The sequence below is a fragment of the Gossypium hirsutum genome, chromosome D05 (genome assembly GCF_007990345.1).
Source record: "Gossypium hirsutum isolate 1008001.06 chromosome D05, Gossypium_hirsutum_v2.1, whole genome shotgun sequence".
Lineage (NCBI taxonomy): Eukaryota > Viridiplantae > Streptophyta > Magnoliopsida > Malvales > Malvaceae > Gossypium > Gossypium hirsutum.
In genome coordinates, this window is record NC_053441.1 from 36259813 (window position 1) to 36320760 (window position 60948).

A 60948-nucleotide genomic window follows, 5' to 3' on the forward strand; every position below is an offset into this window, starting at 1 on the left:
GCTTCCTCAAGGAAGCGTTTTGTCCACGTGGACACCAAGCGCGCCCTCAAGGACACGTTTTCTGTCCACGTGGACAAAGTGCTTCCTTGAGGAAGCGTTTTCCTACTTTATCTCCTGACAACGCGCTGACGTGGAAGCGTTTTGAGGGAAATTGGCCCATTCCGGTAATTAATTTAGGACCTGGCCCATTTCGGTAATTTTAAAAATAAATGGACTTTTATTGATAATTTTCTCGAAGAAAACGCATACTTAAAATAGGAAAAAAATTACATTTTAAAGACGCAATAATGGAAAAAGAAATCTTATCCAAGATATCAATTTTTACATTAACGGTAACGGATCCTTTCAAGCATACAGCTTGAGAGAAAGTGAAAGTGAAGCTCCAAGGCAACAGATAAGGCTATGGCCAACGGAACTCATGGCCTAGTTCTCTCATTTCCAGGCCAAGGCCATATCAACCCAATGCTTCAGTTCGCCTCACTCTTAGCTTCCTAAGGCCTTAAAACCTCATTGATAACCACTGTTTTCATCTCCAAATCCATTTATTCCAACCACCCAATGGCCTCTACAAGTTTCCGGACAATATCCGATGGCTTCGACGAATGTGGGTTTGCTCAGGCGAAGTCCCTTGATATTTTCTCTCTACTTTTAAATCTGTCGGTTCACAAAGCTTGGCAAGCTTGATAAAAGAACTGGGGGATTCTGGTATTCCTGTCCATGCCGTCATCTACGACGAATTCATGGCATGGGCGCTGGATGTTGCGTAGCAATTGGGGCTACGAGCGGCGGTGTTTTTGACTCAGTCTTGTGCTGTTAATAGCATACATTACCATGTGAGTCGGGGATTGCTGAAGGTGTCGGTGGAAGGATCTAGTGTTTGGCTTCCAGGATTACCGGAGCTTAAAGTTTGGGAGCTGCCGTCGCTGATTTATCATCATGGATCGTGGTTTGATACCATCATCAACCGGTTCTCAAACATTGATAAAGCTGATTGAGTTCTTGTTAACACTTTTTTCGAACTGAAGAAAGTGGCGCGTATTACAATGTGGGTCCAATTATTTCCATTAAGCAAACTGACGTTATGGTTAATTTCGGTAGACAAAATGCTGACATAATTAGTTAATATGTGTCGTATCATAGAGTTTATATTTAACATTTATTTTCGTGACAGGTTAAATCTGAAAATTTAGTAATTAAATTTGGTATAATTATTTATAATTATATTTTAGTTACACGTTTATATAATTGTTTAAATTAGTTGATTTATGAAATTAACACCATGTTTGGTTCAATGTAATGGCATAGCCTTTACAATCCTATTTTGTGGGCCCACCTTAAACATCTATTTGGTTCAATGGAATGCCCTATTACGGGCTTATTCCATTACGGGCCTATGCAAAAAATTGACTGATTTCTAGGGGATTTCTATTCCCTTCCCAGATCACCGTTTAGCTATTCATTGTTATTTCAACCCTATTTTACCCTCCCAATCCAAAAGCATACTCTACAAATAGAAACTGCCAGCAAAGTCAAGCCTCCACCTGCTCCCGATTATTCACTTTCATCTTCGCATCTTTTGCCGGCTCCACCGTCTCAGCTTTCTAGCCCAACTGTTTTGCTCATTCTCTTAACTGATCGAAGTCAAAGTGTTTCTTCACTTTATCGGTGGCCATTTTCAGGTTTGTGCAATTTTTTTCTTTTTTTTTTGGTTTTACTAGCAGTTTGCAGCGGCTGGTTTGTCTTGCTTTTGTTTTTGTTCTTCAAATTTGTCTTATTTTCTTAGGTTGAATCTTCATTCAAAACATTTATGTGCTTTGTTTTTGTTAGCTCTGATTTTGTATTTTGGGTTTTTTTTTTAACATTACAATGTATTAATTTTTAAACTGGGTAGATTTTGGAAGTCTTGCATCTATGATGTATGGGTAAAATAATAAATGTGGTAGATGCATAGAATTTAAGCAAAAAATTTAGTGACAATAGAGGATTTTTCATACCCTAGTTGTGAATCAATTTAATGTACCAATTTAAAAAACTTTCTTCATATCATTTTTGCTTCCAATAAAAGTAAAAGAAGAAGAAGAAGAAAAATGATAATTGCATTGCATTGTTGATTGTTTTGAATCAACATTGGTTTAAATCGGAAAGAACCTTGAAATTTGATCTAACTTGATGGAAATTTCCAATTGCACTGTTGGTGGTTTGTTTGTTTATGGACTTGTTTTCCTTTATTTTCTTCTGGGTTTTGATTGAAAAGACCTAAAATTTAGGATTGAGATGTTTCAAGGATACTTTAACTCATATGGCATATGCCTTGTATTTTTTGCATTTCTAATTTCACCTTTCTTTGGTGCTTCATTCATGCATTCATTCATTTGTCTTTTTCTTTCCTTTTCTGATGTGGTGTTTCTTGTTTATGGATTTGAGCATAAAATGTTCTGATTAATCTAACAACATTATGTAAAATCATATAAAAAATTAAACAAAGAGCTATAGAGCTAAAAAAGTTGATGTTGGAGATAGGGAACCAATCATATGCATCTTTGCAGCTGTTGCCAATGCCATCCAGTGAGCTGATGAGATGGTTTTCTACTATATTTCTTTTTTTAATTCACAAACTTATCAGGTGTTGTGATTGAGATCTAAATAGGGTGTATGAAATTTTTTTTACAAATTCAACAAGCTATGAGGAGAAGGGTGAATGTTAGTGAGTTAGGATTAACTGTTGACTTTTCCTTAAAGTTGTTGTAAGCAGTAACTGATAACTAATGGAGAAGTTGTTTAGGATATTTTTATTAGTAACAACTAAACTAGGGGTCCTTATTTTATCTTTGTATAATTGAATTGGGCTCCTGTTGTGTTAGAGATACTATGTGTTAGCATAAGAGAGCGGTTAGTCAGTTAGTCAGTTGTCAACTACTATATGAAGCTGTTGTTACAGCTATCAATTGGTTAACAGAGAGCAGTTATTCAAAGCTCTATATAAACTCATTGTATTCAAGCTTAAAGGTAAAGAATTAATTCATAATACAATAGAAAGATAATTTGTTTTATAGTTTTTACCTAGTTCTTTATGTGGTATCAGAGCTGGTTGATTCTAGATCTCTACCATGACTTCCGTAGATTCTGCTTCTAGTGAGCTTGGCTCCGCCGTGTTCATTGGTGACCATGTTACTAATCTGTTTCCTCGTCACGAGATGGTTAAGCTTGATGAAAATACATACATTCAATGGCACAAACAGGTAAAATTGGTTGTTGATGGTTATGGACTTACTGGATTTTTAGATGGCACATTACCTCCGTCGTCAAGATTCATTCAAACACAGGACGAAAATCTTGCTCTAAATCTATTGGCTCAGGTGTTCACGCAGCAGGATAGGCTTATGACTTCATGGCTCTTGTCCACTATTAGTCATTCACTTCAGTCTTTTTCACCGATGCTTGCACCACTTGTGATATCTAGACTATGGCCATCAACATGTTTGCGGCTGATACTGGTGTGAAACAATCGCGAATCTGTCATGAACTCCACTCTTTAAAGAAAGGTAATCTTTCTATTAAGGCTTATGTTGCACGAAGCAAAAATTTGTGTGCTCTTTTAGAAACTTCAGACTCTCGTATCTCCGAGGAGGAGAAGATTGAAATGATGCTTGCAGGTTTACCGTCTGAGTTTGATGCTATTGTCTCCTCCGCCTCACTATCGATCGGTGTTTTATCGTTTCAGAGGTTGGTTGATGGCTTAGTTGAGTGTGAAACTTGTCAAGCCGATGTGATTCAAGAAGTGGTCATGTATGCTAATCTTGTTGAGAGTGTGTTAACAGTGGAGGGGGCTGTGCGGGGTGGTCGTGCTTTCATTCGTGGCTGAGGATGAAGCTTTCGATCTCATTTTCAGTGCCAGATCTGCAGCTGATTTGGCATATGACCCAGTGCTGCTTTTATCGATATCATTAAGACTCAGATGAGTTACCGTCAGGAGTGCTAGTCTCACAACATGAAGGTTCGTCTATTTCGGTGCCTGTGTATGGGTCTACTATGGATGGGTCGCATGGAGAAAGGTTGCATGAGTGGGTGCCTTGTCAAATATAGAGTTCCAGGCTTGGCTATGGTCAAAATCGATTTGGTGTGGTCACTATGGTCACAATCAGTTTGATAATGGTCAACAATATTTGGTGATAGGCCAATATGATGCGTCATTGGGATATAGGCCGACTGGGTCAAATGTGGCTTATTTTCAACATGAGCATAATGTGATGAATGTGCCTAGGCCCAATGGTGAGACACATGTTACTAGACCCAATAATGGTCTTGCAAATGGGCCAAATGCTCTTACGAGGCCAAATGCTCCTTTTATTTCAAATGGGCCAAATGCTCATTTCATTCCAAATAAGCCATCGTCCAACTATGTTCAAGTTGGTTTGGGACCGAATGTTAGACCAACCGATGGTGGTATGACTCCGTGGCCTACGAAACCATGAGCGCGTGTTTACTCCGGGTCTGATCCATGTATTGGCTTCCTCAGCTGGGTGATTTAAATTCCTCAGATTATTTTGACACATTCAGATCTCATGTTAATATTGCTCAGTTCGGGTCTAGTGGTGGTGATAATGATTCGTATATTCTCATACTTGTTGGCACCACATCCTGGTATCCTAATTCTGGTGTGAGTCATCATGTCTGTCGTGACCCGTCAGCTCTACGTGATGTCATGCCGTATTCAGGTATGTCTTCTCTTTTAATGGGTGATGGAACTCCCACTGTCAATTTCATCAATTGGCAATGGTGTTTTACCTACTATTTCTAAGCTGCTACATTTATCAAATGTTTTATATGTGCCGAGTATCCAAAAGAATCTTTTATCTGTGTCACAGTTTGCTTCTGAAAATGGTGTATTTTTTAAGTTTCATCCAACCTATTGTGTTATTAAGGACATCATGACCCAGTAGACTTTGCTGAAGAGCCACATTCATGACGGGTTATATTATTTTTTTGTGCCAATAATGACTTCGGTGTCTAATGGTCCATTTCCTGCACATATGAGGTTTCAAAATAAGGCTGAGGGTTACTGTATTTTTGTTTATGGCATAATCGTCTTGGCCATCCATCTGCTCCTGTAGTTAAGAGTGTTCTAGACAAATATAATATTGTCTCTTCTAAACTTTGTCTTGATGGTGTGTGTACTGCGTATCAGAAAGGGAGGTCGCATAAGTTGCCTTTTTCAATGCCAACTACTAAATATCTTCCTTTTGACTTAATTGTTTCTGATCTTTGAGGACCCAGATCTGTTGCATGTGATAATCAATGGTATTACATCTCGTTTATTGATATGAATACTAGATTTACATGGATCTATCTTCTACGTCAAAAGTCTCAGGCGATAGAGTGTTTTACTCAACTTCAGCAGCTAATCAAAACACAGTTTGGCAAACTTATTAAACAATTTCAGAGTGATTGGGGTGGAGAGTATCATGCTTTTACTTCTTTTTTGGCATCTCAGGAGATTGTACATCGGTTGACCTGTCCGTATACTTCTGAACAGAATGGAGTGGCTGAACACAAACATTGACACATTGTTGAAATGGGCATTACGTTGTTAGCTCAAACAAATTTGTCCGTGGAATACTGAGGGTATACTTTTTGTTGTGCTGTTCATATCATCAATCGTCTTTCCACTACAGTTCTCAAGGGGAATCTCCATTTGTAGCTCTCTATGGGACTGATCCCACCTACGATCACTTATGTGTGTTTGGCTGTTGTTGTTATCCTTACTTATGTCCATTTACGGCTCATAAGTTAGAGTTTTGGTCTCAGCCTTCTATTTTTTTGGGCTACAGTTCTCAACATAAGAGGTATCAGTGTCTTTTACCGAATGGTGAGGTTGTTGTTTCACGACATGTTGTGTTTGATGAAAACAAGTTTCCATCTTTTGCGTCTATTTCTGAAGGTTTTGTACCACAGTCTAGTATGTCTGTTACAACAGTTTTTCTCTTGTTCGGCCAGTCTCCTCTTGACCTCTTGAGTTTTCCATGACGTCACCGGTTTTGCCAACTTCTTTTCCAGAGGACAGTTCTCCTAGGGTCCGTTCTGTGCCATCTTCGACTGCCTCATCTCAGGACGAACCTGGTATTACACATGAACTTCATCCACCGACTGTGCCAAATGATAATGATCAATCTGTCACAAGAATTTCTGAAGGAGTCGCTTCATCATCTACTAGTCAGATTCGTTCCTTACTTGTTGTCAACCTCACCCAATGGTGACTCAGGCTAAGGCAGGAGATTTCAAACCTAAGGCATTGTCTATTGAAGCTATAGAATCATCTACGATTAAAGAAGCTCTATCTACTGCTGAGTAGTGGGCCGCTGCTCAAGCTGAGTATGATGCAGTTATTCGTAATTTTACATGAGAGCTTGTTTCAGCCCCTCTCAAACGGAAGATCATCAAGTGTAAGTGGTTGTTCAAAATCAAAAGGAATCCTGATGGTACTATTTCTCGCCGAAAGGCCCGGTTAGTGGCCAAAGGATGTTTTCTAGTTTCTAGGTGTGATTTCAAGGAAACATTCAATCTAGTGGTGAAACCTGCCACTATTCGAGTTATTCTATCTATTGCAATTTCCAAGGGTTGGTCACTTCGATAGGTGGATGTTAATAATGCTTTCTTAAATGGAGATCTTGATACTGAAGTATTCATGCAGCAACATCTGGGTTTTATTTAGTGTGATTCGACTGGGAAACCTTTCGTGTGTTATCTGAATAAGGCTTTATATGATCTTCATCAGGCTCCTCGTGCATGGTTTGAGAAGCTGAAGAGGTTTTTAGTCTCTGTTGGTTTCGTAGTTTCCAAGTCTGATGCGTCATTGTTTGTTAGAGTCAAGTCTGGTTCTACTCTCTATGTTCTTGTGTACGTCGGTGATATTATTATTACTGGAAGTGTATCTACCATTGTAGAATGGTTTGTTCAACTGTTAAATCGTGAGTTCTCGCTTAAAGATATGTGTGATCTTCATTATTTCCTTGGAATAGAAGTTACTCGTTCTTCATCAGGGAGTCTCTGTCTCTATCAGAAGAAGTATATATGTGATATTCTTGACAGGTCTTCGATGACCAATGCGAAGAGTGTTCATACACCGATGTTTAGCTCTTCTACCATGTCCAAAGATGCTGGTGAGCGGTTAGAGGATCCGACTGAGTTTAGGAGTCTTGCTGGTGCATTATAGTATGTTGTTCTTACTCGACCTGATGTTGCGTTTACTGTAAACCGAATATGTCAATTTATACACAATCCTACTACTGTTCATATGGCTGCCCTGAAACGCATTTTGCGTTATTTATGTGGCACGCTTAATTTTGGGGTTGTTCTTTGCCCATCCGCTAGGTTTTCTTTAATTGGATATGCCGACACCAATTGGGGGTTAAATTTTGACGATCAGTGATCGACCTCTAGCTATTGTGTTTATTTTGGTCACACTCCCGTGTCGTGGTGCTCTAAGAAACAACAAGTGGTTTCTCGATCTACTGCTGAGGCTGAATATAGGAGTCTTGCAGCAGTTACTAGTGAGGTTACTTGGTTAATGTCACTTCTTCAGGAACTACACACTCAGTCTATTGATACTCCTAATATTTGGTGTGATAGCTCCAGTGCTGTTACAGTTACAGCCAATCCAGTTTTACATTCTAAGTTCAAGCACGTTGAGTTAGATTTTTTTTTGTTCGTGAGAAGGTTGCTGATGGTTCTATTGAAATTAGCGAGGTTCCCGCGTGTGATCAAGTTGCTGATGTTCTCACCAAACCGCTGTCAGTGTCATACTTCACTCGGTTTCAAAATCTTCTTGGGGTCTTGCCCGTCAAGAAGATGGATGAATGTTAGAGATACTATGTGTTAGCATAAGAGAGTAGTTAGTCAGTTAGTCAGTCGTCAACTACTATATGAAACTATTGCTACAGCTAGCAATTGGTTAACAGAGAGCATTTATTCAAAGCTCTATATAAACTCATTGTATTCAAGCTTAAAGGTAGAGAATTAATTCATAATACAATAGAAAGAGAATTTGTTTTATAGTTTTTACCTAGTTTTTTACATGTTGGGAGTAATTATAGCTAAACCAATAAAATTGATAGAGATTTTTCCTAAGTTCTTCCCTATTCTTTTCCTGGTTGCATTTCCACTCACGCTAATCTGTTTTGAATCAGTTTGTATTGTTTCTTGGAGCAATTCTTTCACTTGGCAACTTCACCAATTTAGGTTCTTTTATTGAAAGGAAATGAAAAAGTTTTCAAGTTGTTGGTTTTATTCTTTGCAGCATTGTTAGTGAATTCTAAGTTGATACAATGCAACATTACCTATGATAACAAAGCTATTCTCATCAGTGGGCAAAGGAGAATCCTCATCTCCAATTTCTTTCATTATCACGGAAGCACCGTAGGGGTGATTTGGTTTTCACTTCTCTTTCTTATTTTGGTAACTTTTTGTTTGCAATATTTGGATGGTATAATGACATGATAGAATTTCATTACAATGTTGTAACTTTTTGATGTTGTAAAATTTTATAACATATGGATTATGACATATAAACTAATGAAATCATGTAACTTTTTGTTAATATATGAATATTATGTTTGGATGTGAAATATAATTCTCAAGTTATTTATTACTTCTAATATTTTGTTTTTTTTATTGTAGAATAGTTAAATTATTTGTTTCACTAATGATATTTAAGCATATTAAATATTGTATTGCAGTTTAAAAATAATAAAGTAGATTATATATTATTTTTATAGTATTATATATTATGATTTTTTAATTCACATAATAATAATTATATTAAGAATTTTATTAAATTATATTTAATAATAATTGTGTTAAAATATGGTTAATTTATTTATTATTTTTATTAAATTATTTTTAATAATAATCTTATTAAAATTTAATAACAATAACAATAACAATAACAATAACAATAACAATAATCATCTACCTAAAAAAATTCTGCTAAGGGTATTTTGGTCATTTTAGTTTCTTTTCTTGTGCTATTACAACATTATTCCATTCAACCAAACACAAGAATACTATTACAATTTTTTTTCCATTCCATTCAACCAAACAATTGAATTACTGATTACAGCTCTATTCTTTTACAGCTCTATTCAATTATAGCCCTATTCCATTACAGTGAACCAAATGTACCCTAAATGTAATTGGAGCACTTCAGTTATATTTTGTAAATTTTACAAGAAAATGAGAATGGAAGTCAGTTAGCTTTTGACTTTCCAAACATATGGATTTAAATTTTAAAAGTTATTTTTATATAATGATAATAGTAGTTTTACTTTAAGATATATTTCTACTTTTATGTTGTTTTACTAATTTCGTTTAAATAATTTTAAAAAATTATTGACAAGATATTATTTTTATACAATTTTATATATTAAATAATTAATTAAATTACATAATATTTAGGGTGTGTTTGTTTCATGAATAAATATTTTCTGCATTTTTCTATATTTGTTGCATGGAAAATTGTTCAATAAACTGAAAATGACTTACAAATCAGTGGAAAATTAACCCCTTTTCATATAGATTGATTTACCTTTTGAAAACGTAAAAACGTAAGTCATTTTTTCAAAAAAAAAACAACTCATTCATGAGTAATTTTATTTTTATATAAAAATTAATTTAAATCAAGTATGATATTATCATATTATTATTAGTTTTAAAATTTTAAAAATATTAATATCAAATATTATAATGTGCAATATTATTAAACATACATATTTAATTATTTATATTTAATAATATAATAAATTATTAATATAAATTATTATTTTAAGAAATTATTTAATGTTACAATTTTATTTTAATAACAAAGTTTAACAATAATAACTTTAAATAATATTCTTAAAAAATATTTATATTAATATTTTAATAATAAATATATATTATAATTTATAAATATTTAATAATAAAGGTTTATATTATAAAATATGAATATTTTAATTATATATATATGATTGCTTGTTCAAATCATACTTTGCTTTATTTATCCTTTCCTACTTTAATATGTTACTATCCACACTCATGTAATATATGTAATTTAAATTAATTTTTAATTAGGTATTGTTGATTATTAAGTTTATATATGATATTAATTATTACAAAATATTATCTTATTATAAAATAAATTTTAATTTTCAAAAGAAAATGCTACTGTAATATTTTGTAACAAATGTATTTATGTTGTGTTTTACTAAGAACAATTTTTAAAAAATGATCTTAAAATAAATTACCAAACAATAGAGAGTATCTTATGCATAATCATCCAAACACTAAAAAAATTAGTTTTTTTTCCAAAAAAGCAATCTATTTTTTAGTTTCAATAAAACAAATACAATCTTATTATTTACTATTTATACTTGGTCAAAGACCAATTGATGATAACAATGAGTATATATTTAATGTTAGATGATAACCCAACAAATATGAAGTGCTAAAGTAATTAGATAGAACTGCATATGACATTTTTCTTGTTAATTTTATTAATATTCATATTGTCCAATACTTTCTTGGACTAACGTGTTATATTCAAGCTTTTACGTTTATTACTTGTTTAGAGATTTATTTTTCAAGTATTATTGATAATTTTATGATAATTAAATTTTTTAGAATTTAAAATTATGTAGTTGTGTAATTACACCTTATGCTACCAAACATAATATAGAGAATTATGATGTACTTACACTCTATCACTTAAATATGTATAGTGGAATTGGAATTCCTCATAATTACAAGAAGGTATAATTACTACCCTAATAATTTCAATTTCATCTAATTACTCTGTGGTGTCTAAATACACTTTGAAGAGTTTGACGACTGATATTTGAGTCTCATCAATATAAGTTAAAGATATATACTAAGTAATCAACAAGTTTTAAATGCAGTAGTAAGGTACATTAGACTCTTAAAAAAAGAACGTATGTTTAAACTTTAGAGATAAAATTATCGGGAAAGACAATCATAAACTTAGAACATAAACAATAAAATAAAATTATAAAATATAAAAAATATTATTTCCAAAATAAATTATGCATGTTATTGCCGATTATTAATTTTTTCAAAAAGTTTCCAACAATCCTTTACTCTCCTTCCCCCCATACTGCCTTTAGAACTAATGGAATATATATTTTTTCATGAGTAAAAAAATTTAAAATCACTCTCAGTCTATTTTTTTTCACTTTTGCAATTCTTTTTCTTTTTTGATTTTATTAGTTCCTAAAAATTATATCTCCTTGTTAGAGATTAAATTAAATTATTCAATTTTAAAGGTTCAAACAATAATTTTATTATTAGATTAATTTATAATTTATAATTTTTAAAGGAGAATTTTATTATTTTTTGGGCCAAGCCCCTTACCTATCTTTGGCGCCTTACATGCTTTACTAATCTCTTCGAATAAATCAGTGCAAAATTCCGAAAGTGAAATGGATTTTGCTTGTAAATCATGGCATGTTAACATTTTTATGCAATAGCATCAATCCATTGAAAATAATGCATCGATGAAATATAAGGTGGTCAAACCATTAATATGGATATAATTTAAGACAAATTTATATATCAACTTTTGTTATCAAAATCTTACTTCTTGGACACCTGACCTACATACATTAATAAACTTTGTTTTTTTTTTCTTTGTGGGTTATGTTATATTAGGTTGTAGATTGGATGTCAAAAATTTGGAAACTTGGGACCATTGGACCAACCATTCCATCTATGTACTTGGACAAAAGGTTAAAACACAACAAAGATTATGGTCTACAACTCTTCCACCCAAACACTAGCGCATGCATTAGATGGATAAACACCAAACCAAATGGCTCGGTGGTTTAATGTCTCATTGGGGAGCTTAGCCGAGGTTGGACTTGAACAAATGGTTGAGATATCTTAGGACTTAAAAAGGAACCAATGCCTACTTTTTATGGGTCGTGAGGGAACCGGAAGAGCCCAAGCTACCCGATAATTTCAGACACATGACTCGAGAAAAGGGTTTGATTGTTCGATGGTGCCCTCAATTGGAGGTCCTAAAACATGGGTCTGTAGGCTGTTTTGTGAGCCATTGTGGCTATAATTCAGTGCTTAAGGCATTGGGTTTAGGGGTTCCAATGATGGCAATGCCACCAAGCGACTAATGCAAAGCATGTTGAAGATGTTTGGGGGATTGGGGTTAGAGCTTTGGTTGATGAGAAAGGCATTGCGAGAAGAGAGGTAATAAAACAGTGCATAAATGAAGTAATAATGGGAGGCGAAAGGGGAAATGAGATTAAGAAGAATTCAGTCAAGTGGAAGAATTTGGCTATAAAGGCAGTGGATTATGGTGGAAGTTCGGACAAGTACATTGATGAGTTTGTAGCTAAAATTACATCCTAGTTTGCTAATAGACTTCTTTATGGATTAAATCGAGATTGTCGAGCAATAATTTGAGTTTTTCAATATTCTTTTTCAAGTTTAATCCTGGCTGATCCTAAGCTCAATTTACTCTCTATCAAATACTTCCTCCTCATTGCTTTTACTAATAAAGTGGTAAATTGATTTTTCAATAAATTTAAATATTTAAAAATATATAAATATTCAATATGTTGCAATTTTAATTTCTTTCCATAGATTATTAACTAAAATGGAAAAAGAAAATCTTATCTAAGAATCAAGCTTTGAATAATATCTTTGTAATTTTGATTGACATGATTAAAATTACTATTTAATAGTGAAACTAAGAATTTTGGAATTTTTATAAATATTTTGAATTTCAAAAATTATTTTGAAAATTTGAAATTTATTTTAATTTTTTTTGTAATTTTTGTTAAGAGAGAGACCAATTTGCTTATTTTCAAAATTCACAGAGACAAAAAGGGCATTTACACCAATCTGGTATTCAAAGTATTCGCTTTATTCGAATTGTAAAATTCAACTCGGCTCTAATCGAATAACTTAATTGAGTTAAATAACTCGATCGATTAACTCAATTTTTGAAAAAAAAATTAACTTTTTCAAATCGAATCGATTTTTGCTCACCCTTACTTTTAACTTAGCAAGTCACACCTCGAAATGTGGGTTAAATTTTTGGGTTATATCTATAACTATTGGATTTATTTTAATTTTCTGTTTGAATATACAACTGGGCTTCTGTTTGGGCTTGATCTATCAAAATGTTGAAAACTATATCGATACTTACGCAAGTAACGATGCATTACTAATGAACATCGATACCTTTGTAATTTTTAGTGTAGAAAATCCTAGTGTGCCAAAACCTTAGGTACTTAAATGAATTTTTGCTAAGCCACCATCTCTTTTTCTTTTCCATTTTCCCTAGTTATTTTCCCTTTCTCTCGTTTCCCTTTCCCCTGCGTCGTCCCTCTTCCCTTCTTCTCTCTTTTCTTTCTTTTCTCTTCTTTTCTTCCTCTATTTTTCTAGCCGCCACATCATCCTCCACCCTTGGGCTTCCATTTCTTTTCTCCTTGTGAATTCACCTCTCATACGTTCAAATTTTAGTGGGGCTTAAGACTATCAATGATTGCTTTTGTTTCCTATTGCTGTAGGTTGGTAAGTGTAATCCCTTTCTAATGGCTAGACTCCATTTTTAGATTTGCAACCGAGTTGTGATTCACTCCTTACTGACTTGTTCAATCGATTTCCATTAGATCTTATCGTAATCCTTAACCACCGATTCTAATTCATGTGTGTTTTGTGTATGTATGATGTTTGAAGGGCCAAATCTAAGAGAATTCAATCAGATTTGAGTTAAGGAAGTGTCGTACGGGTGCGTAAGGTGAAGGTGTGTGCCTTAATTGTATGTTGTCGTGTGTATGTGTGTGTGTGTGTGAGTGTTTGGCCGAATGTATAAGTGTATATTCAGGCGATTGTTTGTTGATTTTGTCTAATAATGTTACTTATATTACTCTAACGATTTTAGTTGCATCAAGTAACATCAAATCTGTAACAGCCCGTTTTTTAATGGTGTCGAAAACGGTGGTTTTGGGACCACAAAATTCGACGAGTAAGTTTATAAATATTATTATTTAATATTTTACGATTCAAATATGATTTTAAAAAGGTTTTCGATTTGATAACTAATGTTATATAAGTGATTTATTAAGTTTAAGTGGTAAGACTCTGAGGTCAAGTGGTTTTAGAAAATGAGGTGTCGGGACTTCGTTTCTATAAAATGAGCAGTAAATATTTTTATAAATATTTACGGAATGTCATTAAGGTCGTATTAAAGTTTCGTTGAAAAATTTTAACGTTTCGATGGTAAATTAAGCAAAAAGGACTAAATCATAAAAGTTGAAAAAGTTAATCGCTATTAGTTTAAAGGCATTAATTGATTAAAGAATTATAATTGGAGGGCTTTAATGGGTAAATAACCCATTCTTAAGTTGGTGGACGGTTAAAGCTTTATGTTCTTTTAATTTTACATGTGATTTATATATTATAATGTTGTTATTAAATGATAAAGACATAATAAAGAATAAAAAGATTAAAAAACTAAAACTAAAGGCATCATCTTCTTAAACACACCGAATGGCCGTCGAAAAAGAAATGGAGAAGCTTCAAGCTTTGGCTTTGCTTTGGATGATGCATGTAAGTCCAATTTAGCACATTTTCTAATAATTTTTATGTTTTTGAGATTGTTACAACTAGGTCCAGCTAGCCCGTACCTTCGATTTTGAAACTGTTAAAGATTTTGAATGTTTCCATTGATGAATCTAGTGATTTTTTTGTTAAGTGGTGAATTTGAGATATTGGTTGCTATTTAAAAGTATTTTGTTAAGTGATTTTGATGAATTTTCTGATTAAGGACTAAATTGTTGAAATAATAAAAGTATAAAGACTAAATTGTTGAAATAATAAAAGTACAAGGATTTGATGTGAAATTATTGCAAATTTGGGCTGTTTTGTGTGCCATGAATATTCAGCTGATGTGAATTGGCATTAAAAATGGTTAGTTTGCATGTTTTAGGCATAAGGACTAAATTGAATAAAATTAAAATTTTAGGAGTAATTTTGTAAAAATTTCAAAAGTGACTAAATTGCATAAAATACATTTTTTACTGTCTAAATTAATAAACTGAATGAAATTATTAATTTAGATCAAGATCGAGTAGAAAATCAAAGAGAATAAAAAATTACCAAAATACCATTGTACTTTTTCATTTCTGCAATTTAGCCAGGTAAGTTTCATACGTTTAAATAGTGTTTTAAATTGTTGTTTTAAATGCTATTATGTTATGTTATCACATCATGCCTCAACAGAAAAAACCAACGAAGTATCGACGAGCATCGATTAAAGAAAATGGATAGTTTCGATTATCGACTATGAAAAGGGATGGTTACGACCATCATTTAGCACACTTGTGTGAGCTCTGGTAAGGGTTCCGATTGACTTCACTACGAAAAATATTGAAAGGTATGATGTACCAATGATCAAAGTATGAATATTCATGATTATGAAAGATATGATTTAAGTGATGCTATGTATACGTACCATATCTTACCATGTGATGATATTGCTAAGTCATGTGTTTAATTACTAGCTTGTGATTATGGTAAATGTTATGTTTATGTCTTTTGTGTTATGTAAATGAAATGGTAAGTGTTCAATATGAACCAAGACATGTGTGTATGAAACTTATTAAAATGGTGATACATGGAAAATATGATATGATATAAAGGATGATAAATCTAATTGGATCATACTCAAGTATAATGGTTATCTATGTTAAGTCCATATGAATTATATTCTACTATGCTAACATGTGTTGTTGTTGGTGCTTAGGCTTGTGCCAAGTTTATAGTTGAATTATATCATGTTTATTCTTAATTAAATACATTGAAATGGTAAGTACTCAATTGGTAACGTGGTTATGTCCATGAAAAGGTGGAATAAATCAAAGTATGTAATTTCTTATGCAATGGTTGATTATGTAGTTAATTCCAAAAGAGTTATGTTTAAATGCACTAGCTTGTAGTCATGGTTGATGTTATGCGTATAACTTGTGTGTTATGCATATGAAACGGGCGAGGAAAGGTAATGAAACGGTAAACTCATAGTTGAAATGAAATTTGATGAAAAGGAAATGATGAGTTTGAATGATGTACTATATGTGAGAAATTTACATATATTGTGGATGAATATACTTATATCGTGGATAAATACACTAAGTCAAGAATTGATAATGTTGTTTAGGCTTAGGATAAGTATTCGGAATGGAATGGAAAGAAAGTAAATTGAAAAGCGTCAATCTTATAGAAAGGTTGATGATTATCTATAAAGTTCCATAAAATCCTGTCATGTGATGAATGATAAATATAGGTGACATTAATGAATTTACACATTTGTGAGTTGATGATCATATAGATTTATGAATCTTATGGCATTAACATAGGTTTATGTTTATTCTATAAAGTTTATTATTGAAATGGAATAATATGTTTAAAGTTTATATGAGCTTACTAAGCATTCATTGCTTACGTAGTTATTTTTCCTTTACTTTACAGATTATTGAAAGCTCGATCAGGTTGGAAGCTAGTCGGAGATCCATCACACTATTCATCGATTGTATCGGTAGATCTTAATGCTTTGGTCATGGTTATAATGGCATATATATATGGAATATGTCTAATGTTTAGTTGATGATTTTGGCATGTAATATTGATTTGAAATTGTGAAACTTATGTTATTTTGATGCCTTGATGGTTGGTGTGCTTTTGGCACTTTGATGTTTAATGGTTGGTGTCTATAGGATCAGACTATAGACATTTGAGAATTCACTATGAGCACCCGAGGTAGGCAAAACCGTGGTAGGCCACTTCGAGCTCCTCAAATTGAGCCGTCTATGCTTCAGGATGATACTCTAATTCTCGAGGCTAATTTTAAGAGGACTTACTTGCCCCTGGTGGCAGGAATCATAAAGGGGTGATGATGCACTGTCTCATGTTATGTTGAGAGTGCTTCAGAGGGTTGCTGGAACCCAGTCTAGATCTAGTGGTCGTGGATCAATGACTGAAAGGCTCCAAGCTAATGGAGCTGAGCTATTCAGGGGTGTGCTAAAATAATGACTTGTCATCAAATGTAGAAGTTAATTCAGGTCAATTTTGCACTTAAGAAGCTTGTTTTCTAGCCAATTTAGAACTTAATATTGCATTTTTAATTTTTAGGACTTATGATTAAAAGTTAATAAAAATAAGTATTTTAACACATTTTTTAGTGTTGATGACCTATGTTGACACCATTTTTTGATAAAACGAGGTCGACTTGGATTTTGAAAACGAAAATGAAAACGGGAGTCGCCACCAATCTTTTTTGATGAGGTGTGATCGGGTCACCTTGAAAAATGGTTGTTTTTAATAAGCGATTCAAATTTATTAAAACAACGCTTTTGATTTGCGAAATTTAGAAAAATGGGTTCGGGAGTCAGTTACGCACGAGGAAGGATTAGCACCCTCGGTACGCCCAAAATTGGTACCTAGTTGATTACTTAGTGTCTTAGTGTTGAAAATTGAAAATTTGAAGAGTTTTAAAAAATACGATCCTTAAAAGAAACTCTGATAACGTGAATTGAAATATAAAATTCTCTTGTTCCGAAGGAATATCACATCCAGCACGTTAGGACACGATACTCTAAACCATCGAAACCAAGATCACCTTATAGTTTAATGAAACCATACTTTGAAGTTTTAAGAGGATATTTGGCTATTTAGTCGAACGAGAAATCGAAACCCAACACGTTAGGGCACGTTTCCTCGATTTTCCAAACGCGAAGTATTGCTTTATTTTAAAAGTTTTAAAAAGGATATTTGGCTATTTGGTCAAGCGAGAAATTGAAACCCAACACGTTGGGGCACGTTTCCTCGATTTTCCAAATGCGAGATATTGCCTTATTTTAAAAGTTTAAAAAGGATATTTGGCTATTTGGTCGAACGAGAAATCGAAAGCCAGCACGTTAAGGCACGCTTTCTCGATTTTCCAAACGCGAAATATTGCCTTATTTAGAAAAAAACCTTCCTTTTGATGTTTGGTGTTAATGCATGACAAAACAATAACGAATACGACAAGGTAAGCATAGTAATGTGAGTAACAACAATACAATAGGCAAAATGAAATGACGAGGCGATTACATAAACAAAGCAAACGAATAAATAAATAGAACTAACATTTTAGAAAAGTAAAAGTGTACATGAATAAATAAATAAAAAAACACCAAATAACAATGATAATAAATGAAATAAATACAATTATGTAAAAAATATGTATGCATGTATAATTTTAAGTTATGAAAATAAGAAATGCATATAAATTATAGAGTATAAAAATGTATATAAATATATATATATTAAAAATCTGTAAGTATTATAAAATAAAAATGTAAGTATGTGTGTGTATATATATTTACAAATTGTAATAATATAAGAATATATGTATGTGAATTATAAAAAAAATATTTTGAGAATATAAAGAATATATATAAGTATGTATATGAAGTAAAATATGTATACATACATGTAAGTATATAAGAATTATGAAATATGAAAAATATATTTAAGTATGTACAAGTACACATATATATATATGAATTAAAATGTGTATATTTATATCTATCTCTATGTATATATAAAAATATGAAATATAAAATATAAAAAGTATATATTTATAATAAATGAAAAGTATGTACGTAAATATATATTATAAAAATGTATGAACAATTTGAAATTATTAATATTAAAATATTTTAATATAGATAACAATACATAAGATGATAATATATGAATTTAAGCCAAATAAATAAACAAAATAAAATAAAAAACTTGAGATAAATACTAGTCAATCTAAAATAGTTTAAGATAAAACAATATACAAAAAGAAAATCTTAAACAATAAAAGAAATAGTTTTTATAAAATATATGAAAAATTTTAATGCAAAAAAATTCAAATAAATGATAAATATAAAGGCTTAGAACAAATAATGATAAAATAGCATATATAAAAAAAACATGTTAGGGACGTGGTTGAAACAGAATTAAAAAAACGGGTCTTAAACTGCAAATATGTGAAATAGGTGGTAAAGGAGCTGAAATAAAAGGCGATGAGGACATGGGGGACCGGTTGCGCAATATTCCCCGTCCCGTATGCGCATTGATTTGCGCAGGACCAGATTGGAACAAGCGCCAAAATCATGTGGCCGAAATCAAAAGAATAAAAGGGTTAGATTGCACTTTAGCGCAAGATGGAGGGACTAAATTCATAAATTACCCATTAGGGCATAGAATGCACAAATCCCCCATCAAATAGCGTCGTTCCACTTTCTTTACAAAAACTAAAGTTTTTTTTTACTCATTCAGCCATTCAAAGTAAAAAAAACCTCACAATCTCTCAACACTCCCCACACCTCTGACCTATGGTCTCTGGTAACGAAATGGTCGCGCCGCCGCTTTAGCCAACGGCCGACGACGGAAAATGATGGGCCCTTCAACCCCTGTTACGGCGTCCTTGAGAGCCAAGCTCTCTCAACCTGCGAGAAGTGAAACGAAGGGGAGACCGTTGACCCCCTTGGACCCGAATCGGGCGACGGAGGAGAGACGCACTGGCGGCGCGGTCACAGCCAACTCCGATAAGTTTCTCTTCCCCCTCTTTCGCTTTTGATTTTTTTATTATAGTTATTAAAAAATAGATTTGCAAAAGAAGAAAAAAATGTAAGATAAAACAAGTAAATAAAAAAAAGGAAAACGAAGAAGAAATAATAGGATTCAATCCTTTCAAAATTTCTGTGTTTCTTTTTTATTTTCTCTGTTCGTAAAAAACGAAGAAGAAGAAGTACAAGCAGTGCTTGGGGCTTTTATAACCCGAATTACAAGTCTCTCTATTTCTAATTTTTTTGTCTTTTTGCCATTTACTGTTACTGTTGCTTGTTGTGTTCATTTTTGCAGATGTCAGGCGGCGCGATAGTGGCTCGAAGGGCATGCGAGGCGGCCACGTGTGGTGCCGAGACTGGGGCAGAGGCGCATGCGGCGCCCTAGAGCTTCCCTCTTTGCTGAAAAACTTTTGTTTGTGGGCTAGGGTTTTTTTTAATTTTCTTTTGGGCCAGTTGGGTTTATTTAATTTTGGGTTTGGTTTTTGGGTTTGTAAATGGACTGTTAATTTTGGGTTTATTATTTGGGTTATTTTGTTGGTATGGGCCCGGGCAAAAATGGGCTCTTACAACCTATTACACCGAAGTGGGCTTTAGGTAAGGTTAATTTGTGTATTTAAGTGTGCAAAAGGCTTAATTTTAGGCCCAATTAATGTAGAAACTTGGGACGAGTGATGCAAAAGCTTCCTAGGCTATAAAAGCATAACAAAAATGTTCAAAGCCACAAAATGTCGTTCGTGGCACGACACGTAATGTCTGTGTTGCATTACACAAACTATGTTGAGCTATAACAACCTTGTGTTGAGCCATAGCAGCTTATGTTGGGCCATAGCCTGAACGTGGGCTACAAGTAAGGATGATGTCGGCAGCTGTATTTTGGCATATTCTCGAAGATTTTATTTCTTACTTGAACCCAAATTATCAGAGGTATATCGGGCATAAAGTGCACATCTTTCATCCTATAAATAAGAGGCTTCTATACATAAATTAGGGCATCCATAAATCAATCAATCCGTCAACATGTTTATCAAACACAGTTTTTAGTTTTCTTTTCTTTTATGTTTTAGTCGGGACTTTTCAATTCCAATGTGAAGACAATAGCGAGCAGAGATTGCTTTAGATCTGTGATTCAATATATTAATGAGCATTCTCTTTACTCTTCTATTTTATTCTTTTATTTATATTTTGTTAGCTTGATCAACTAATGTTTGTATGAATATTAAAATAAATCTTATGCTTTATTCATATCTTACATGTTTTGATTATTGAAGGGTTCATAATATGATTAGTTGGTATAGATTATGCGCTCCTAAATCCTAGGAAGTTATCATAGGGGAGATGAGATCGGGAGATAAGTCGAACCGAGTAAATCGTAATTTATCCTGGCAAAAAAAGTGAGGTCGGGAGATAAGCGAGTATCCATCGATTAATTATGTAACATCCCAATTTTTTTATTTAAAGGTTGTAAAATTGTTTAAAGGATGAGTTATTGGCTTAGTGGTTAAAAGAAAATAAGGAGACAGTGCAATTACATCAAGGACTCAAGTTTGATTCCCTTCCTTTACAAAATAGCTTAATTTTGCTAAGTTTTCTCCTTCCCCCTATTTTTGTGCCACCCAAGCTTAGTAGCCTAGGTACAAATACCAGTTTTTCACTTATTTTTTATCCTTTAGTCATTTTTTTATCAACTTTAGCCGCTCCTCTACTCTCCTCTATCATTTTTTTCTCTCAAAGTTTCTTCCTTTCTCTAGGATTTCACCATTATTGTGCTACCCCTTTTTGCTAAACCTTTGCCCTTAGTTTTCCAACTACTTTGTTGGTTATTTTTACCCCTTAAACCAGCCAATTTTTTTCACCCTAAATCCATCCTTAAGCCACCCATATCAGCCCCCAATTGTTCACCGTCACTCCCTCTCCTTTGTCCGAATCAGTGTCAGTAAGTCTTATTTTTTTCTCTGTTGTTGTGTGTTGTGTGCCAATTTTTTGTTTTTTTAAAAAATAATCCATCATTCTAGCCCTTAAAATTTTTCTTTTTGGCTATCCAAATATCACTCCTTATGCCACCCCAGATTTGTCTTTTTGTCGTATTAAGTGATGTTGCCACCCCCTTTAGAACACCATTGTTTTGGGACTGACATTTCACTTTTGTTTTCAGCCCTACTGTTGTAAGTTTTTGGACTTTACCCTCTATGTGGATCTGATTTAGACATTCCTAATTGAGTACTTAACTAAGACGTTCATCCGACAACTTTGATTTGGGTAATGGGTAGTGCAAAATGTAGATTTGTATGAGATCTTACACGGTTTCGCTTTGTTAATAATTTTTGTTCTAGCCAATTGATTTATATTTTTAATAAAGGGTTTTTGGTTACTGATTTTTGGGTATTAATTATGTTTAGGTTCTGATTTAAACGTCTCGGATCAATTCTGACTGAAGATGTCGATCGTATACGAGTTTCATATCAATACAGTGTAAGTTCACTTGATAATCTGAATCTGGAAATTCGTGCTTGAAACACTGCTTAGGCTGAACCCCTTTAAGTGATTTAAGGCTGGTCATTAATATTATATTATCGTATTAAGTGCTAATTTTGGATATAGGCTCATCTAAGGCTTAGGACCGGAAGTAGGGATTTTCGATTTAGTTCAGTGATTTTTGAAATTAAGGTGTGGGTTCTAACTTACTAAAATAAATGATAGATATGTATTTTTAGTATTTAGTATGGTAATTAAGCTTGTTGGACGAGCTTGATTAAATTAATAAGTAATTTAAAGGTAACCGAACCAAGTATGTTTCGAGCCCTAACAAATTGTGTGAATGCAAAATTGATTGTTTCAAAATGATATGATATAACATGATTGGTTTATTATTAAATGTTTTTGGTTTTTTTATAGCATGTGTTATTATGGAATAAGAGTTTGAAAGTTCGAGTTGTATACTTGAGTGAGATGCCATGGAATGAATTAACTGAAAGTTGCTATACATGCACTGGAAAATTGCTTTTGTAGCATGTTAAACTGCTTATGAAATTATTATAAAATTGAGGCATGTAACACCCCTTACCCATATTCAACTCCGGAATAGGGTATGAGGCATTATTAGAACACTTACACATGTAAACGTATTAAACCGAGTTACAAAATTTCATTCAAATTTAAACTATTCAAATTTTTAACATGCTTTTATAATTCTTTATAACATATCTTCAAAATATTATATTCATAACAAATAGGGCCTACGAGACCCGATACTTACTCATGTAATTCAAAGCTCCATTTCCATTTTATTCAATTCACGATCTTTCATGTTCACAATTCAAATCAATTTCTCAATCCAATATATATATTTCAATACCACACTCTCATACTATGAAATTTTATTTTCCCATATGAGCTTAAAGCATGATCATCACATATCAAAGACAAATGTTCTTGACATTTCCATCACATAAACCGAATTAATCAATGCAACTCAATGATATAATCATCGATATATCATTATTATCACATATATATATATATATGTCATGACTAAATTTCTTAAACATTTGATCAATTGCTTTTCAATACTGCAATAGTTCCTTCAGTACCAATACGTATTTACCATTCAATTTAACATTTACCGATTATAATCGGGCATATGACCATTATACAGAATTCTTTCATACATTTTATTGTCCTCCTCCTCCTCTCCATTCCACACCCTTTATGTATAAAACATGCTTAAATAGCATTATACATAATTTCACTATTCACTTATATTTAAATTCAAAGTTGTCTATTTGAGTCAGAGTCACTAAATCATTTTTATCCAAAGCTACAGAGCTCCAAATTAAGATCAGTTAATTTCCCTTGAAACTATACTCACATGTATTCTTACCATAAATTTTTCAGAATTTTTGACTTGGCCAATTAGTACAGTTTATTCTTTAAAGTCACCCCTATTTCACTGCTCAACATCTCTGACCTCTCTTCACTAAAAATAAATTATCTCATTTTACAGAACTCAGATGATATTTACGTTTGTTCCCTTCGAAAATAGACTCATTAAGAATTCTAATAATATAAATTATATCTCATAATCATTTTTTTACAATTTTTAATTATTTTCCAAAGTCAGAATAGGGGATTCCGAAATTAATCCGATCTTGCCTCACTAAAATTCAAATATCTCAAAATGTATAACTCTTTTTCTTTCTCTGTTTCTTTTATGTAAAAATAGACTCCTTAAGATTTCATTTCATATCTTATTCACTCTCTAATTAAATTTATACAATTTTTGGTGATTTTTCAAAGTCACACTATTGTTACTGTCCAAAACTGTTTTGTTGCTAATTCTACTTTTTCATAATTTCACTTTTTCACTTTTAATCACTATTCAATTCAAAATTCACTTTTCCATTTTCAAGTCAATATTCAATTCAATTCCACACATATATTCATTATTCAATTATACTTAATCGTTACATGATCTCATGTATTTTCACTTAGTAATTTCACGTTGAACACTCAGAATATACACGGATACGTAGAGAATTAGCACATAAGTGCCACACTGGTATGTAGCCGAAGCTACCATTGAAATGTAGCCGAAGCTACCACTGAAATGTAGCCGAAGCTACCACTGATATGTAGCCGAAGCTACCACCGATCAATAACACTGGAAATGTCCACGGGCCTGCTCACACAAGCTGTCAGGTGTCTGCAACACATGCTAGATCACCCAGCACCCGGGACTCACTGTAACACTGTCACTTGTATCCACTTTTATTCCTAAGTTCAACCGGGAATTTACACTTAACACTTTGTTTTCAACACTTTATCACTTGAATAATTCATGAATAATTTTCCTTCCACATTGAATATTAATTCACATATCAAATATAATTCACAATTTATAAAAATATAACTATTATTTACACGTAACTTACTTTGATGCAACAATATAAAAATTTAGCAATTTAGTCTTTAATCTTTTCTTTTCTCCGGTCAAGGTCAATTCCACTTCTTTCTTGATCTATAATAACACATTTGACTTATTTAGTACTCACATTTATCAAAACAGTCCTTGACTCAAACTTTGGTAAAATTACAATTTTACCCCTAAACTTTTGCATATTTACAATTTTACCCCAAAGCTCATAAATTAAACTTCATCCCTTATTCTTATGCATTATGACATGCTGAACATTTTTCCCTTCTATGGCAACATCAAATTCCCACTCTAACACTTACTTATGAACATTTAGCATTTTTATCGATTATGTCGTTTTACTCGTTTTCACTCAAAATCGCTTAGCAAAAGTTGCTTCACATAATTTCTAGCTTCATATTCTACCAAAAAACATCAAAATAAACACATTTCAAATATGGGTATTTTTCCAAATATAAACCCTAGATTAAATTATTGCTAGTAGGGGTGAGCAAAACTCGATTCGACTCGAAAAAATAAAAAAAATTCGAATTTCGAGTTAAACGAATCGAGTTATTCGAATCAAATCAAATTTTTTTTTCGAATTTTGAGTTCGAATCGAGTTGATTTTTCGAATTCGAATAATTCGAATAATTCGAATAATTCGAATATCAAATTATAATATTTTACATTTTTACCCTAAACTCCCAAACCTTTTTATTTTTCCCTTAAAACTTTTACTCCTTCTCACTTCCCCCCAAAACTTTTACTCCCCTCCCCTCCCAACCCCCCAATCTACCCAAAATCCATTTCCCACCAAAATTTTACTCTCCCATTTACTTTTTTTTTAATTTTACTCTCAAAAATCCTCAAAACCTTTTATTTTCCCCCAAAATTTTTACTCCCTCCCACTTTTTCCCTAAAACTTTTATTCTCTTTCCATCCCACCTCTCATCTACCCCAAACCCTCCCCCCTCCAATTTTTTTTTAATAGTTTCCCTCCAAAATTTTACTCCCCCCTATTTACTTTCCCTCAAACTTTTATTCCCTAAAACTTTTTATTTTCCCCCTAAACTTGTACTTCTCACCCTTTACTCTTAAAGAAAAAATCAAAATTATCCAAAAAAAATCACTAAGCATAAATAGTAATCATTTTATTTATATCTACTATTTATATTATTAAATTAAATTTCACATTTTATATTATTTATATTATTGAATTGTTTAGTCATATTGAATATTTATATTAAAATTGAATTATTAATTATGCCATAAAATATTCATGTTAAAATTATATATTGGTATCAATTTCACATTTTATTTTTAAAATAACTTTTATTAAAAAAAATCATATTTTTACATTTAATATATTTTTTAATTTCAAAATACACAGTGACAAGAATCTGAAGATAATTGAAACAACTAAGCAAGCAAAGAAGCTAACCAGTATATAAAAAATTAATAAATAAATTATGAGGTGATGAAAGTTAATAAAAATTTGATTATGGACCCAAAATTATTTTTTAAAATTTAACTCGAACAAATATATTCGATTCGATTCGATTTGAATTCCATCTCGTTCGACTCGATTCGAGAAAACTTCAAATAAAGTTAGAATGATAAAATGAGATTCGAAAACTCGATTAACTCAAAAATTTTCGATTCGATTCGATTCGATTGAATGCTCACCCCTAATTGCTAGAATAAGCAAAATAAAGTTATCGGGACTCCAAAAACGTAAAGAATATTAAAAACGGGGCTTAGAATCACTTACTATGGAGCTTGGAAGCTTGAAAACCCTAACAATGGCTTCCCCCCTTGTTGATTTCGTCCAAATGAAGAAGATGAGCACAATTTTCCGTCTTTTTCCCTTTTAATTCATTTTAATTACTAGATTACCAAATTTCCCCTAACTTAAAATTTTCCTATTTCACTTATCTCATGCCCATTTTTGCCTACCAACTTAACCAATGGTCTAATCACCATATAAGGACCTCCAATTTAAATTTTCATAACAATTGATCACCTCTAACATGTAGAACTCAACTTTTTCACTTTTTACAATTTAGTCCTTTTGACTAAATTGAGTGCCTAAACGTCAAAATTTTCGAACGAAATTTTCAAAAAATCATTCCGTGAAATCGTAGACCATAAAAATATAAGAAAAATAAATTTTTTGTTGTCGGATTTGTGGTCCCGAAACCACTGCTTTGACTAGGCCCAAAATCGGGTTGTTACAACTCTCCCCCCTTTAAGGATTTTCGTCCCCGAAAATCTTACCAGAAGAAGTTACTTCCAACTCTCATGAGACACTTTCACTAACTTCCCAAAATCACTAATCAATTTAATCTCGTATATCTCTATATCAATAAATATTTCTCTATATCATATTTTCTGAAATATAGATTTTTCATTTCAACTATCCGTCTTCATACTCGTGAATACACATGCTTAAATACATACAACTCAAATCACTTCTAGATAAATCAGCTCACTCTAGTAAAACAATTGAGTTGATTTCAACTATCGAACATTAACATATCAAAGTACTATTTTCTTCATGCTGAGAATACAACTCAAACACACAATATTTCAACTCACCAAAATCACCACATTTTAGCTCTGGAATTTCGTCGTAGCAAAACAATACACTTTCAAGTATGCATGCAAAACAGAACAATAATCGGTCATAAACCAACTAGACCAACAGGACTTTCGTCTAACATCATAGTTAGCTAACATTCTCACAACATAAGAACTCTATCAGAATTGAACAATTATACACATATTTCTGAGGATAAAAGAATATATAGAATATCCAGAAAAGATCATCGTGTTCATTTCGATTGTAATCGTCACACACAAGCATCTTTACCACTTAATTGTCATTTCTCTCACTAATTCTGTTATCACGAACCTCACATTATTCCATTCACTAAGAATCTGATATTTCTTTTAAAACTGAGTTCATTTATTACACTAGGCTTAACTCCATTTGCATTACTAATTATTTGACCACTAAACTCTTTAGTTCACATCTATGAGTTTATTCAACATGATTCTCGTAAAAATTTCGTCATAAAACAATATTGATAAAGGGGTGAGGTCATAAAGCCTCTAACTTACTCTCATAAATACATATATATATATAAGGCTTAACATTCATCATCAATGTAATACCATCATAACCACCTAGTTCATTCATATATTTTCTCACATATAGGGGTCACACGCCTGTGTGTCTATCCGTATGGACAAAAATCAGGTTATTTTTCCAAGTTTTATTTCTCACCCATTTGATCTTTTAACTTCACTTGTTCACTTTATAGCCATATCAATAATCATCATTTTCTTGTATTTCAGATAAATACATATAACCATACATAAACATGCAAATCACTATTTTTTCTTGTCAATCACAATTTCAAATGATAGATTCATGTAAATGAGCTCAATATCATTATCTGTTTAATTTCTGTCACTTAAATTCACATACACATAATTTATTAACATAACCTGACAAACATAACTCTGAATGGTGAGATCATATAATTGAGCTCAATTTCACTGTTCAATATGTTTTATCACATAAAATTTGCTTAACACTGACCACAATTTGTCAAATTACAGAACGTCTTACAGAATTGAGTACTTCGTTTTCACATTGCCATAGTCCATTTATGGTCTTACATGTAATCACATATCACATACCGATGCCATAGCCCAGCTATGGTCTTACACGGAATCACATATCATAATGATGCCATATTCCAAATATGGTCTTACAAGGAGATTTCATAATCACATTTTCACATGTTGCATGGTCAAACCATGGTATTTTTCGTCAATTCATCACATATCACTGAACGAAAGTACTCATTCCTGCGTTCTACTCAATTTGATCTTCCAATTCAATTTTCATACTATTATAGTATTCATGATTCAATAATAAATACACAAAACAAAATATCATATTACCTCTAATTTAACAATTAAACATAAGATTCTGTCATATGAACGTACCGATTTCACTCATTCAAGAAAATATACATAAACACACATTCCATCTATTTAAGTAAATTTTGTTTCCATATTCACTTAATCAAATATGTTGAGCACATAGCATCATATGATCACTAACATATTTGGATGAGCTTATCACAACATAAACTTTCATTTCGTTTTTTTTCATACATGACCATATACATATCACAAATTTCTATTTTTACCTTTCCAAATTCTAACATAATGTGAGCATATTTCATTTATCTCAATATCATTTTCAGCATTATCGAAAATAGCTCGGTTGAAAATCATCTCTGTCTTAACAAAACAATTTCGTTAGAGCTCGGAGATATCACACCATCACGAGTAATAACATGGCATGTATAGCAAGACTTACATATGCTATGTTCAGTCCAAGAACTGACTAAACCGTAGCTCTGATACCACTAAATGTAACACCCCTTACCCGTATTCAACTCCGGAATAGGGTATGAGGCATTACTAGAACACTTACACATGTAAACGTATTAAACCGAGTTACAAAATTTCATTCAAATTTAAACTCTTAAATTTTTTAACGTGTTTTTATAATTCTTTACAACATATCCTCAAAATATTATATTCATAACAAATAGGGCCTACGAGACTTGATACTTACTCATGTAATTCAAAACTTCATTTCCATTTTATTCAATTCACGATCTTTCATGTTCACAATTCAAATCAATTTCTCAATCCAATATATATATATTTCAATACCACACTCTCATACTATGAAACTTTATTTTCCCATATGAGCTTAAACCATGATCATCACATATCAAAGACAAATGTTCTTGACATTTCCATCACATAAACCGAATTAATCAATGCAACTCAATGATATAATCATCCATATATCATTATTATCACATATATATATGTCGTGACTAAATTTCTTAAACATTTGATCAATTGCTTTTCAATACCGCAATAGTTCCTTCAGTACCAATACGTATTTACCATTCAATTTAACATTTACCGATTATAATCGGGCATATGACCATTATACAGAATTCTTTCATACATTTTATTGTCCTCCTCCTCCTCTCCATTCCACATCCTTTATGTATAAAACATGCTTAAATAGCATTATACATAATTTCACTTAAATGTAACACCCCATACCCTATTCCGGAGTTGAATATAGGTAAGGGGTGTTACAAGGCATGTTAGAATTTCATCGAATTGATTGTGAAATCGAACACTTGATAAGTGTTACCACTGAATGGAAATGAATAATATAATGAAGGCGTGTAAAGCATGCCACTGAAATGTAATTGTAATGGAAATATGTACTTGTTTGTATCTTGCATGACATGATGGATGTGCATGGTGTGGGATATTGTGGATGACGGAGGAGTTTCATAGAGTAACGGTGGCAGATTAAGTCCGCATTAATGTTGTTAGTGCACTGCACTAGGAGTAACAGGGAGAATGGTGATTATATTGCATATTGAATAATAGTATAACTACATTATTTATAATAATAGTTTAACCACATCGAGCATAGCTCGCAATGTTTGGAGATTGGCAGATGGGTTTTGGGTAGAGGTGCTCATGGGCCAGGCCGGGCCCAGAAAAAAATTTTGGCCCGCATTCTAGGCTCAGGCCCGGGCCGGCCCAAAATATAGGCCTGAAATTTTGTCTAGGCCCGACCTAGGAAAAAATTCCTGAGCCCGAGCCCGGCTCGGCCATTTTTTTAATAAACATTAAAAATTTATTTTAAAAATAAAAAATAAAAAAAGTATTTTAAAAATATTTTAAAATTAAAAAATAAAAAATATATTTATTATATATTCGGGCCGAGCCCGGGCCAAAAAAGTAGTGCCCGACGGGCCTCATTTTTTTCCCAAACCCATATTTTGGGCCTATATTTTTACCCAAACCCTCCCATATTTCGGGAGGGCCGTCGGGCTGGGCCGGGCCCCCGGCCCATGAGCAACTCTAGTTCTGGGGAACTCATGGAGTGTAGTGGATGGTTGGGTAAGAATCTTTTTGTATAGTATTATGTCCATGACACATTCTAAGGATAATGTTTTATACTATGTTTGGTGTTATATTATATTGGTGTTTACTATCCATATGATTAACTAAGTGTTTATACTGTTTTAGACTCACAATGAGCTAGTTAGCTCTCCCCATAGTCTCAAACATCTCAGGTAATTTTTGAGACTAGGAACGAACTTGACATGCGGAAATACGAAGGACTTTTGACTAAACATTTATTTTGCTTAAAATTTTATCAAGGTTTATTTGGTTTTTGGACTATAATGTCATTTGGACTATAATTTTGGATTTTCTTCGTTTTGGGGTTTTACGCATGCATACTCATCCCGTTGATTGGATTTAAATTCTTATTTTGGAATCGGACAGTGCATGATACTTGACTTAACTAAAATCTATCATAAACTAAGTTTTCTACTGCAATGAAAGTTGTTAGAATTTAGCTGAATGAAATGACGTGCAACATGTTTTTTTTCTAAAAATTTTGTTATCTCTAAGTAAATAACTTAAGAACGGCTGATTCAAATAATGAAATGTTTTCCAAATTGATACAAGAGCAAACTGTAGTTTCCTTAAAAGAGAGTAACTAAGGTTTTCAAAGTACGGTAAGGTCATTTAGTCACACTGGTGGCTTATGTGGTCTTTATAATTCGACCATAACATCTAGGTCGGGTTGGGGAGATTACATTTAGTGGTAACAGGGCCTAGGTTCAAAACCTCAGATTGAATTTTGTTCTTTTCAAAAATGAATCTGCATGCATGTACACATTTAAATGGGGTATTTTGGGGGGGAAAACCATAGGGTTTTGAAAATACTTTTATAAAAGAAACAAAAAAGTCCAAAGTTCCTATGTCATGGCCATAAAAACAATACTGAAACTTTAGAGAAACACTAGGGATTATTGCATAAAACTTTAAATAAAAGAACTCTATTAAAATGCGAGAAAAAATTTAAACACACAAGAAAACTGAAAACTCTCTACCTTTGAACTGTAGATATCATAAAACTTTAAAATGAACACTCGTGGAATGTTAACTCGTGATAAAAGTGGCCATAGAGGGTGACCTCCGTTGGCTCCACCTGAGTCGTCTGCGTCTCAAGAGCCTGCACAGAATAATGAATCCAATGAGACTGAAAGTGAACCCACTACTGAGGGTGGGAATATGGATAATCAGAACATGATGGGGATATTGTGGTAATGCAGGCTTTGTTGAAGGCCTTACAGAGGGTCGCTAGGGCCCAAATTGGTAGTGGAAGTCGTGGGTCAATTGCTGAGAGGCTCTACTTAAATGGGGCAGAGTTGTTCAAGGGTATTGTTGAAACTACCCCTACAGTGGCTAAATATTCGATGGAGACCATTGAACGTATATTGGATGATTTAGACTGTACCCTCAAGCAGAAACTTAAAGGTGTTGTATCCTTGTTCAGGGACGAGGCATACAAGTGGTGGCAATTTGTGGTTAGGGGTGCACTACTAGAGCACATTGATTAGGTATATTTTTAAGATGCTTTCCAGAGTAATTTTGTAGGTGCTCGTTATGTTTAGGCATAACAGTTAGAGTTTATAGAGTTAAAGCAATGTGACATGGCAGTTTCTAAATATGGGGTAGAGTTTTTGAAGTTGAGTTGTTATGCATCTAGTTTGGTGGCGTCAGAACAGGATAAGAGCTTCCGTTTTCAGGAGGGTCTAAGGTATGAACTAAAAGTTCAGGTGGTTCCACATCAAGGGCGGGTATTTGAGGCTCTGGTTAAGAAGACCAAGATTATTGAGCAGATTAAGTGCGTGGAGCGCGAAAAGAAGGGTAAATAGAAAGATCAGGCTAAGAGAGAGGTTGGCTTTGCTGGCCCAAATCCATGTCCTATTAAATGGAACGGAGAGTCTAGGCTGTCACAGAATATGGTAGCAATGGGTCCTAGAGATGGTCAGGTTATGGTATGTCAGTATTGTGAAAGGTGCCATCCAGGCGACTGTTGAAGAAGAATGGGTGTCAGTATGATTTATGGCTCGATGGATATAGAATTAAAGATTGTACTCGTTGGGTTAATCAGATACAAGCTTCGTTTTAGAATCAGAGACCAGTTAAGGGACAAAATCAGATGGGTAGTCAGGTTGTTCAGAGGGGTCATAATCAGAATTGGAGTAGGAATGGTAATCAGGGATAGAAAGCACCGGTATAGGGTGCAAATCGGGTCGAAGCAAAATAGCCTACTTTAGTATATGTTGTTAACGTCATTGTAAGTACCTTCACTATCTATTGAATGCCTTATTTTGCATTAATTGATATAGGATCTACCCATTCTTATATTGCATGTAATATGGCTATAAAAGTGGGGATTGCGGTAAAGAAAATTGATAACACCGTTACTGTAATCAGCCCTCTAGGACAATCTGTGCTTGTAAATAAAATATATAAGAGATATCCTTTATAAATTCAATGGGAGATTTTTCTTGCCAACCAGATGGAATTTCCATTTAATGAATTCGACTTGATTCTAGATGGACTGGTTGGTTGAGCACCAAGTCAGACTAGGTTGTGCATTCAAGAGGGTAACTTTGAAGACTGAGTCTGGAAAAGAAGTTGTTATGGTTGGGGAACGTCGAAACTATATATCTAGTGTGATCTCTGATATAGTAGTAGAGAAAACGGTCGGAAAAAAGTGTATGGTGTTTTTGGCTTCTATTCGAGATGCGAGTACAATTGATCCTTCTAGGGATAGTATTAGTACAGTATAGAAATTTTTAGATGTCTTTATTGAGGAACTTTCAATGTTTCCTCCGGACCAAGAAATAGAATTCGGTATTGAGTTGTTGCAAAGAACGGTACCGATGTCCATTACTCTTTATCGCATGGCACCCAAAGAGTTGAAGGAATTGAAAGTACAGTTGTAGTAACTGCTGGATAAGGGATTCATTAGACCCAATGTATTTTCGTGGGGCGCACTGGTATTGCTCGTAAAGAAAAAGGACGAGACATTTCGATAATGTATTGATTACAGATAGTTGAATAAGCTAACTATAAAGAATAAATGTCCTCTATCAAGGATTGATAACCTATTCGATCAGTTTAGAGGAGAAATTGTCTTTTCTAAAATTGATAAGAGCTTTGGGTACTATCAACTTAAGGTGCAAGAACCTGATGTAGACTGCTTTTAGAACTCGTTATGGACATTACGAGTTCCCGGTTATGCCCTTCAGATTGATTAATACACCGGGTGCATTTATGGATCTTATGAATCGTGACTTTTAGCCTTTTCTTGATCAATTCATCATTGTGTTCATCGATGACATCCTAGTATACTTAAAGACAAAATCTAAGCACGATGAACATTTGAGGGTGGTTCTGCAGATTTTTTATGAAAAGAAAATTTTCGTTGACCTTAGTAAGTGTGAGTTCTGGTTGAAAGAGGCTATGTTTTTAGGCCACATGGTGTCAGCTGATGGTATTTAAGTGGATCCAAGAAAGGTTAAAGCGCAACCCTTCTTCGAGGTTAATAGTGTTATCCTCGATGCTATCTATTCCTTGAGCAACGACATTTGAGGTCTTAGGGAAGATGTTAACTCTCGATTCTCAACTTTGGAGACGCAAATGGCATCTCTCATAGCCCGTTTCCCTTCGGCACCTCTTCTCTCCCCTCATCATGATGATTAGACCAGCTCTAGATCATACATTTCATTTTCATACATTTGGACCTTTATTTTTATGTTTATGCCTATATCCTTCTATTGCACTTTATTAGTTTCGTTGTATTTTGAGATACATTTTTTTTAATGCTCATTCAACTTTATCTCTCTTTTGTTGAGCTGACTTCTTTTCTCCTTAAGCTTTATTTTTCTTTTGATATAATAAAAAAGGGGGAGAGAAAAAAAGGTAAATTAAGGTAAATTGATTGATTACTCTTTGATGATAACTAAATACAAATTTGTGTGACCAAATTTTTTTAAAGTAAAAAAGAAATGTCAACTTGAATGACAAATTTTATTTTGGCCTAAAATTTAAAATGTCTTTTATTAAGGGGGAGCAATTATTCAAAAACAAATTTACCAATTTTTTTGTCATATCAAAAAGGGAAAGATTGTTAAACTGAGCTTCATTTGATAAAGGATTTTGATATAACAAATTAAAAGTGTTTTTGAATGTAAGCTAAAATTGATAAAATATTTTTTAAATTTGAATTCTAAGAAATAAAACTTTGAATATTTACAAAAAAACTTTGAATATTTTTTAAATTTTAAAATCAAGTGAAAATGATTTTAACCAAGTCAAAATGATCTCAATTAAGTTAAAATCATTTTAACACATAAAAATGATTTTCAAACAAGTCCGAATTGCTCCAGGCCAAAAAGTATCAATACCATTTGGCCAAGTATTGATAATTTTTGAAATATCAATACCCTTTGAAAAATCGATACCAAAAAGGCATTCTGTCAAAACCCTAAAAATTATCAATACCATGTTTTTTTGGTAATGATGCTTTTTGAAAAGAAATGATACCTTTCTTAAAAATGATACCAAAATAGTATTATGTTTCTTATAAACCCTACAAAGTATCGATCCAGTATCGATACCTATTTTAGGAAGTATCGATAAAATATTTTTGAAGCATCGATTATTTCATTCCAACGGTCACTGAATTAGTATTTATGATAAAAAAATATCAATACCCTTTTTAGAGGTATCGATAGTCACAGTTGCAGGTGAAATAAATGCTCTGGTTTTACATCCTCAACGGTCATATTAACTTCACCAACAACCTCAATGGCTGGAAATCTATTAGGGGGTATAAATACCATCTTTTAAAGTCCTACAACATCCAAGAAAAGTACTTTCAAGCACAAATCATCAATCAAACAATCTTGGAGCTTAAATTTTCTTATTCTTCTTACATAAACTTGTGAGCCTTATCTCTTGTCCTTTTCTCAAGTGTATCTCATTGTATTTGTGCTTCAATTTGCAAACAATTTTATCTTGTAAGGATTGTTTCTTTGTTTGCTCATTTGTATCTCTTTGAGAGGTTTTGAAACTTAGGATTTGGGGTAGAAATCTGAAGGAGTTATAAGTTTAAACCTTGTCCTCAAAGGTTGATTAAATTAGTGAATTTTGGAAAATCCTTAGTGGTGGAAAGCTAAGGTAGTGGAGTAAGAAATTAGGGTCGAACCACTCTAAATTCTTTGTGTTCTTTGTTTCATTCTTGCCTTTGCTTTCACCAAATGTTTTAAAGGCCAATTCACCCCCTATTGGCATTTTTGGTTTGCTTCATCGAGCTATCATAAGTTCAGATAGTGAGAGAAAAGATCACAGTGACGTGGTTGAAAAGATTTACCTGACACGGCGCATGAGGAAATCGAGCGGGAATAAAAAAAGTAATAACAAGATTATTAAATAAAATTGCATAAAAGAATAAGGCACTACTTTCAAATTATTTTTACTCTGGCAAAAATAACTTGTAGCAAAAGAAAATAAACAGTTAAATAAAGTTATTGGGTAACAAGTAAAAATAAAATAAACAAAGAGAAATATCTGCAAAAGATAATTATTAAGTATTTCGAAGAGAAATAATTTTTTTGTCACGCATTATAGGAACTCCAAAATAATGTTCCAGGGTTAACCATTAACTTTGAAAGTGGATCCTGTTTTTCTATCTTTAACGTCGATAGCTCCATGAAGATATATACGCTTGACTTCGAACGGTCCAGACCATCTTGACTTTAATTTGCCAATAAATAGTTTAAGTTTGGAATTGAAAAGAATAACTTGTTGTCCAGGTACAAATTGTCATGGCAAAATTTTCTTGTCATGCCAGCGCTTTATCTTTTCTTTGTACAGTCTCACATTCCCATAAGCTTAAGCTTGAAATTTATTCATCTCATTAAGCTCTAGTAAACAATGAGTAGAAGCAGCACCCCAGTCCATGTTCAGTTTCTTGATTGCCCAAAATGCTTTGTATTCTAGCTCAACTGGCAAATGACATGGTTTACCATAGACAAGCTTGAAAGGTGACATTCCCAGTGGTGTCTTGAAAGCTATGCGATAAGCCCAAAAGGCTTCATCTAACCTTACTGGCCAATGCTTACGGTTGGGATTGACAACTTTCTCCAAAATCTGCTTGATTTCTCTTTTGGAAATTTTAGCTTGTCCATTTGTTTAGGGGTGATATGCCGTGGCAATTTTATGTTTAACCCCATATCTGTTGAAAACATCGGCAACTAATCTCAGCTAAAATGTGAGCCTTGATCACTAATTAAAGCACGAGGGGTACCAAACCTGGTAAAAATATTTGTATGCAAGAATCTCAAAACTGATTTGGCATTATTTGTAGGTAAATCCACAACTTCAACTCATTTGGAAACATAATCCACAGCGACAAGAATATAGATTTTTTCCCAGTATGGTGGAAATGGGACTATGAAATCAATTCCCCAAACATCAAATAATTTTCTCTAGAATATTTTACAGTGGCATCTCGTGTCTTCTTGATAAGTTACCAGTTCTTTGACAATGATCACAGTTCCTATAGAACTCATTAGCATATTTAAACATGTTGAGCCAATAAAAACTAGATTGGAGAACCTTTGCAGCAGTTCGCATGCTTCCAAAATGTCCATCATAAGGTGCAGAATGATAGTGATGCAGGATACTTTGAAATTCATCATTTGGGATACATCTCCGAATTACTTTATCTGCATACAGCTTGAATAGAAATGGCTCATCTCAGTAATATTTCTTGACATCATGAAGGAATTTCCTTTGTCCTTGATGATTGAGCTCAGGTGGCAGCAACCCATTGACTAGAAAGTTAACAATATCAGCATTTGATTCTCACCATAGCCAACAATATTTGCTCGTCATGGAATTCGTTTTTAATCATTTGATTACACCATACTCATTCCCTGCTTCCAGTCATGACAAGTGATCAGCCACTTGATTTTCAGTGCCTTTCCTATCTTTGATTTCCAAATCAAATTCCTACAGCAGCAATATCCATCTAATGAGTCTATGTTTGGCCTCTTTCTTTGTCACCAAGTATTTGATGGCAGAATGGTCTGTATAAATTGTGACTTTGGTGCCTACTAAATAATCTCTGAATTTTTCAACGGCAAACACCACTGCTAACAATTCCTTCTCCGTTGTGGTGTAATTGAGTTGTGCAGCTGTCATCGTGCAGCTAGCATAATATATAGCATGAAACATCTTGGTTTTTCTTTGCCGTAGCATTGCTCCGGCAGCAAAGTCACTTGCATCACTATAGGTGTTGTAGTTAATTATTCCTTTAACTTTTCAAACATCTCTGACCGTAACTCATCAAAATGAAATGGTCTATTTTGCTCCAACAATTGACATAGAGGCTTTGATATCTTAGAAAAATCCTTGATGAAGTGGCGGTAAAATCCAGCATGTCTGAGGAAGCTTCTTATTCCCTTCACTAAAGTGGGTGGCGGCAACTTTTCAATGACTTCTATTTTTGCCTTGTCGGTGAAAATTCCCTGCTGTGATATTTTCTGCCCCAAAATAATGCCTTCACAAACCATGAAGTGACATTTTGTCCAATTCAGCACCAGATTTGTTTCCTGACATCAACAAAGAACTAACTCTAAATTTTTTAAGCAATCTTCAAAAGTGTCGCCAAACATCAAGAAATCATCCGTGAATACTTCAAGGAATTTCTCCACCATGTCTGAAAATATTACCATCATGCAACACTGGTATGTTGTCGGGGCATTACATATCCCAAATGGCATTCTTCAGAAGGCAAAGGTTCCATACGGATAGGTGAATGTAGTTTTTTCTTAATCAGTAGGAGATATGGCAATTTGGTTATACCCTGAGTAGCTATCTAAAAAATAGTAGAAGGTTTTCCCTACTAGTCTATCTAACCTCTGATCTATAAAAGGCAAAGGGAAATGGTCATTCTTCGTTACTTTGTTGAGCTTTTGATAATCCATACAAACTCTCCAACCAGTGGCAGTGCGTGTGGGAATAAGTTTGTTGTTATCATTGTTGACTACTACGAATCCTCCTTTCTTGGGTACACATTGAACACGGCTCACCCAAGACCTATCATAAATTGGGTATATAATTCCATCATCCAACCATTTGATAATCTCCTTCTAAACTACTTCTTTCATGATAGGATTCAGTCTCCTCTACTGTTCAATACATTTTCCATGGAAATCTTAAATTATTATTCTATGCATGCAGATTACTGGGCTAATTCCTTTTATATCTGCAATTGACCATCCTAAAGCTTTCTTGGCTTTCTTTAAAACCTCCAATAATTGTATCTCCTAATCTGTTGTAAGCTCAGCATAAATAACTACAATCAGTGTTTCGTTCTCTTCCAAATAAGTGAATTTCAAATGCACTGGTAATCACTTTAAATCCAAAACCGGTGGATCTTCTATTGATGAGCGAGGAGGGTTGAAAGAGCGACTTGATAACTCTAATGATTCAAAGCTCCTTCTGTATCCATTTTCAAATTTTTGAGTTTTTATTAGTTCTTCAGATTTTTCAGTCAAATTTGTTTCATTTAATTGGCTAGAGTCTACATAAGAAATGTTGTGCATATGTCCTGTTAATTCTTCCTGAATTACAATGTCAACAAATTCTACAGCATGGCATTCTCCATCTAGGTCTTCACATTTTAAAGCATCAAACACATTAAAAGTCAACTGCTAATCATTAATTCTCATGGTTAACTCACCTATCTGCACATCAATCAATGTTCTACCAATTGCTAAGAAAGGTTGTCCAAGTATTATAGGTGCCTCTTTATCTGCTTCACATTCTAGAATAATAAAATCTACTGAAAAGATGAACTTGTCAACTCTTACCAGTACATCTTTAATTTTACCTTATGGATGGACATATGATCTATCAGCTAGTTGTAGTGTGACTGTGTAGGTCTTGCCTTTCCAATCCCAAGTTTCCTAAAAACAGACATAGGCATTAGATTGATACTTGCACCTAAATCGCATAATGCTTTGCCTACATAATGGTTTCCAATTGAATAGGGTACAGTGAAACTCCCTAGATCTTTTAATTTTAGTGGCAGTTTGTTCTTTAACATTTCTATGCACCCTTCAGTAAATGCAACAGTTTCAAATTCTCCTAACCTTCTCTTCTTGGATAGGATATCTTTTAAGAATTTCACATAGTTAGGCATTTGTTCTAATGCTTCCACCAAAGGTATATTGATGTGTAATTGCTTCAAGACCTCCATAAATTTCTTGAATTGAGCATCTTATTTTGACTTTTGGAAATGCTAAAAAAAAGTGGCAGTGGCCTTCTTTCCATTTGTTGAGGTTGCCTTACCACGGCATTTGTATTGGCTCGGTAAAATGAATTTGCTTCTGTATGCTTTTGTTTACTCTCATCTTTTATATTTTTTTCCAACTTTGGTTCGAAATTTGTGTTCCTAGAAACTTCGAAACTTTCCTTAGACAAGGCATCATTCATAACTTTTGGCAGTTGAGTGCCACTCCGGAGTGTTATGGCTTTATATTGTTCTTTTCCTTGATATCTAGAACTTTCTGTGTCATTAGGTAATGCTCATTTTCTGGAGCTTAATGCAGTGGCAATTTGTCTAACTTGATTTCCTAGAGCTTTTAAGGAAGCTGTCTGGCTCTAAATAATTGCATCATTCTTAGCCATATATTTTTTAATAAATCTTCCATAGCTGATGTTGAAGATAACGAACTTTGTTGGACATTTTCTGCGGCATTGGTTGACTGTGTCCAAGTGGTACACCAACCGCATTCTGTCTATTAACAGTGTTGGTATTTTCCATTCCCTGATTGCTTCAGCTGAAATTTGGATGTTGTTTCCACCCTGGATTGTAGGGATTGTTGTTGCTACAATTAAAATTTCCCATGTAATATGCAAAGGCTTGATTGGATGGGCATTCACCAAAAACATGATCTTCTTCATAGTATACATATACTAGTTCTGCAACCTTCACCTCTTGCACTGTAGAAGGTCTTTTTAGAGTTTTAGTCATATTTTTTAAATATGATACCTGAGCTGTTAATGATGTAATTGCATCAAGTTCCATTGCTCCAACAACTCTTCTACTAGTGCCAACTCTAGTAGTGGAGTACTAATAATCATTATTTGCTATTCTTTCCAGAATTTCATATGCTTCATTGTAAGATTTGTTAAGTAATGTCTTCTTAGCAGATGCATCCACCATCATTCGCGTATGAGTATTTAATCCATTGTAGAACATCTCCATTTGTGTCCAATGCTGAAAACCATGCATTGGACATTTTTTAATTAATTCCTTGAAACGCTCCTATGCCTCGTATAATGCCTCATCTTCAAATAGTCTAAACGATGTAATGTCATTCCTCAGCTTGGCATTCATGTTGGGAGGATTGTACCTAAGCAAAAATCTCTGACACAGTTCATTCCAAGATGCCACCGTACCTGATGGTAATGCATTCAACCATGATCTGGTACGATCTTGCAATGAATAAGGGAATAATTTTACTCTAAGGGCATCTTTAGGAACACGCTACTACTTGAATGAATCACTGACCTCAAGAAAATGTCTCAAGTTCAATCTGGGATCTTCAGTTGGTAAACCACTAAACTGCCCTACTGTTTGCAGCATCTGAAACATTACTGGTTTTAATTCAAAGTGTTGAGCTTGAATATGTGGCCTAACAATTCCTGGACTTAGATCACCCAAAGTAGGCATTACATGTTCTCTGATGGGTATATCTCTTTCATTTAGGATTTGTGGAATATCAGTATTCCTTTCATTCTAGAGTACCTGATCGTTTCTGATTGGATCTTTTATAATCCTCTCCATTTCTCTTAACACTTTCCTTCTTCGCCTTAATGTCCTTTCAATCTCAGGATCAAAGCAATATTCTATATCCTCTTGAATACTTCTTCTCATGCACTAGTACAAAACTTGAAAAATCAAAAAAATACCAATTAACTGTTCTAACAAAAATAATAATAAAAAACAAATTTTCACCAATGTTGCCAATCCCCGAAAATGGCGCCAAAAACTTGTTATGTGTAAAAAAATAATGCAATTGTGCAAGAGTACACGTCATTCAAGTAATAAAGTGATAAGTAAGTATCATCTCCATATGGATCGAAAATTGGTAAGAAATTGATTAAGTTATTATAATCCTATTAACTATGCTAAATAGCAGGAAATACTTTTTAACTGAATAAGAAGTTGGTATAATGAATTAATGTAATTTAATGCTAAAAACAGCAAACTGATATGGCAAATAAAATGTAGTGGCAAATTACAGAGAAAAGCAAGAGTAATTCTGTTGTTGAATTAACAAGGCTGGAATTATTCATGTGAAATGCTCATATCAAAATAATGTCATGGAAAAATATTATCTAATCAACTGCTCAAAGAATTACTACTATAATCTGCCTCTTTCGATAGTTAGATTTAAGCTAGAAAGCTAAGTTACTGTATGTTTACAGAACTGTGGATTAATAATTGCAATTAACGATCTTTTCTACACAATTCACAACATCTATGTCTAGAGTGCTACGAGTATTCTGTTGAATATTCGCTTGCATCATACGATTCTAGATCCAGTATATTTAACCTTTTCAGAATTAAAAATACATCTATGAACACAACATACAATCAGTTATGTTTAGAGCTTACGTGCATGTATTTAAAATAAGCATAAATCGAATGAAACATTGATATAGGCAAATTCAAATCATGAACATTAAAGATGATAAACATCCACCCAAATAACTCCAACCCATAAAAGATTTAGTTCATGGGTGGAAAACTAAACACCGAATTTAAATGACTCATCAATATTTAAAGAAGTTTGAATCACAGAAATTAGGAAAACTTAAGGCAGAACTGCAGGATTTCTCGCTACATTCCAACTTCTCTTTTATCTCCCGATTGTTCGTGAATCCATGATAGATGTCTCTTCCCCTACTTCATGTCTATATTCTGCTCTCTATAGCTGCTACCCTTTCTTTTTCTGAAATTCTCTAATGGTGTTTTTCTCTATGTAGAGAGTGGATTGCTGTCACCAGTCTCTTTCTCACACAAAGTCTCCTCCTCTTTTTTCTTCTTCTTTCTCCTTCTTTTATTCGGGTAAATCCATCCCACCTCAGTACACATTTTTCATTCCTCTTTTTAGGTTGGTTTTTCTAGTACACGTCCAGTTGGTTGAGAGTGAAATGGACAGAGTGTTGAGTCATTTTCTCGGAATCGCTATGGCAATTTTGTTGGCAATCAATCTTGCCAATTACCACAACAATGTTTCACTTCCCTTATTTTTCCTATTCATCTTCTTGCTCTTCCTACACTGTATTCACACAAAACCACACCTTTTCTCCCCAAGTCATAAAAGTAACAAATAATGGCCAATGTAGCGCAATCTAAGCTTTGTTATGAAATATTCTAAAATTATCCTAAAAATAAAAATGTATTCTCTTAATTTCAAACAATTAATTCCATCTAGAGGCTTTAAATATAACGCTTTTCAAGAGTTATCAGGATGTCACTTCAATAGACAGAGATCATCACATGCAATTCCAATTTAACAATCAATTTATCAATTCATAATTTATGCAAATCATGATTAACAACCTAGTTTAGGTCTCAATCTAGCTTACGAAAGCTCTAAAACAGGTTCATGATTAAATGATGACTAAATTAAAAAAAATTGTAATAAAATAGGGCAAACATGAAAAATAGATGTCAGACGGTGGATCACTGAACACTTCTCGGTTTTCTCCTAATAACATAAAAAAGTAGTTAATTAAACAACTCACCATTAAATCACAACCTTCTTTGACCTCCACGAAATAACATCAAATGAAACCCAAATCATAATTTAATCTTACCTACAACCAAAATTACGTCCACACAAAACAAAACCCTAGAATCCACACATACATTCAACAGAAAAGAAGAGGAAAGAGAACAAAAAATAAAAAGAGAAGAAAAGGGAACAAAATGGATGTGTAACAGTCCGTTTTTAATGAAATCGAAACAATGGTTTTAGGACCACAAATCTAAAGTCAAAAATTTTATTTTATTATTTTATTACCTATAGCATGATAGTAGTACCGTATAAAAATTTCATTAAGAAATTTTATCGTTTACATGCTCAATTTGATAAAAAGAACTAAATCACGTAAAGTGCAAAAGTTGAGTCCTAATAGCTAAAGGTATTAAATAGCTATGGAACTTTAAATTTTGAGCCCTTATATGGTAAATAGACAATTAATGGTGTTAGTGGATGAGCATGGTTTGACATTATTGAAATTTTGATTAATTTTATAGGTTAAATTAGTAAATAGGTAAATAAAGGTTAAAATTAAAGAAAACAAATTTCCTTCATGCATTCATCTCCTTCAACTGAATTTTAGGGCAAGAAAAGCCATTGGAGAGCTTTTACTTTTAGCAAACATTTCCTAGCTTGTGTGGCATGGATTTTTGACCCGTTTTTAATAATTTCTATGTTTTTAAGATTGTTGTAACTTAATCTAGCTAACCCGAGGACTAATTTGTGAAACTATTAAACTGTTAGGGTTTTGCCATTGTTGAATATACATGATTTTTCATGTTTGGTGGTAGAAAATGGATGGTTGTTATTAGATAAACAACTTTTGTAAAGAGAATTTTGATAAAATTATTAAATAGGGATTAAATTGAAAATTAGAAATTTTTACATGGTAAAATTGTGAAATAAATGAAATATAAGGCTTGTTAGGGACCTAATTGATATTCGACTATAGTGGGTTGTGGTGGAATTTCATGAATTTCCTTTTTTATAAGCTAGGGATTAAATTATATAGAAATTAAAAGTATAAGGGTAAAATGATAATTTTTCAAAATATGATTTTGGGCTAAATTGAATGAATTATATATTAAATTGAGTAAATTTATCCATATAAATCAAGACAGACCTTGCATGACTTTAGATCGGGGCAAAGAGAAAGTCTTGGATTAATAGCCTTAGTATCTACGTATATTTGTCGAGGTAAGTTCGTGTGATTAAATTGTGTTTATATGTTTTATATTAAATTATTTTTGAATTTTGAATTTTTATAAATATACATGGTTGCATATTCAATGAATTTCGACAAATATCGAGTCCTGTTTGAACCTTAAGAATCCGTAGGATACAAATAACATGTCATTAGGGTTTACATGATTTGAGTGCTGGTCCTAAACGTCCTACCGATGGTTGAAGTCCTGCATGTATTGTGGATACTCCACATCTCGTGTGAGCAGCATCTTGTAGCTATGTTTCGACCCACAGCTCGTGTAAGCATAGCGATTTATAGCTCATGAGAGCATACCGATTTACAGCTCGAGTGAGCATACCGATTCATAACTCGTATGAGCATATATGTACATGAATTGACAGATTACAGTTATCTGAGCTAGCACACCATGTGTGAGCCATCTCGAGTATCCAATGGTATACTAAACGGTTTAACGGGAAATGTTCTGGTATGAAATTATAAGAGTTCGATACGAACTATTACAGGTATACTCATGAATTATATGGAAATATTGTTACATGGTATATGGAAACTTGAATTGGTTGATACATGTATTTGGAACTTGATCAATTGATGTATTCATCCATGTTTATTGGCTTATATATGTAATTACATGGCCAACATGGTTGGTGTATATGTGCTTAGGCATTTGGCCAAATTGTATTGGGATATGCTTGTTTACTTACCTATTATAGATTAAATGGTAAGTTAAATTCTATGTTATACGAACTCACTAAGCTTAAATGATTACTCAGTGTTATTTTCCATGTTTTATAGTGAACCGTAAGCTCGTACGGGTTGGAAGCTTGTCAAAGCTATATCATACTATCCATCTGCTCTTTTGGTACATTCAGTTGTTTAATTTTGGTTATAATGCAATGTATAGGTATTTTGGCTAATGTTGGCCTATATGTTTTGTTGTGAATATGGTCATCTGATATGGCTTGTGTTTCGACATATTTTGGTATGTATATAAGTAGCATTAACATGGTTGATGTGTGGCTTGTTTTGTGATTGAATAATGAAAGGTAAAATGATAGTTAAATGTGTTTTGTGATATGATGAATTTGTGGTGATTTGGTACTATATTATACATGACTTATATGGTGATTTGGTGCTAGTTTGGGATGGCATATTTCGTATTGAGAAGTTTTGGTAAGTAAACTAAATGGTATGATTTGATACAAATCTAGTTGGAAGTTTGTTGATCATTTTGACCAAAATGAGCACATGATTATACATATTTGCATATAGTCATTTGAGGTGTCTAAGGGCATATTGGTTTTTTGAATTTATACCATATGTAAATGACTTGTTTATGCTTGATTTGGATGCCTTGTTATGGCTTGTAAGTATGTGCAATGTTGTGTGTAGGTACATGTCAAATTGGGTGAGAAAAATGGCTTGTAAAATGGCTTAATTTCGTCCACATGGACAGAGATACGGGTGTGTGACTTAGCCGTTTTGTCCCCTGTAACTTTCAAAGGGTTACAAGTCAGGCTGTTACACGGCCTAGCACACGGCCTGGTACACGGGCGTATGAGGTTATTTCGAAGGGTACACAGCCTAGCACATAGGCGTGTGACCAAGTCAGTGAGTTACACCGGCACGGACACAGGCTGGGACACAGTCGTGTATCCCTACTTCAAATGCCCACACGGCCTAAGACACGGGGACACAAGCGTGTCTCTTGACCGTGTGACCCTTATAGTGTTGAAAATTTTCAATGTTTTCTGAAAAATTCTCTGAGTTTTTGATTTAGTCCCACTTGTTTCTAATACATATTTAGGGTCTCGAGGGCTCGTATAAGAGACAATATGTATGTTTTGACTTGGTTTCAATATGTTTATTAATATGATATGAAATGTTTGAAATTTTTATCCGTTTGATTTGTAAACCTCGTTAATGATCCGTAACCCTATTCTGGTGTCGAATACGAGTTAGGGGTGTTACAGGAAGAATTTTTTGAGAAAATATCTATTTTTTTGAAAATAAAATAACTATATTATCCCATTGATTAGATTTTCTAATAACCACCCAAATTCCCTCAGAATTCAACTCTACAAAACAACACAGACTGGGTTATAACAAAAATATTTTTGCTTGTGCTTACAAGGACTTGTGTCACGGGCCAAAGTGCAAAGCCCGTGACCATGGCACAAGCTGCACCCCATGGAGGTCTATTGATTAGATGGGGAACATTTAGCCCATAAGAACTGACCTAATTTAAAGAACTGTTGGAGAAGCCTATCAGATTGAAGCCTAGTTGGCCCGATAATGAAGATATGGCAACTTAGGCTATTTTTAGTAAGTAGGGGAATCATATCTTGTAGATTTGATTTGATATGATGTAATCTTGTAAATCCCTAAAATTAATGAATAGTCTAATCTCATCCGTCGATGTAATTTGATCTTGACCGTTGATTTGGGGGAGCTCAACTATAAATAAAGAGTCTCCCTCTCATTTGTATCTCATCCATTGTATGCAGAATTCTTAAGAGTAATAGAATGCTTTGAGCATTTACTCAAACACTTTGTGTGCATTCTTTCTTTGGCTTTTTGTTGTTCATTTGTAGTTTTTTTAGCACAATCGCTTCTGCTATACAAATTGGTGCCTTGGAGAAATTCTAAAGGAATCATCACTTTTGGGTGTAAAGGCTGACTTAGGCGATTTTGGAACGAACGGATCGCCTAAGGCCGTAAGGATCGCGAGACGAAAGATCTAGTCCCATGACAAGTGGTATCAAAGTTATTAGTTCGAAGGCACTATTGGGATGTCGAAAGAAGTTGTTGATTAGAATGAGCCAATACAGACCTGTGGGAGGGCCAGAAAAGCAAGTCACTCGAGGGACATGCTGATAGCTTTGGAAAATCAAGTGGTTAATCTTAAGGAGTCCGTAGGGAACATGAAGGAGATGCTTAAGTTGGTCGAGAGACGCATAGATGGGTTTGACTCAATGGAAGGGCAACGTAGAGATTTTGTATTGGATTCTCTCGGTGCTAATGCGTAAAAGATGAATACATTAGTCAATTCCACTACATAAAAGCTGGTAGAGAGAAATGAGAATCTCGAGGATATGGTTTTAGCCATGAAGAAGGAAATTGAAGAGCTCAAGGGGGAGCTCACGATTTACAAAGCTGCTTTGAGTAATGGGATGTTGTTTTCAAGACCGAAGCAACAAACAATGGATGTTCCAAACTGGAGAAGTTCAAGGCTGCAAGGTCCACAAGGGATGTGGATAACTTCTTGTGAGAAATAGAGTAATACTTCCGAGCAATGGGCATGAGGATGATGCCATTAAAGTAAACACTGCTTTAATCTATTTTACTGATATGACTCTCTTTTATCGTAGGTCCACGGATGAGAAACATGATGGGGACGTAATTGGGACTTGGGAGGAGTTCCAAAGAAAGTTGAAGAAGCAGTTTTACCCACAGTATGTCAAAAAAGATGCTCGAGCTAAGTTACATCATTTCACACAATAAGGCACTGTTTGGGAGTATGTTCGGGTATTTAGTGAGTTGATGCTTCAAATCTCCGACTTGAGCGAGAAAGAAGTGTTTTATTGGTTCGAGGATGGGTTAAAGCCGTGGGTAAAGCATGAGTTATGTAGGCAATGAATCACTGAACTTACTATAGCCATGGCTGAAGCAAAGTCCTTTGTTGAGCTTGGTCCAACAAAAGACAAGTTCGAGTCGTCTAAGCCCAATGGAAAGGGCAATAGTGAGAGAAACCATGAGAAAGATGGAGAGGGACATAGCAATGATGGCAACAGTACCGATAGCACAAGTGGCAATGGGAAACCACGAGATGCGAAGTAGGGATCCAACAACCCAAGGGACAAGGGGAAAAGGATAAAATGCTTCCTTTGTCAAGGACCACACATGGCGCGAAAATGTCTGAAGAAATCGATGATTTCGGTGATCAAAAAGAAAGATGAGCCAAAGGAATAGGCGAAGCCTATTGAGGGAAAGACATCGAGGTTCAATTCAATGGTGCTCATTCTTAAGAAAATGAATGGTGAAGAAGGGTTGATGTTTGTGGACATCAACATTGCGGGTTAGAAGCGGAGTGCTCTTATTGGTACGAAGCATCGGACTTGTTTATATCAGAAAAGGCTATGAAGAAGCTTGATCTGTCAATTAAGAAATCAAATAACAAGATCAAGACAGTAAATTCCGAGGAGGCCCCAACTGTGGGAGTAGTTCGTAATGTGGAGCTACAAATCGGTGAATGGAAGGGCAAAGAAGACTTTGAGGTAATCCAATTAGATGATTACGATTATGTACTTGCCTTAAACTTCCTTGACAAGATTTAGACAATTCTGTTTCCATGGGCCGATCAAATTCATATTGCCACTAGTTCATTATCAAAGATTGTTGTGCCAGTGCATCGGGATATGAAGGTTGGGACCAAGGTGTTGTCTTAAATCCAACTAGTCAAAGATGTTTCGTATGGGAGAAACATTAACTCGATAAAACGGAATGCTACGTGGAAGGTGGATTGTGGAGCATGAGACTGATATAAGACATGTAGAGTTGACTATAGAGCCATCACCTTTGGGGAATGTGGATTGTGTACTGGACTTCTAGGGGAAATAAGCAATGCAAAAGTAATCGAAATGAGTAAATGTTTCGAGTAAGGTACATTGCAAACATTCTGATAGTGTTTTGAATTCTGACTTGTTGACTTGGCAAGGTCATAGGGGCCCTTTCAAAGTTCTTAAGCAAGGAGGCCGAGGGACTGTGGGTGGTATGAAGCCAAGATGTGAGAATCCAGGGGATTCTAATGGGAACAAGTCAAAATTGGGGCAAGTTAGAGTGGAGACTTCTTGCCAACATGATGTACCAATGAGTGCAACGGTTCAAGTTAAGAGGCGAAGGAAGCCGAGGCAAAGGTTCCGAAGGAAGGGACAACCCGATCGTAAGACAAGTAGGGAATAAGCCAAGGCAATGAGAAAGTTCCAAGGTGAATCAAGTCAGTGTCATTCAAAAGTCGCAATAAGGGCATTCCAAGAATGGGTGGTGGAGAATGTCACGGGCCAAAGTGCAAAACCCATGACCATGGCACAAGATGCGCCCCATGGAGGTCTATCGATTAGATGGGGAACGTTTAACCCATGAGAACTGGCCCGATTCATAGAACTGTTGGAGAAGCCTGTCAGATTGAAGCCTGGTTGGCCCGATAATGAAAATATGGCAACTTAGGCTATTTTTAGTAAGTAGGGAAATCATATCTTGTAGATCTGATTTGATATGATGTAATCTTGTAAATCCCTAAAATCAAGGGATAGGCTAATCTTGTCTGCCGATGTAATTTTGATCTTGACCGTCGGTTTTGAGGGAGCTCAACTATAAATAGAGAGCCTCCCCCTCATTTGTATCTCATCCATTGCATGCGAAATTCTTAAGAGTAATAGGATTCTTTGAGCATTTACTCAAACACTTTGTGTGCATTCTTTCTTTGGCTTTCTGTTGTTCATTTATAGTTTCTTTTGGCACAATCGCTTCCACTATACAAACTGGTGCCTTGGAGGAATTCTAAAGGAATCCTCACTTTTGGGTGTAAAGGCTAACTTAGGCGAGTTTGGAGCGAAAGGATCGCCTAAGGCCGCACGGATCGCGAGATAAAAGATCTATCCCCATGACACTTGAACATAGAACCACAAGGTAAGCTAACACCTTACCACTAAACCAACAGGCTCATTCTATTACAAGTTGAGCGAAAATAGTATTTAAACCAAATAAATCGATATTGGGCTAGGAACAGAAATAACTGAATTTTCCCAAAAATGATACTTGAACCCATAACCTCAAACAAAAATAACTGAATTTTCCCAAAAATGATACTTGAACCCATAACCTCAAACACACATCCAAGGTTTTTAACCACTAAAGCAAATACTTAATTTCAACAAAGTTTAACAAATCAAATATTCAAATTTTTGGGGCATTACACTAAGAGCCAGAAAGGTCGAGGGACTCTGGTAGAAATGGTAGGGTATTATGGTTGAGAATGGAGAGTCTCCCTACAATGTTGATTACCTTTGGGTATTTATAACTAAGTGAGGGTTCTTACTCCATTAGGCCTTGAGTGGCCCAATAAAAGGTCCAATTGGGTCTAAGTTGAGGTAGAGATATAACAAAATTAAATTTCTCCTAAAATTAGGAACATAAAAAATATCTTCCAAAATAATTTTCCTAAAACTATCAAAATAAAGATTTACTTCTCTCATTGCTTCAAGTGTCACAAAGTTTCCATCACTAGTTTGCAAAGGGAGGTTCGTGTCATGTAGACTTCTCATTTCCTTGAACCCCTACAAAAAAAATACAAATATGATTAGTGACTCTAAAACAATGATCCAATTGTCTTTTAAATTTCCCACTAAACAAGTTTCAATAATAAAGTGTCATTTCTTACTCTTAAAGAAGCATTTTGACTTCCCTTTCTTACTATCTGCTTTAAGTGAAACTGAAGTTTTAGTCGCTTTCTTTCTCTTAGCTTGATTTTTCTTCCCTTTTAAGGTTGTATCGATTGCTAAGTTAACTTCTACTTTAATCTGAACTGGTTGTCTACCATTCAACATTAACTCATAAGTTTACAACTCTTTCATGAGTAATGTAAGGCTAAGATGCATGTTTCATAAGCTATAAGCAACCTTAAAGTCTGCAAAGTCCTTAGACAATATTTTAGACACCACCTCAACTTATGTGTTGTAATCCAATTCAGTACCATTATTTTCGACTTCTACAAAAAAAATCACAAAAGTGTAAGCATGTGTTCTTTTACTAGAATTCCAATAAGTTTTTCTAAGAGTTTATCAAGTTGATAATAACATACTATCGAACCAAAATAACGTGACTTTGGAATATGTTTTTCAAATTGTTCATGATCTTTGTATTAACAATGTAACAAATGTGATACATTTGGATTCTACTTTCAACGATATTATTAATATTTTGAAATGATTAAAACTTTATTTTCATTTATGACTGTATGTTTTTTTGATAAATTTGGCTTGGATTCTAGAAACGCTATTTGGACGTATTCATTTATGACGAGAAAGAACAAGAAAATGTGGACGAAAAAGCAAGACAATAAGATGAATGGGACAAATGAGAAATAACTATATGGCACAAAACTACAAAAGGAATAAAATTATTAGAAGAAAATGCACACTCAAAAAAGGAAAAACATTACATTTCAAAGGTGCAAGAATGGCAAAAGAAATCTGATCCCGGATATCAATTTTTACATTAATGGCATCAGATCCTTTCAAGCATACAGCTTAAGAGAGAGTGAAAGTGAAGCTCCAAGGCAACAGATGAGACTATGGCCAACGGAACTCATGTCCTAGTCCTCCCATTTCCAGGCCAAGGCCATATCAACCCAATGCTTCAGTTCGCCTCACGCTTAGCTTCCAAAGGCCTTAAAACCACATTGGTAACCACTGTTTTCATCTCCAAATCCATTTATTCCGACCACCCAATCGCCTCTACCAGTTTCCGGACAATATCCGATGGCTTCGACGAAGGTGGGTTTGCTCAGGCGAAGTCCCCTGATATTTACCTCTCCACTTTTAAATCCGTTGGTTCACAAAGCTTGGCAAGCTTGATAAAAGAACTGGGGGATACTGGTAGTCCTGTCCATGCCGTCATCTACGACGGATTCATGGCATGGGCGCTGGATGTTGCGAAGCAGTTGGGGATACGAGCGGCGGTGTTTTTGACTCAGTCTTGTGCTGTTAATAGCATACATTACCATGTGAGTCGGGGATTGCTGAAGGTGCCAGCGGAAGGATCTAGTGTTTGGCTTCCAGGGTTGCCGGAGCTTAAAGTTTGGGAGCTACCGTCGTTGATTTATCATCATGGATCTTACCCTGCGTGGTTCGATACCATCGTCAACCAGTTCTCCAACATTGATGAAGCTGATTGGGTTCTTGTTAACACTTTTTACGAACTGGAGAAAGAGGTACATATTACAATGTCGGTCCAATTATATATTTTGTTTGTTTCATGAAAAATTGCAGATCAAGTGAAAATTAGTCCTTTTTTTTCGTAGATTAACTTATCTTTTGAAAAACTTATATCATTTTTTTAAAGCAATTCTTAATTTTATTTTTATATAAAAATTAATTTAAATTAAACTTGATATTATTATATTATTATCATTTTTATTTTATTTTTTAAAAAATATTTAAAGATTAATATAAAATATTATAATATGCAATATTATTAAACATATATATTTAGTTATTCATATTCAATAATATAATAAATTATTAATATAATTTATTGTTTTAATAATTTATTTAATATTAGAATTTTATTTTAATAACAAGTTTAACAATAATAACTTTAAATAATATTCTTAACATGAACAATATTTATATTAATATTTCAATAAGAAATATATATTATAATTTATAAATATTTAATAATAAATGTTTATAGTATAAAATATGAGTATTTTAATTATATATGCATGAGTGCTTATTCAAATCATACTTTGCTTTATTTATCTCTTCCAACTCTAATGTGTTACTTTCCGCACTCACATAATATATGTAATTTAAATTAAATTTTAATTAAGTATTGTTTATTATTAAATTTATATATTATATTAATTATTACAAAATATTATCTTATTATAAAATAAATTTTATTTGTCAAAAGGAAAGGTTACTGTAAAATTTTGTAACAAATGTATTTATGTTGTATTTGTTTTACTAAGAACAATTTTTAGAAAATGATCTTAAAAGAAATAATCAAACAATAGGGAATATATTATGCAAAATCATCCAAACACTAGAAAATATCAATTTAAAAAAAAACAATTTATTTCTTTATTTCTGAGGTTGCTTTCAATAAAACAAATGCAACCTTATTAGTAACTATTCATACTTAGTTAAGGACCAATTGATGATAATAATGAGTATATATTTAATGTTAGATAATAACTTAACAAATATGAAATGCTAGAATAATTAGTTAAAATTGTATGTGACATTTTAATATGGGTATAATTTAAGACAAATTTATATATCAACTTTTGTTGTTAAAATCTTACTTCTTGAAAACCTGACCTGACCTACATTAATAAATTTTGTTTTTTTTTCTTTCTTTGTGGGCTATGTTATATTAGGTTGTAGATTGGATGTCAAAAATTTGGAAACTTGGGACAATTGGACCAACCATTCCATCCATGTATTTGGACAAAAGGCTAAAATACAACAAAGATTATGGTCTACAACTCTTACATCCAAACACTAGCGCATGCATGAGATGGCTAAACACTAAACCAAATGGCTCGGTGGTCTATGTCTCATTTGGGAGCTTCGCTGAGGTTGGAGTTGAACAAATGGCTGAGATAGCTTGGGGCTTAATAGGAACCAATGCCTACTTTTTATGGGTTGTGAGAGAACCGGAAGAGCCCAAGCTACCCGATAATTTCAAGCACATGACTCGAGAAAAGGGTTTGATTGTTCGATGGTGCCCTCAATTGGAGGTCCTAAAACACGGGTCTGTAGGTTGTTTTGTGAGCCATTGTGGCTATAATTCGGTGCTTGAGGCATTGGGTTTAGGGATTCCAATGGTGGCAATGCCGCAATGGGCAGACCAAGCCACTAATGCAAAGCATGTTGAAGATGTTTGGGGGGTTGGGGTTAGAGCTTTGGTTGATGAGAAAGGTATTGTGAGAAGAGAGACAATAAAACAGTGCATAAATGAAGTAATAATGGGAGGCGAAAGGGGCAATGAGATTAAGAAGAATTCAATCAAGTGGAAGAATTTGGCTATAAAGGCAGCCGATCATGGTGGAAGTTCGGACAAGAACATGGATGAGTTTGTCGCTAAAATTACATCCTAGTTTGCTATAAACTTCTTTATGGATAAAATCGAGACTAGTCGAACAATAATTTGAGTTTTTTCAATATTCTTAACTAAGTTCAATCCTGGCTGAACCTAAGCTCAATATACTCTCTGTCAAATACTTCCGCTCATTGTTTATTAATAAAGTGATAAATTGATTTTTCAATAATTTTAAATATTTTTAAAAATAAATATTCAATATGTTGTAATTTTAATTTCTTTTCATAGATTACCAACTAAAATGGAAAAAGAAAATCTTATCTAAGAATCGAGCTTCGAATAATATCTTTGTAATTTTGATTGGAGTGACAAAAATTACTATTTAATAGTAAAATTAATAATTTTAGTTAAATTTGATTATAAACATATATAATATATATAATGGAGATAGTATTTGTTTTTTAGGAAAATGAAAATGGTGTTTTTATTATTTCATTTACTAATGGCGATGGAGCGGAGAGGAGTGGGACGGATGTTACTAAATTCATCATCGCTCCGTAGTTGGTATGTTCTGCTTCATCATTTGTCCCACTCCATTATAGATGTATAATATTGAATAACACTATCACCCCATGGATGTTGGATGCACCATTCCCGCCTCATCCCGCACTATTTTAATTTACTTTTTGCTATTTATCTTTAATTTTTAACCTATTTAAATGCAAATAAATATTTAAACATAAAACATATGAGACTTTTCTATAACATATTATACTTCTACCCTTCCAATAATTATATAAACAAGAATAAAATGATAATTTTATATAGTGGAATAGGGCGAAGCGAAGCAAACAATTACCATAAACGCTCCATACTCATTGTTTTAAAAAAATCCACCTTATCTCACTCCATGTCCACTTTTTATAATAAAAAATCTACTCATTCAAAACGAATCGATTCGAAATTCATTTAACGATTCGAGTTTTCATTCCCAATCTAAAATCATAAAACGGGTCATAGCGTTGGTCCAGATTCTTGCATTGGTCATTACATGCGTATGACAGCTTACATTGCACCAACTGTATAGACATCAATTACGAAACAACACTTAAATATCTTTGCCTCTTCAAAAATAAAATGGAAAAATTAATACTATGTAAAATGATCATCTTTCTTATTTATTTTCCTCTCTTCTTATCATTCCAAATTAGAATGTTTAGTTTTTATGTATTATGTAAAATGATCATTTTTCTTATTATTTTCCTCTCACTTTTGTTCACTACTTGTATTTAAATTTTTTTTTCTCCACTTTTCAGATCTCTTTTTTTCACTTTTCTACTTAGCCAAACACACTCTTCATCTATCAACTTTTAAAATTTGATAATTTAAATTCAATTAATAATACTATCATAGAATTTACATTAAATTGGATTAGGTAGCATGTTTTTTTATAATAAAAAAATTGCTTACATAACCAATATTACACGTCTAGAAGCCAAATAAGCATATAAAAATTGGTGAATGTGGATTCTACAGTTTCTTGTTCTACTCTATGCTTTTAAGGTTTTTTAGAAGTGTTTTTTAAAGAACTAGAGTGAAAGCTGACATAATATATAGTGCTTATATGGTTCCGTGTGGCTTTAAATTGCTATCATAAGGCATACCAATTCGTGTGTTTGGATTTTGGATTTTAGAGTACTCGGCCGGGGGTCTAGGGGTTGAAGTAATTCTTTATCATCTTTATGAATTGGGCTTTGGTTTTGTTGGTTTTGATTAGTTGGGTTGGGTTTCTTGCTTGGGAGAGCTTGGTCGTGGTGTTCAAGATGCAGTGATGGATGTTTGTCCTTTTGGTATGAGACGTTTATGTATTCAATGGCCATACTGGGCTGGAGATAAAACTCATCTAGTGTCTACAATATTTGAATTTGATGAATGAATGTTAAATTCTAAGTAAATGGAAATTCATATTTTTGAGTGAAAATTTATAGATGTTTTTGGCTTTACTCTATGTTTGTAAAGAACTGCTCCGAGGTTGCGGAGTTTCTGATATGATGCATTTACTATTTTTGTAGCAAATGCTTTGATAACTTTTTGGCTTTTTTTCCAGCTAGTTATCGTTTCCGTTGCTTTCCTGTTTCTGTCATTATTATTCAATGCTCGGTTGATGGAAAAAATAACCCTTCAGATCTGTCACACTCTTCTATTAACCATTCCATGAGACATTAGTAACCCTTCAAATGTTCTCCCAGGGTTTTAGAAAAGTCGATACGGATCGTTGGGAATTCGCAAACGACAGATTTATCAAAGGTCGAAAGGACTTGCTAAAGAACATTGCTAGACGGAAATACTCCCAGGGATCCGAGCAGCAAAACAATGAAAATTTTGAGCTATGGTTGGAAGTTGAGAATTTGAAGACTGATAAAATTACACTTACGCAGGAAATGGTTAAACTTAGGCAGTACAATAAGTCAGCAGCAATAAGATTGCAGACAATAAGCTGCTTCGATTGAAAGATCATCTTCAAGGAACGGAGATAAGTCAGCAGCAATTGTTATCTTTCTCGCAACCAAAAGCAAATAACCAGCGGATGGCCGAAGCAAGCAATATGCTATCAAATTGCAGAGGATGATGAAATCTCCATTGGCTTCTGATCATATCAACCACCAATGGATGGAACATCGAGACCGATAATTCAGCGGAGAAAGATGATGATGGTGCATGAGAAAAGCTTCTTTGGGAGAATGTTTTTCTACAGAATAATGAACCATATAAATGTACTTTGGAAAATTTTACAGAACTATACTGTTGTTCAAGCATATAAACTAGAAATGAGAACACATTAATTATGATAATAGACATCCTAGATATGATCACAAATTCACAATCAACCATTATTGCAAAAATTTCTTCACATGTATTCCAAATTTCCATTTAAGATATATATTCAACACTCATGTCTTAAGTAACGTATAATAATGCCACTTACATGCATATTCTAACACCGTCGAAAATCAAACTAAAACTTGGGCATTAGATTGGATTTTTGCTGTGAACTTCAAACCAATCATTTCATAGATCATCTCTCGATCTCAGCTATTCATTCACAAATTATCTCATAACAATTCACGTGTCAAAAGGGCCCCAATCAGGTTCACTAGAATTTGTCATTTACAACCATAAGAATATTCCATACAGTAGCTTCAGTAACTCAAAGCAGTGTTGGGGTTCAGGTTGAAGGCTTTGAATGAAAGCGGATGCAGATAGGAAAAATTCGGAAACTTGGGCAAAGTTCGAATTTTTGTCAGGAAGTTTCAAAGCTGACACTACCAAGTGTGATACTCTACTTGGGATTTCTAAGAACAATTATAACAGAATCCCCCCTAAGGAACATCTTACTGATGAATCTGTCTTTGTTAACAGGAAAGGCCTTCTTCTTGCCTTTACCAGTTTTTGGCACCTATATACCGAATCAAGAAATAATTAGTACCTTTTCAATTAACTGTAAAGAAAATTCATACAAAAGAAAATGAAAAGAAACAAACCTCAGTCCACATCTCCCTGACATTTTCAAGAACCATGTTGCAGTGACGATCAAAGGCTCTCACTCGGCCTAGAAGTTTTTTGTTGTTCCGGCAGTTGATGAGAACCTGCATTAATAAAAATCGAATTCAGTTTCTACATAACCACATTCTCACTAACAAGTAGGTGAGCCATTGCTGGGGAATCAAAAAGATGATCACATTACCTGGGTGTTATTTTTCACACTCATCATCAGAACAGACAGTGGCCCAGTGTTAAATTCCTCTTCCTCGTTCTTGACTGTCTGTGGGAAAATAAACAAACAAGACATGAATATAAGCAAACACGTGCATTTTAGCTGAAAACATATGAAAGAACAAAAAGATAGCATTTATGATAACTTACATCTTCCTCCATTGGTCGACTGCAAAAGAAGAAGCAAACAAATGGAAGGGTTAGTCTATCATGCAAGAAATGAAACAGAACATGAAGAAAAAGTATAAAAAAATTAGTACCTCATTTTCAACTATGGAAGTTCAGCACTATCTCCTACTAAAATCAAAACTAAGATCTGCATAATTCAAGCAAAAACCATTAGAAAACAAAAAAAAACTCAGAAACTCTCAATTCGCTTGAAAATGGTACTGCCGCGTGAAACAGGAATAATTTTCAATGCTTACATACCAAATGAATAGTGAACTCATCCAAAACATTGTAGAAATAAATTTTATAACCATGCACACAAAAATTGCCCAAATGGAAAAAAATTACTATAGCTTAATTATAAATTGCCCAGTCAAAACAAAAACGAAGTGTTATTTCTGAAAAACTGCTTAGAGTCTGAAGTGTCCGACATGGATGCTTCAGAAGAATGAAGAGTTAGTGAAAAAATAACGGAATCTAGCTTTGCAAAGATACAACATAAACCACTGAATCACACAACATCACAGTGAAAAATCTTCTGAAACTCTTTCAGTTCAGGTCTCCATAAATTTTCAGCATATATTAGATCAGGAGAACGAAAAACATCATCAGAGTGACAGAAACCTTCAACTCCTAATCCCAAAAATGTCACGGACAATAACTAAATGTTGACACGCACAGATCCGTATGCACACACATATATATACAAGCTAATTTATACAATAACAGGAGAAAAATGAAGCCTCCTCAGTTCAGGTCTCCAGCAATTTTCCGCATGGAATTTCTCGGAAGAACGAAAGTTATGTTTTCAATCATCCTCAGAGGCAAACATGAAAAGAATCTATCGATGGAAGAAAAGGGAAAATATAAGAATGGTATTTAAATAGCCGAAAAACTAAAAATTCTCTTCAGCTCAGGACTCCATATAGGCTTCAACAAAAAAATTAATTAATTAAAAGATTTAAACCACCAACAGAGACAATTTTCGTTGTCAATTGCAAACTGCAAACCCTAAAAAATTCCGACTGGAAGTAAAAAATGTCGAAAGCCTAGCTCAGGACAACTATGAAAAATTAAGAGAAATGCAGAAATTAAAAACAATAATAGGCCTAAAGTAGATTTTCACCTGATAGGCAATCCGCCGATTAGATCTGATTTGAGGAGAAATGAAGTAGAAAGCCGTTTTATAGACTCCGACGACCAAATAACAAAACCCTAATCCCTTCAAATTAGGGTTTTATGTTATTGGGCTTGAGTGTCCGTCTATTAGCTCCATATTAGGGTTTGGGGCTTTTTGGTTGATTAACATTCGTTGGTTTTAAATTTTGATCTTCTAGTTAGGCTTAATGCTCCCTTTCGCCCTTGAACTATATATGGTTTTTCATTTCGGTATTTAATTTTTGTTTCATCTCATCTTGATACTAAATTTATTATTTTGTTATTCAATTCAGTTCAATTTTTATAAAAATTTTAAAAAGATTGATTGACACATGATACCAATTAAAATGTGCCACATGGCATTCAAATTTATTAAAATTAAAAAAAATTGATAAAATTCAGTGAGACAATCAAAGCAAGTAAATATCTAACTTCACCCCAGATATTGGCTCATGCTCAATTCTTGATGTGGAGTTATGGGGGGTGCATGAGGGATTACGACATGCTTGGGACCTTGGATAAGGAAAGTGATATGGGAAACTGATAATACACTAGTCGTACGCTTACTATACAATAAAGAATAACAAAAATGCCAATTTATGCAGTGTTGAGATCTATCTTTAAACTTATAAAACGAGCTTGGGAAGTTAGGATTTTACATGTCTACAGAGAAAGCAATCGGATAGTTGATAGGATGGCTGCTATAGCTCTCGACGGCCAACTAGGAGTGAAGGTGTTCAGTGAACCACCTCTTAAAATGCTACAAGTTATGCTAGTAGAAGAACAATGTTTTTTACTTGTTCGTAAGGGAACTCCATACCCTTTGTTATTTAGGATATAGTAACTGATTCCATAGATATATGTAGTTCTAAAAAATAATTTATTTATCTTATTATTAATAAAGGATTTCATATATAGTTAGAACAACCCTCACAAATTGCAACTGCTAATTTGTTAAGAATTAATCGAATTGAAGTTGTAGCGTCATCATTTGTTGGAATCAAAATATCTACGAGATTAGGATCACTATTTGTATCGATTAAACAAATTGTTGGAATTCCCAAAGTGATAAATTCTCGAAGAGTCGTATATTCTTCTTGTTGATCAACAATGATTACAATATTAGGCAATCTCATCATATATTTAATCCCGCCCAAATATGTTTGCAAGCGAGATAATTGTCTCTTCAACATAGTTGCATCTCTTTTCAGAAGACAATTGAGTCCCCCCATCTTTTGTTTTGTTCTCAAGTCCTTGAACTTATGAAGCCTCATTTTCGTAGTGGGCCAATTTGTTAACATACCACCGAGCCATTTTTATTTACTTAATGGCACCGAGCCCTTATTGCCACCGAATTAGCGGCTTTATTTTTGGTACCAACAATTA

At 33.7% G+C, this 60948-nt stretch overlaps 2 protein-coding genes, 1 non-coding gene and 2 pseudogenes across 4 annotated transcripts; 2 read left to right on the forward strand and 3 right to left on the reverse strand.

The window, feature by feature from the left end:
- The first annotated feature begins 40874 nt into the window (after positions 1–40874).
- On the forward strand, positions 40875–40981 carry LOC121218080 (small nucleolar RNA R71). The gene has a single exon (XR_005914344.1). It is a non-coding gene; the product is annotated as a small nucleolar RNA R71 (small nucleolar RNA).
- A 10814-nt stretch (positions 40982–51795) lies between these two features.
- Positions 51796–54690, forward strand: LOC107903912 (UDP-glycosyltransferase 74G1). The gene is made up of 2 exons (XM_016830116.2): positions 51796–52624; positions 53798–54690. Exons 1-2 carry the CDS (start codon positions 51986–51988, stop codon positions 54518–54520), a joined length of 1362 nt encoding a protein of 453 aa, XP_016685605.2. The 5' UTR covers positions 51796–51985; the 3' UTR covers positions 54521–54690.
- A 2783-nt stretch (positions 54691–57473) lies between these two features.
- LOC107903911 (small nuclear ribonucleoprotein Sm D2) lies at positions 57474–59763 on the reverse strand. Of its 2 annotated transcripts, XM_041092929.1 has the most exons (7): positions 59531–59675; positions 59126–59245; positions 58497–58552; positions 58387–58405; positions 58208–58285; positions 58005–58109; positions 57474–57919 (listed from the first exon to the last, which is right to left on the reverse strand). In XM_041092929.1, exons 3-7 carry the CDS (start codon positions 58499–58501, stop codon positions 57803–57805), a joined length of 324 nt encoding a protein of 107 aa, XP_040948863.1. In that variant the 5' UTR covers positions 58502–58552; positions 59126–59245; positions 59531–59675; the 3' UTR covers positions 57474–57802. The 2 variants fall into 2 exon arrangements, with proteins under 2 accessions (XP_040948863.1, XP_016685604.1); XM_016830115.2 differs by lacking the exon at positions 59126–59245 and having other exon boundaries at positions 59531–59763.
- Positions 58947–59020, reverse strand: LOC121218045 (uncharacterized; annotated as a pseudogene).
- Positions 59146–59230, reverse strand: LOC121218044 (uncharacterized; annotated as a pseudogene).
- Positions 59764–60948: the final 1185 nt, after the last annotated feature.

Bases quoted from the DNA above. Each gene is read 5' to 3' on its own strand.
- LOC107903911 (XM_016830115.2), bottom strand. The intron at 58,110-58,207 runs GTAATGTGATCA...TTATTAATGCAG, and splicing joins GTGTGAAAAATAACACCCAG to GTTCTCATCAACTGCCGGAA. The intron at 57,920-58,004 runs GTTTGTTTCTTT...TTCGGTATATAG, and splicing joins TCAGGGAGATGTGGACTGAG to GTGCCAAAAACTGGTAAAGG.
- LOC107903912 (XM_016830116.2), top strand. From the start codon at position 51,986: ATGGCCAACGGAACTCATGTCCTAGTCCTCCCATTTCCAGGCCAAGGC. The intron at 52,625-53,797 runs GTACATATTACA...ATGTTATATTAG, and splicing joins TTTACGAACTGGAGAAAGAG to GTTGTAGATTGGATGTCAAA.